Raw genomic sequence first — 71,587 nt, 5'->3', positions numbered from 1 at the left:
GGGAAGTTTTCATCTATTATTTCTTGAAATAGATTCTCTGCCCCTTTGTCTTGCTCTTCTCCTTCCGGGACACCTATAACACGAATGTTAGTGTGCTTGATGTTGTCCCAGAGGTCCCTTAGACTGTCCTCACTCTTTTTAATTCTTTTCTCTTTTACCTGTTCAGCTTGGGTAATTTCTTCTAGTCTTTCGTCCAGCTCACAGATCCGTTCTTCTGTATCCTCTACTCTGCTTTTGAGTCCCTCTAGTGAATTTTTCATTTCCAGTATTGTATTCTTCATTTCTGATTGGTTTTTTTTATATCTTCCATTTCTTTGTTGACATTCTCACTGAGTTCATGTATTCTTCTACTCAGATCAGTGAGCATCCTTAACACTCTTTGTTTGAACTCTCTGTCTGGTAGGTTGCTCATTTCTGTTTCACTTAGTTCCTTTTCTGGGATTTTGTCCTGTTCCCTTACTTGGAATGTATTCCTTTGCCTCCTCATTTTGCCTCTTTCCCTGTGCTTGTGTCTACGTATTAGGTAGGTCAGCTACGTCTTGTGCTCTTGAATAGGTGACCTTATGTAAGTGATGGCTTAGGAGGCCTGCAGTGTGCTTCCCTCAGTTCTCAATGTTCCAGGGGTGACCCCTATGTGGGCTACGTGTGTCCTTCTGTTGTGGCCTGTTTGCTCTCCCTGTAGGCGCCCAGGGAGGCTGACTGATGCTCCTGGCCAGCTGTTGTAATGCTCAGCTGCTTGTAGTTGTTGTGGGCCCTTCAGTCTCTTTATCAGGTGTGGGGAGCCCCAGCACAGTTGGCTGTGCTCTAATAGCACATTTGTGTTGCAGTATTTCTTTTAAGTGAGTAGGCCCCCAGTGTGGCAGGTTGTTAGGCTCAGGGCCTTACAATTGCTATATGCCTCCAGCCTTTAGGTCTCTTGTCAGCTCTCTGAGGATTGCAGCTGGGTGGGGCTGGCCTCAGGCACGGGAACACCCAACAAACCCCCTATGTGGGTCTCTGAGAAGCACAAGTCTTCTGCAGTTGACAAGCCCTGCCGACCACAGGTCCACACACACAGTCAACACAGTCCTGCCCCGTATGTGTGCCCTGACCTCCCAAAGTGGACCCAGTCTCTCCATAGCGGGAGTCCCACACACTCCACCACCGCCCCACACTCTCCACCTGCTCCTTGTGCATGCCCTGCCCCACTGACGTCAGTTCAGTTGCCAGGCTGCAGAGAATCCAGTCACCAATCTATGCAGGCCCACAAGCTGCCCGAGGGCTTGTTGTTGGGTGGGGCCAGTCTCTAGGGTGGGCCGCCTGCCCTGGCTGAGCTGGACCAAATCGGTTCTCTAGTGGGTGGGACAGACCTTGGGCTAGCAGGCTTCAGGGAGAACTCCAATGGCGTCTGTGTCAGCATGCCCACACCAGGCTACAACAATGACCGCCGCCAATGTCCCAGTCCCTGGAGAGGTCTCACCTCTCACCGAGATGCACACAGGGCCTATTAGGTGAGTCTCTTTTCACCAAAGCACTGTGCACCTTTCTTTCTGGTGATTTTAGGTTGCTTTCTGAAACGGGTGAGTTTGTGCATGGGCCCTTTAAGAGCTGGTTTTAATTTCTTTGTGAACCAGCTTTTCTGGGGGTACTCCCCAATGTTTTGGTAGCAGGCAAAGTCAGATATTATGCCACTTGTCTCGATTGTGCTGGGTCCACAAAATTCTCACAGCGGGGGTGCTCCCCGGCTCAGGGCCCTGCTCCTCCAGGGAGGGCTGTGTACCTTTGGGCTGCTCCTGGGTGGCTGTGAGGCACTGCGGCTTGTGAAGGCGGTGTTTTTCCTCTCCAGAAGGGAGTTTCTGCCCTTCTACCTCAGTTAGGATTGTCTGTTGTTGCAGGAGTTCCTCTTATCCAGTTTTCAGTTCTGTCTCAGGGATAATTTTTCCACGAGTAGTTATAAATTGGCTGTGTCCACGGGTGGAGGTGAGTTCAGAGTCTGCCTACGCCGCCATCTTGACTTCCTCTCCAGTTGATTTTTTTTTTTAGTTCTAATAACTTGTCTGTTAAGTCTTTGGATTTTTTATGTAGGTGATAATAACATCTGCAAACAAATATGAGTTTGTATCTTACCTTCCAATCATTCTTGTCTTATTGCAATGGTCAAAATCTCTAGTAATATGTAGAGCAGTAAAGGTTATAGTGTATTTTCTTATTTTTTCTTGACCTTAAAGGAAAGAAAGGAAACTTAAGGGAAAGTTTATCTTTAACTGTGAGCTTACTGTAGTATTTAGGTATTTAGTATTTATCAGAGAGGATGTTTGCTTTCATTTTTAGTATTCTGAAAAAATTTTTTAACTCATAACTGGCTCATAAAATTTATCAAATATATTTCTTGATATAATGATATAATGATGTGATGTTTCTTGTGTAGTCCATTAATGGGATAAATTATATTGAAAGATTTTCTAATATTAAACCTCCCTAGGGCTAGCCCCGTGGCGTAGTGGTTAAGTGCGTGCGCTTGGCTGCTGGTGGCCCAGGTTCGGATCCTGGGCACGCCACGCTGTGGCAGCGTCCCATATCAAGTGGAGGAAGATGGGCATGGATGTTAGCTCAGGGCGATCTTCCTCAGCAAAAAGAGGAGGATTGGCATGGATGTTAACTCAGGGCTGATCTTCCTCACAAAACAAAACAAAACAAAACAAAACAAAAAAACCTCCCTGAATTCTTGGGATAAACTGCACCTAAATATGATGTATTATATTTATATATATTTTTTTTGTGTGAGGGAGATCAGCCCTGAGCTAACATCCGTGCTAATCCTCCTCTTTTTGCTGAGGAAGACCAGCTCTGAGCTAACATCTATTGCCAATCCTCCTTCTTCTTTTCCCCAAAGCCCCAGTGGATAGTTGCATGTTATAGTTGCACATCCTTCTAGTTGCTGTATGTGGGATGTGGCCTCAGCATGGCCGGAAAAGCGGTGCGTTGGTGCGCGCCCGGGATCTGAACCCGGGACGCCAGTAGCGGAGCACACACACTTAACTGCTAAGCCATGGGGCCGGCCCAGATGCAGATGTATTATATTTTAATACATGTTAGATTTTGTTTGCTAATACTTTATTTTAGGATTTTTGCATCTATGTTTATAAATGAAATGGGTCCATAAATTTGTGTTTTAAGCTCTCCTTATGTGGTTGTTGGATCAAAGTTATATTAGACTTGTAAAACGAGTCAGAGATACTTTCCTCTTATGTTAGTCATGATTTTGTTGTATTGTTGCATAATAAAACATGCCCAAATCTCAGTGGCTTATGACCACAAATATTTATTTTTCCCACAGGTCTGCATGGCACCTGAAGTGGCTCTGCTTCAGACTGCAGGTTGAACTCAGGACTGTCCACGTGTCTCTCATCCTGGACTAATGGCAGAAGTGCAATAGGGGTGAGTGGACATAACTAATGCTTCTTAAGGCCTCAGCTCAGAACTGGCACACTGTCATCTCTGCATTTAGTCCATTGGCTAAAGCAAGTCACATGGTCAAGCCCACCATGAAAGTGTTGGGGAAGTACCTGCTACCAAATGAACCATGACAAGGTCAGACAGGAAAGAAAGAATTGCGGGCAAAATAGAATCTACTATAGTCTCTCTCCTGGTCACAAATATCCACTTATGTCCTATATAGAAAATATACCCCTCCTTTTCCCCAAGACATCCCAAAACTATCATCTAATCTTGGCAATAGGCTCAAAGTCAGGATCTTGTAATTGTCTCTACGTCAGGTCTGAACACGGCTCCTCCTGATCTAGAGACCTAAGAACTGAAAAAATAATGTGCTTTGCCCTACACACCCCCAAAATACATTAGTGAAACAAAGGTAGGATAACCCCAATAAACACTCATTCAAAAAGGGGAAGATTGAGACATATAGCAGTCATTGGCCTAGATTTTCAAGTTTATTGGTATTTTGAAAGTTTATTATATTCTTATTATTTTTATTATATTTGGATTTATTTCTCTTCTTGTAATTGTATTTTGTATAGCAGTTAAAATGAACGTATTAGAACTACATGATTAAACAAGGATAAATCTCAAAAATCTAATATTGAAATAAAACTAATTGAAGAAAAAATCTTATGGTATGAAAATATTCATATAGAAAATTTAAATATGCAAAGCAATGCTATTTCCTGTTTTTTGATACATGCACACACTTACATAATGCTTTGATATAGCCAAGGATGTTCTAGGGATTTTACCTATGTTAATTAATTAATTTTCCTAAAATCCTCACGGTGGGCTTTTTTTGACTTTCATTTTACAAAACAGAAAACTGAGAAATAAAGAGGTTAAATAAATTGCTCTTACTAGCTTACACAGCTAGTAAGAAGTGGAGCTGGATTATGAACCCAGGCAATTGAATTCCTGAATCACTGCTTTGAGCTACAAAAAACCCCACAATGAACACCACTCTCACAGTAGTGTTAATTCTGGGGAAAGAGGGAGAGGAATAACAATGGGAAGTGGTACTCATGATCTTCAGTTGTATTTGTTATGTTTTATTTTATTTATTAAGTTGAGTAGTAGGTATACAGGTATTCATTACATTATTCTATTTACATTTTTTCTGAGTACATTTATTTCATAATTTAAAATTTATAAGAAAATAATTAAGTATTTACTGCAAGAAGTTGGAAAAAGAGATACAAGAAGGAAAAAAACGAAGATAAAAAGGAGAAACCAATAAAATATGGAACAACAACAAAACTGAAAGTTAGTTTGTTGGGAAGGTTAATAAGAGAAATCAACCTCTGGCAAGGGTGATAAAAAATGGAATATAAAAATATAAAATACAAATTTCAAGAAGGAAAATAAAAGAGACAACAGAAATATTATAAGCAACTATAGAGCAATAAATTGAAAATCTAGATGAAATTATTAAATTTCTGGTGAAAGATAAAATACCAAAATTGGGACATGACAGAAAATAGAATAGAATGATAACCATTGAAGTTAAAACAGTAAACATTAATTTCCTCCCAAAAGAACTCTACGCCTTGAATTCCCTGATTTTGCTGTTCTTTAAAACTGTTGGCTATTTTTGACCTTTTGCTCTTTCACATAAATCTTAAAATCAGCCCTGTTAGGTTCCACAAAAGCTCTGTTGGCATTCTGAATGGAATTGCACTGAATTTATAAATTAACTGAGAAGATTTGGCTTTGTGAGTTTGAGTCATCCAATCCATGAGCAGAGTTTTTATTTAGGTGTTCTTTAACGTCTTTCAATTATGACATTTTTTTTCCCATAAAGGTCTTGCACATCTTTTGTTAGATTAATCCTTGAATACTTTACTTTTTTGGAATAACTTCATAAATTGCATGTTCTAATTTTGCTGGTATATAGGAATATAATTGATTTATAAATTGATCTTATATCCAGCAAGATATTGAACTCTCTTAGTTGTCTATTTATTCTCTATATAACTGCAGGCAGTTATATAATCTGCAAATGATAGTAGTTTTATTTTTACTTTCAGTAAAAGTGATCTTTTTCTTTTTAGAATTTTAACACATATCGATTTGTGTAACCATCACCATATTCAGGATACAAAACAGTTCAATCACCCCCCAAAACTCCCTCGTGCTATCCCTTTGTAGTCACCCCTCCCCAACCCATTAACCTTGGCAAACACTGATCTCTCTATTCCTACAGAGATGAGAATATCATATAAATTGTCTTTTTGAGAATATCATGTAAGTGGAATCATACTGTATGTAACCTTTTTTTTTAAAAATATTTTTATTTATTTATTTTTCCCCCAAAGCCCCGGTAGATAGTTGTATGTCATAGTTGCACATCCTTCTAGTTGCTGTATGTGGCACGCAGCCTCAGCATGGCCGGAGAAGCGGTGCGGTGGTGCGCGCCCGGGATACGAACCCGGGCCGCCAGCAGCGGAGGGCACGCACTTAACCGCTAAGCCACAGGGCCGGCCCTGTATGTAACCTTTTGAACAAGTATAATGCTTTTGAGATTCATCCAAGTTGTTGCATGTACCAAAAGTTTGCTCCTTTTTATTCCTGAGTAATATTCTACTGTATGAATGTACCACAGTTTGTCCATTCATGTGTTGAGGTGCATGTGGGTTGTTTCCAGTTTATGGTGATTGTGAAGGGAGCTTCTGTAAATATTTGTGTATTTGTTTTTGTGGGAGCATCTTTTTATTTCTCTAGGGCAGATACACAGGAGTAGAATTTCTGGCTCATACTGTAAGCGTATGTTAAACTTTATGAGAATTGCCAAACCATTTTCCAGAATGGCCGTATCATTTTTCATTCCACCAGCAATGTGTGACATTTCCAGTTGCTCTGCACCTTCGCCAACTTTTTATTTTAGCCATTATACTTTTTATTTTAGCCGTTCTAATGGGTGTGTAGTGGTGTCTCATCCTGGCTTTAAATTGCATTTCCCTAATAGCTAATGGTGTTGAACATCCTTTCTTGTGCTTATTTGCTGTTCTTAAATCCTCTTTGGTGAAGTGTCTGTTCATGACATTTGCCCATTTTTAGATTAAAAATTTTAGTGGGATAATTGTATATTCACGTGCAGTTATAAGAAATAATAGAGATATCTTGTGTATATTTTTACCTAGTTTCCCTCAGTCATAACAGCTTGCAGAACTACAGTACACTCTTACAAGCAGGAAATTGTGATACAACCCACCAATCTTATTCAGATTCCCTGCTTTGCTTGCACTTATTTGTACATGTGTATGTGTGTGTATTTTGTTCTCTACAATTTTATCATGTGTAGGTCTGTGTAACCATCACTAAGGTCAAGATAAAGAAGAGGTCCATCAACATAAGTATCCCTCAGGTTGCCCTTTTATAACCACACCCACCTACCTCCCACTCCCACCTTGACCCCTAGTAACCACGAATCTGTTCACCATTTGTAAAATTTTTTCATTTCAAAAATATAATATAGGGCTGGTCCCGTAGTGTAGCGGTTAAGTGCGTGCGCTCCACTGCTAGTGGCCCAGGTTCGGATCCCGGGTGCGCACCGACGCACGGCTTGTCAAGCCATGCTGTGGCGGCGTCCCATATAAAGTGGAGGAAGATGGGCACAGATGTCAGCCCAGGGCCAGTCTTCCTCAGCAAAAAGAGGAAGATTGGCATGGATGTTAGCTCAGGGCTGATCTTCCTCACACACACAAAAAATTGTAATATAAACGGAGCCATATACTATGGAACCTTTTGGGATTGGCTTTTATCACTCAGCATAATTCACTGGAGATTCACCCAACTTGTTGCATGTGTGCATGTATCAATAGTTCATTCCTTTTTATTGCTGAGTATTATTCCATGGCATTTAAACAGTTAAACCACATTCACCCATTGAAAGACATTTGGGCTGTTTCCAGTTTTGTCTATATGAATATAGCTGTTATGAACATTTGTGTATAGTTTTTTCGTGTGGCTATAAGTTTTTATTTTTCTGGGTTAAATGCTCAAGATTACAATTGCTAAGTTGTACAGTAATTGCATGTTTAGTTTTATAAGAAACTACCAAACTGTTTTCTAGAGCAGCTTTACCATTTTATATTACTTCCAGCAATGTATGAATGATCCAGTTTCTCCACATTCTTGCCAGCTTTTAGTGTGGTCACGATTTTCTATTTTGGCCATTCTCATATGTGTATAGTAATATTGTCTCACTGTGGTTTTAATTTCATTTCCCTGTTGGCTACTGATGTTGAACATCTATCATTTATTAATTTTCCCTCTGTATATCCTCTTTGTTGAAATGTCTGCTTATGTCTTTTGCCCACTTTCTTTCTTTCTTTACTTACTTACTTACTTATTTATTTGTGAGGAAGATTGGACCTGAGCTAACATCTGTTGCCAATCTTCCTCTTTTTGCTTGAGGAAGATTGTTGCTGAACTAACACCTTTCCAATCTTTCTCTATTTTGTATGTGGGATGCTGCCACAGCATGGCCTGACGAGCAGTTTATAGGTCAGTGCCTGGGATGTGAACCCCAGGCCGCCAAAGCAGAGCGCGCGAACTTAACCACCATGCCACTGGGTCAGCCCTTTTGCTCACTTTAAAGTTGGATTGTTTACTTATTGTTGAGTTTTGAGATTTTTTTCATATACTCTGTATACATGTCCTTCGTCAGAGAGGTGATTTGTAAATATATCTCCCCAGTCGATAGCTTATCTTTTTCTTCCTATTTTTTATAATAGCTTTATTGATATAATTCACATACCATACAATTCACCTATTTAAAGTGTACAATTGGTAGATTTTGGTATATTCATAGAGTTGTGCAAACCATCTTCATAATCAATTTTAGAACATTTTCATCATCCTCAAATTCATACCTATTATCATTTTTACCCAATCTTCTCCCCCACCCCAGCTCTAGGCAACAACCAGTCTACTTTTTGTCTGTATAAATTTACCTATTCTGGATACTTCATGTAAAAGGATTCATATAATATGTGGTCCTTTGTGACTGGCTTCCTTCATTAGCATAATGTTTTCAAGGTTTACCCATGTTATGGCACAAATCAGTACTTTATTTACAAATTTACAAATCATTCCTTTATTTCTGATAGATATTTGGGTTGTTTCCACTTTTGGCTATTATTAATAATGCTGCTGTGAATATTTATGAACTGGTTCTTGTGCGGACATATGTTTTCATTTTTTTCGGATACATACCTAGTTTTGGAATTGCTGGGTCATACAGATATTTAATATTTTGAGGAGCTACTGCTTTTCCAAAGCAGTCTTCTCATTATTTTAACAGTGTCTTTCATGTGAAATTTAAAAAATTTTAACAGAGTCCAGTGTATTAGTTTTTTCCTTTATATATACATTTCTTTTTTGGGCCGGCCCCGTGGCTTAGCGGTTAAGTGCGTGTGCTCCACTACTGGCTGCCCGGGTTTGGATCCCGGGCGCGCACCGACCCGCCGCTTCTCTGGCCATGCTGAGGCCGAGTCCCACATACAGCAACTAGAAGGATGTGCAACTACGACATACAACTATCTACTGGGGCTTTGGGGAAAAAATTAAAAATAAATAAATAAAAGTTTAAGTGTATATATACTTTTTTTTTTTTTTTTGGTAAGGAAGATCAGCCCTGAGCTAACATCTGTGCCCATCTTCCTCTATTTTGTATATGGGATGCTGCCACAGCATGGCTTGATGAATGGCGCAGGGATGCACGCCTGGGATCCAAACCTGTGAACCTCGGGCTGCCAAAATGGAGCATGCGAACTTAACCACTACGCCACCGGGCTGGCCCCCTTTTAAGGATTGTGCTTTGGTGTCATGTCTTAGAACTCTCGGACTGGCCCAGTGGTGTAGTAGTTAAGTGCGCGCGCTCCGCTTTGGTGGCCCGGGGTTCGCAGGTTCGGATCCCAGCGTGCATCAATACACCGCTCATCAAGCCATGCTGTGGCAGCATCCCGTATAAAGTAGATGAAGATGGGCACAGATGTTAGCCCAGGGCCAATCTTCCTCAGCAAAAAGAGGAGGATTAGCATTGGATGTTAGCTCAGGGCTGACCTTCCTCATAAATAAAAAAAAGGAACTCTCTGCTTAACTCCAAGGTCACAAAGATTTTCTCCTATGTTCTTCTAGAAGTTGCATAGTTTTAGATTTTACACTTAGAACTATGACCCGTTTGAGGTTAATTTTTCTATAACATGTGAGGTTTAGATGGAGGTTCATTTTTTGCATGTGGATCTCCAATTGTTCCCACATCATTTATTGAAAAGACTATCCTTTCTCTACTGAATTGCTTTTGCACCTTTGTCAAAAATAAATTGGCCATAGAAAAAGATACCACAAGAAAAGAAAAGTATAGACCAATATCTGTTATGCATATAGATGCAAAAATCCTCAATAAAATACTAACAAACTGAATCTACCAGCATCTTAAGAAGATTATATAGTGTGACTAAGTGGGATTTATCTCAGGAATGCAAGAGGGTTTAACATAAGAAAATCAACTAATGTAATACACCACGTTATAAAACGAAGGGAAAAAAACACATGATCATTTAAATGATGCAGTAAAAGCATTTGACAAAATCCAACACCCTTTCATGATAAAAACACTCAACAAACTAGTAATAGAAGGGAACTTCCTCAACATGATAAAGGGCATTTATTAAAAAAAAAAAAAAAAAGAAAGAAAAACCCACAGGTAACATTGTACTCAACGGTGAAAGACTCAAAGATTTCTGCCTAAAACCAGAAAAAAAAAAGATGCCCAATTTCACCACTGATATTTAGCATTATAGTGGAAGTTCTATAGAGAGTAAATAGGCAAGAAAAAAAAATAAAATGCATTCAAATTGGAAGGGAAGAAGTAAATCTCTCTCTATTCATAGATGAAATGACCCTATAGACAGAAAATCCCATAGCATCTTCCTAAAAACTACTAGAGCTAATAAATGAATTCAGCAAAGTTGTAGGATAAAAGATCAACATAGAAGAATCAGCTGTGTTTTTATTCAACAGCAATGAACAATATGAAAAGGAATTTAGAGAACAATTATATTTACAATAACATCCAAAAGAATAAAATACCAGAGGTACAAGTTTAGCCAAGGAGATGAAAGATTTGTACACTGAAAACTACCAAACATTGCTAAAATAAATTAAAGAAGACATAAATAAAGGAAAAGACACCCCATGTTCATGGACTGGAATACTTAACATTGTTAATATAGCAATACTCCCCAAAGCGATCTACAGATTCAGTGCAATCCCAATCAAAATTCCAGTGGGCCTTTTTTGCAGAAATGGAAAAGCCAATCTTCAAATTCAAATGGGATTGCAAGGGGCCCTGATTAGCCAAAACAGTCTTGAAAAAGAACAAAATTGGCAGATTCATTCTTCCCAATTTCAAAACATACTACAAATTTATAATAATCAAAACCATGTGGTATTGACATAAGGACAGACATATAGACCACTACAATAGAATTGATACTTCAGAAATAAACCCATACATCTATGGCCAACTGATTTTCAATAAGGTTTACAAGACCATTCAATGGGGGGAAGAACAGTCTCTTCAATAAATGGTGCTGGGACAGTCGAATAGCCACATGCAAAAGAATCAAGTTGGACCCCTACATCATACCATCCAGAAAAATTAATGAAAATGGATCCATGACCTAAATATGAGCTAAAATATAAAACCTTCGGAACAAAATATATGGGTAAATATTCATGACCTTGGATTTGGAAATAAATTTTTAGATATGACACCAAAAGCAAAAGCAACAAAAGAAAAAATATATAAATTGGACTTAGCAAAATTAAAAAGATTTTGTGTATCAAAGGACATCATCAAGAAGGTGAAAAGAAAACCTACAGAAGGGGAGAAAATACTTGCAAATCATCTATAAGAGAAGGGTTTAATATCCAGGATATATAAAGAACTCCTACAACTCAAAGAAAAACAACCCAATTTTAAAACAGCCAAAGGACTTGAACAGATATTTCTCCAAAGAAGAGAAATGGCTAACAAGCACAGGAAAAGATGCTTAACATCATTAGTCATTGGAGAAATGCAAATCAAAACCACATTAAAATACCACTTCACACTCATTTACATTGCTATAATAATGATATGAAATAGGAAAATAGCAAGTGTTAGCAAGGATGTAGAGAAATTGGAACCTCTGTACATGGCTGGTGGGAATGTAAAATATTTCCGCAGCTATAGAAAAGTTTGACTGCTCCTCAAAAATTAAACATAGAATTACCATATGGTCCTGCAATTCCACTCCTAGGTATACACTCAAAAGAAGAAAACAGGTACTCAAATAAATACTTGTACATGCATGTTTACAGCAGCACTATTTGCAATAGCCAAAAAATAGAAACAACTCAAATGTCCATCAGATTAATGGATAAACACATTGTGGCATATCAATACTATGGAATATTATTCAGCCAGAAAAGGAATAAAGTGCTTATACATGCCACAATATGGATGAACCTCAAAAACATGATGCTAAGTGAAAAAAACCAGGTCCAAAAGGTCACATATTGTATGATTCCTTCTATATTAAATATTCAGAATAGATAAATCCATAGTGACAAAAAGCAGTTTTGTGGTTGCCAGGGACCATGGGGAGAGGGGAATGAGGAGTAACTGCCTAAAGGATATGGGGTTTTCTTTGGGGGTGGATGAAAATGTTTTGGAACCAGATAGAGGTGGTGGTTGTACAACATTTTGAATGTACTAAATGCCACTCAATTGATTGCTTTAAAATGGTTAATTTTACATGAACATCACTTCCTTAAAATTTGCTTATAAAAATCAATTTGCTATATTTATGTGGATCTATTTCTGAACTCTTTCTTCTATTCCATTGGTCTATGTGTCTATTCCTTTATCAATACCACACTGTTTCGATTAACGTATCTTTAGAGAAAATCTTATAATCACGTGATGTGATTCCTTCAATTTTTTTTCTTATTTTTCATAACTGTTTAGCCTATTTTAGTTCCTTTACCTTTTCACCTTGCATTAAATCTATTGGTCAATCTGGGGAGAACTGACATTTTTACTATGTTGAGTCTTTCAAATTTATGAACATGTATGTCTTTCCATTTATTTAGGACTTCTTCGACTTATTTCATTAAGGGTTTGCAGTTCTCAGCATACATATGCTGTACATGTTTTGTTAGATTTATACCTAAATATTTCATTTTTTGAAGCTACTGTAAATGATATTGTTTCTGGTGCATAGAAATAGAATTAATTTTGTTTGTTGACCTTGTATCCTGTGATCTTACTAAATTTGCTTATTCTAGAAATTTTTGTAGGGTCTTAGGATTTTCTACGTTGACAATTATGTCATCTGTGAATACAGATAGTTTTGTTTTTTTCCTCTCCAATCTGGATGTTTTGTATTTCTTTTTCTTGCATTATTGCACTGGCTAAGACTTTCAGTACAATGCTGAATAGGAGTAGTAGGAGTGGGTATTCTTGCCTTGTTCCTCATCTCAGAGGGAAAGCATTCAATCTTTGACAATTAAGTACAATATCAGCTATAGATTTTTACAACAGATGCTCTTTTACAGATTGAAGAAATTATATTCTATTTCTACTTTGCTGAGAGTTTTTATCATAAAAAATGCTGTATTTTTGTCTCCATCTTCACTACACTGCTCACTTCCAGGTTTCTAGTTGTGTTGAGATCAGGGGATAGCAGAGAAAATAAATTGTAAACTCACAGTCAATTCAGTGGTACTTGCAATTCTGGCGTTCTCCAAATCACTCACTGCTATTAACCCTCTGAAGTTGTCAAATAGCTGCTCGTTGCATTCTATCCAGGTTTTATAGTTGTTTTCTATGGGAGAGAAAAGGTGAAGCATGCTCACTCCGTCTCACCCAGAACTGGAACCCTAATACTAATAGTTTTGCTTCTGCCTTTCCAATCTTTATACATTTTCTTTCTTTTCCTGTATTACTGGTCCTCCTCTCTAATACCTAATTCCTGCATCCCCAGAAGTCTTCCTAAATTAGTTTATTTATTTTCAAAGGGTTTACTTAATCTTTCTTTTTTCTTGTCCATACTTTTCTTCCCTATCCCACCTGCTACTATTAGTTACCTGGAAGCCCACTTGTCACCCTCTGCTTCTTAGTCAATTTTTAAATTGAGATAGAAGTCACATATCACAAAATTCACCATTTTAAAGTATAGAATTCAGTGGTTTTATCAGTATATTCACAATTCATCACCACTATTTAATTCCAGAACGTTTTCATCACCCCAAAAAGAAACCCTGTATCCATTGGCAGTCACCCTCCATCCCCCTGCAGCTCCCAGCCCCTGGAAACCACTAGTCTACTTTCTCTCTCTGTGGATTTGCCTATTCTGGATATTTCATACAATATGTGACCTTTTGGGGGTCTGGCTCCTTTCACTTAGCATCTTTTCAAGCTTCATCTATGTTTTAGTATATATCAGAACTTAATTTCTTTTTATTGCTATATAATATTCCACTGTATGGATATACTACATTTTATTTACCCATTCATCAGTTGATGGACATTTGAATTGTTTCTAGTTTGGGCTATTGTGAATAATGCTGCTATGTACATTCATATACAAGTTTTTGTGTGGATGTAAGTTTTCATTTCTCTTGGGTATATACTCAGGAGTGGAATTCCTGGGTCAAACAGTAATTATATGTTTAACTTTTTGAAGGACCACCAAAGTGTTTTCTATAGTGGCTGAACCATTTTACATTCCCACCAGCAGTGTATGAGGGTTCCAATTTCTCCACATTCTTGATAACACATGTTATTATCTGTCTCTTTGATTATAGCCATGCTAGTAGATATATAAGTGGTATCTCATTGTGGTTTTGATTTGCATTTCCCTGATGGCTAATGATGTTGAGTGCGTTTTCATGTGCTGATTGGCCATTTGTATATCTTATTTTGAGAAATGTCTATTCAGAGCCTTTGCCCTTTTAAAAATTGGGTTGTCTTTCTTTTATTGAGTTTCTTTCATATAGTGTTAAATAATGTTGCTTGAGATGAAGTTTCTGATCATTTTGAGGTTTACAGTTGTGAAAATTTGGGACTCAGGGAAAAAACCCTTTGGCGAGTAGAATATAATTGCTTATATACTAAAGTGCCTATAATTTTCTTAGGAGTTTGTTTTGTGTTTCCGTGTTTTATTGAGAATGTATCTAGATTTCTTGTCTCTGGCTTTAATGCTCCAATCATGTCTGTATCTGTAAGATTAAAAAAAATAAAAATATTGGAGATGCTCTCCAAATGTGAATGCTAAAGTTCACTCAAAAAAAGTTGAGAGCCTAAGCCAATTCAATCACATCTATTGTTTTCAGTTAATATTAAGTTACGTAAGATAGATAGTAGATGTGTGTTTTTCCTATTCTATTTTGGGGGAGTTGGAGTTGGACCTGAAGATGATGCAGAGTGGGAAATTGACCATGGAAAGCCAATAGGCCAACCAAATGAAAATGATACAAATATTATACAAACTGTTTATTTAAACAATGTAAAAAAGCCTAGAAAATGCCCTCTTTATCCCAAATCCAGCATTCTTTACAAACAAAAAAACAAAACCAAAATGTTTGTAAACATAAAATCCTAGCACCTAAAACAATGCCTGGCACATAGAAAGGGCTCAATAAATATCTGCCCAATGTTAAATGAATGAATGAACATTCACAATGCATATCTTTCCAAAAGTTTTAGGGAGCAAACATCCTCAGGCAGAGATAAAGATAGAACAGTTTTAGGCAGCAGGCGAATAAGTGTTAATTTGGGCATTACAGGTGATAAACAGTAGCTTATGGCAGCAGGAATCCTGGTTGCAAATAACACTTCATTAGTTAAGTAGGCTTTTATAAATGATAAAGTATGGCAAGTATTAACTGGCCATAAAAGGATCTTTCAAAGCAGTTTGTACCACACTTCTTGACTATCAGGGCACTGGGTGTTTGCGTACAGAGTAACTACTTTAGAATAACTCCAGAAAGAGGATCGAGGGAAGGAATGGACACCAACCAAAGAAAAGAGAGAAAATTCCTCATTAAGAGGAAGTATGATACCAAATGGGGGAGAAAATAGAATAGGAATATTAAATTTCCAGGTCATTTTTCATCTTAGCAGTTACTAAACCGTGATCGTCAAATGCTAATTAAAAAGAAGTATGATCAAGCAGGAATGCTTAGAGGGAGGTGAATTATAATGAAATATGAATGCTTTTAGTATTTGTTTACACATTATTTCAATAAAAAAAATTTTAAGCCAATGCAAGTAGGTAAATGAGGGCCTTTTGAGCTCCTGGGGAAATGCCCTATATAACTATGTTAGAGGGTAATTATTATTATTATTGTGTTCTTTAGTGGCTTCCGGGAAACCGACAATTAACTGTTGCCACTGAACTCTTAATGAGTGAATCACCTTGGGGCTCGTTAAAAGTGCAGCAGTTGATCATGTAGTTTCAACTTATTAATAAACTGCTCTGGTGATCATTATAGACATCTAGTATCCCTTCGGGACCACTCTCATTATGAGGCATTTGGGTTGCCTGTTGTTCTCATAAATGAATCCTCCAGGGAGGAGGCCAAGAGGGTCCTCTTGCAAAGGCATCTTGAGAAGTTGTTGGTCAAGTTCTGGTTGCCCTCTGAGGGAGGGAAAGGCAGCGCTCATGTTCTCAATTAACCTTGCTTCCTGTGGGAGAAAGGGCCTCTGCTGAATCGGAATTCTCTCTCAAAGATGGTTTAGGGCAGAGATTGTCAAGAACTGTTTATCTCTTATAAACTGAAATATTTATGGGTGAAATGTTATAATGTCTGAAATTTGTTTTAAAATACTCCAAAACAAACAGCTCTCCCAAGAGAAATAAAATAAAAACAGAAAAACTGGAGGGGATAAATGAAAAAAGATCAGCAAAATGTTGATTATTGCTGAAGCCTATATAGGGGTTCATCATATTATTCTCTCTTCTACGTATGTTTGATAATTTCTGTAATGAAAACTTGTAAAAGGTGTATATAAAAAGATTGTTCATCTCCTACATATATTATCTTAAATCAGTTATTGCTCTATGTATTAGAATTCTTTCAGTTACAATGAACAGAAACCCCAATTCACACTGGCTTAAATAAAAGAAATGTATAGATTCATGTAGCTGAAAACTCCAGGGCAGTTCTAGGTATCAGGTGATACTTGATCCTATAGCTCAAGGGTTCCACTAAGAACTGATTGTTTATCAATCTGCTCTGCCCCCTATGGTGTTGGTTTCATCCTAAGGCTCACATCTCTCCTAGTTTCAAGAAGACTGCCAATGGCTACTTGGTGACATGTATCATCCAGCAAGATCTGGATTTGTTCTAGCATTTCCAACAAAAGTCGTGATGGGACCAGCTTAAGGTCATATGCCTACCCTGAGCCATATTCTAAGCAAAGAGGTAGCATCCTCCTCTTATTAACTTAGTTTATGTCACATTCTCCACTCCTAGAATCCAGGGTTGGGAACCTCACAGATCTCCAAATGGAATCAGGGTTGTTGGGAAGGAGGACTGAGGTAATGGTTGCTAAGAGTCAGTCAACAAATGTCTGCTACACTCCACACAGGTAAAACTTCCAGTAGAATAGAATGGAGGACATTGAATATCTTCTAAAACTGCAATATAGATGTGAAGCTGTGGTCAGAGATCAGGGACCTGGATAGTCTGTAGAGATAAGATTACCTTAATGAAACTACAAGCAGTGTCTAGGGTTGATGGGAGTGATGGTGAGGAATTCTATGAGGCCAGCATTTCCCTAATACAAAAAACCTGAAAAAGACATTACAAGAAAAAAAAAATTATCTCTCATGAACATAGATTCAGAAATCGTCAATAAAATATTAAGAAATCAAATCCAACAATGTATAATAAGAATTATACAGTGGGGGGCCAGCCAGGTGGCGCAAGCGGTTGGGTGCGCGAGCTCCGCTGTGGTGGCCCAGGGTTTGCCAGTTCAGATCCTGGGTGTGCACCGACGCACTGCTTGTTGGGCCATGCTGTGGCAGAGTCCCATATAGAGTGTAGGAGGGTGGGCATGGATGTTAGCCCAGCGCTGGTCTTCCTCAGTAAAGAGAGGAGGGTTGGCAGATGTTAGCTCAGGGCCGATCTTCCTTACACACACAAAAAAAGAATTATACAGTGGGATTTATTCCAGGTATGCAAGGCTGGTTCAATATTCAAAAATAAATTAATGTAATCCATCACATCAACAGGCTAAAGGATAAAAATCACACGATCATATCAATAACTGTAGAAAAAGAATTTGACAAAATCTAACACCCATTTATGATAAAAACTCTCAGCAAACTAGGGATAAAGGGGAATTTCTTCAATTTGATTAAAAAAATCTACAAACCCCCCACAACTAATATTATACTCAATTGTGAGAAACTAGAAGCTTTCCCATTAAGATCAGGAACAAGGCAAGAATGTTCCCTCTCACCACTCCCCTTCAATATCATACTTGTAAGCCCTAGATAATGCAATAAAACAAAAAAAAAAACATAAAAGCATATAGATTAAGAAAGAAGAAATAAAATTGTCTTTTTCACAGATGACATGATCATTTATGTATAAAATCCCAAAGAATCAACAAAAAACTCCTGGAATTAATAAAGCACTTGTAACAAAGTTGCAGGTTACAAAGTTAACACACAAAAGCCAATCACTTTCCTATATACAAGCAGTGAACAATTGGAATTTGAAATTAAAAACACAATACCATGGGGGCCGGCCTGGTGGCGCAAGCGGTTAGGTGCGCACGCTCCGCTGCGGTGGCCCAGGGTTCACAGGTTCGGATCCTAGGTGCGCACCGACGCACCGCTTGTCAAGCCATGCTGTGACAGTGTCCCACATAAAGTGGAGGAAGATAGGCAAGGATGTTAGCCCAGGGCCAGTCTTCCTCAGCAAAAAAACCCCAAAAAACACAAAACAAAATACCATGTATATATATACCATGGAATACTACTCAGCCATAAAAAAAGACAAAATCGTCCCATTTGCAACAAAATGGATGGACCTGGAGGGTATTATATTAAGTGAAATAAGCCAGAAAGAGAAAGACAAACTGCATGATTTCACCCATATGTGGAAGATAAACCAACACACCGACAGATAGAACTCTTTGGTGATTACCAGGGGCTAGGGGGGTGGGGGTTGGGCACAAGGGGTGGAGGGATGCACTTATATGGTGACTGATAAATAATAATGTACAACAAAAATTTCACAATAAATAAAAAAAGAAAAAAATAACACAATACCATGGGGACAGCCCAGTGGCATAGTGGTTAAATTCATGCATTCTGCATCTGCAGCCTGAAGGTTTGCAGGCTCAGATCCTGGGTGTGGACCTACACACTGGTTATCAAGCCATGCTGTGGCAGGCATCCCACATATAAAGTAGAGGAAGATGGGCACAGATGTCAGGCCAGGGCCAATCTTCCTCACCAAAAAACAACAACAACAACAACAACAACAAACACAATACCATTTACATTAGCAGCCCCCAAAATAAAATACTTAGATACAAATTTGACAAAATATGCACAAGATCTATATGAAAAAACTACAAGATGAAAGAAATCAAGAAGAGCTACATAAATGGAGAGATATTCCATGTTCATGGATAGGAAGACTCAATATTGTCAAGATGGCAGTTCCTCTCAACCTGATCTATAGATTCAATGGAATCTCAATATAAATCCAGGCAAGTTATTTTGTGGATATTAACAAACTGATTTTAAAATATACATGGAGAGGCAAAAGATTCAGAATAGTCAAGACAATATTGAAGGAGAAGAACAAAGTTGGAGGACTGACATTACCCAACATCAACTTGCTCTAAAGCTACAGTAGTTAAGACAGTACAATATAGGTGAAAGGACAGACAAATGTATCAGTGGAACAGAACAGAGAGCCCAGAAATAGACCCACATAAATATGGTCAACTGATTGTTGACCAAAGAGCAAAGGCAACAAAATGGAGAAAAGATAGTATTTTTGATAAATGGTGCTAGAGCAACTGGACATCTACATGAAAAAAAAAAAAAAAAAAAGAATCTAGATGCAGATTTTACACCTTCACAAAAATTAACTTAAAATGGATCCTAGACCTAAAAGTAAATGTAAAATGTAATTTTTGTAAATTATATGTAAATGTAAAACACAAAATGATAAAACTCCTAGAAGATAACACAGAAGAAAACTTAGATGACCTTCGGTTTAGTGATGAATTTTTAGATACAACAGTAAAGGCACGATCCATAAAAGAAATAACGGATAAGCTGAATTTCAATAAAATTAAAAACCCCTGCAAAAGACACTGTCAAAAGAACGAGAAGAGAAGCCATAGACTGGGAGAAAATATTTGCAAGACATAGCTGATAGAGGACTGTTATACAAATTATACAAAGAACTCTTAAAACTCAACAATAAGAAAATAAACGACCTGATTACCAAATGGGCAGAATGACATCAGCATCATGTCAGAGTGGGCCCTTCCCTTAGTCTCTCTGCCCTAAGATACAATGAAAAGGACATTCATAAACCAACAGAGGACATTCACAAAACACAATAGACGTCTGAGAAATACACAACCATATGTCTGAAGGTGTGGGTGTTGGAACCTCCTAGGAGGCAGTGGAAGGAGGTAATGGGATTGCCTCTCCCTCCTGTGTGGCAGCGACCTAGGGCTGGGACCTCCTGGCAGCCAGTGTGCAACCCTGAGAGGAGAAGGGAGAGAAGGCAGGCCTCCATGGGAATGATTGCACTCTTGCAGTTACTTCCCAGCCTGTGGGAAAGCCCCACACTGAGGCAGTGAAGAAATCATGGGGGCATCTGCACCAAGCCGGGCAGATAGTGAGTGCAGAACTGTGGCACATGGGATTGCACACATGAAAGAAAGTGCCCCTCCCCCCAACCCTGCCTGGGGCACCGGCTTAGCCCAATGACCGGAGCAGGGGATCCCTGCCAGAGCACCTGCACATGTGTTTGTAAAGCAGCAACGGTGAGCAGGCAAACGTAGACAGGGCCTTCCAGCATAGCTTCCAACAGACAGGCACAGCTGCCATAGACTGTGGAGGGCCCAGAATACACAGCTCCTGCCCCCCACCCCCGTGGCAGCAGATGGAATTTGCAACCAGATACCACCACAAAGCAAAGGCACAAATCCATCCCATCAAATAGTATGAAGAGGTAAATTAATACTGCAGACCAGAAGGAAAATGACAACCACATAGAAATAAATCCTTAAGGCACAGAAATTTATAATCTAAATGGCAGAGAATTCAAAATAGCTATCATAAAAAACTCAAAGAGTTACAATAAAACTCGTAAAGACAGTTCAATGAAATTAGGAATAGAATTAATGAACAGAGGGAATTCTTCACAAAAGAGATTGAAATTATAAAGAAAACCCAATCAGAAATGTTGGAGATGAAAAACACAATGAATGAGATAAAGAAAAATCTGGAGTCCTTAAATAACAGAGCTGATATTATGGAGGACAGAATTAGCAATTTAGAGGACAGAAATATAGAAATGCTTCAGATGGAGGAGGAGAGAGAACTAAGACTAAAAAGAAATGAAGAAATTCTCCAAGATATATCCCACTCAATTAGGAAATGCAACATAAGGATTATAGGTATTCCAAAAGGAGAAGAGAGGGAGAAAGGAACAGAGAGCTTAATCAAAGAAATAATGGCTAAGAACTTCCCAAACCTGGGGAAGGAGCTGGAATTATAAGTAAAAGAAGCTAATAGAACTCCTAATTTTGGGGCCGGCCCTGTGGCTTGGTGGTTAAGTGCGCGCGCTGCAATGCTGGTGGCCCGGGTTCGGATCCCGGGTGCGCATCGAGGCACCACTTCTCCGTTCATCCTGAGGCCAAGTCCCGCATACAGCAACTAGAAGGATGTGCAGCTATGACATACAACTATCCACTGGGGCTTTGGGGGGAAAAAATAAAATAAATAAAATCTTTAAAAAAAAAAAAGAACTCCTAATTACATCAGTGTAAAAAGACCATCTCCAAGGCATATATTAGTAAAGCTGGCAAAAGTCAATGACAAAGGAAAAACATTAAGGGCAGCAAGGCAGAAGAAAATAACCTGCAAAGGAATTCCTATCAGGCTTTCAGCAGATTTCTCAGCAGAATCCTTATAGGCTAGGAGAAAGTGGAATGATATATTCAAAATTTTGAAAGACAAAAACTTTCAGCCAAGAATGCTATATCCAGAGAAAATATCCTTCAGATATGATGCAGAAATAAAAACTTTCCCAGATAAACAAAAGCTGATGGAGTTCATCACCACAAGACCCCCCAGAAGAAATGATCAAGAAGGCCCTCATACCTGAAAAAAAAGAAAGGGTTTACAAAGCCTTGAGCAAGGAGATAAATAGGCAGACAAAATCAGAAAACTGAAGCTCTCTATCAGAACAAGTTAGCAGACAATTAATTATAACATTAAAGACAAAGGGAAGGAAAACATCAAAAATATAATCACTTCATTTTAACCATAAACTTACAACAGAAAATGGAATAAGTTGTGACAACAATAACTTAGAAGAGGAAAGTGATGGAATCTGCTTAGACTAAGGAAATAAGAGGCTATCAGAAAATGAACTCTCTCACCTACTAGATCTTTTATGCAAACCTCATTAACCACTAAACAAAAAATCAGAACAGACATAGAAATGATAAATAAAGATAAAACTGAGAAAACCATCATAGAGAACCACCAAACTGAATTCCGACAATTACAGTCCAAACTGCAGCCTGAAATTCATGGGACAAGAAACAAGAGAAACACAGAACAACCAGAAAACAAGTGATAAAATGGCAGCATTAAGCCCTCATATATCAATAATCACTCTAAATGTAAATGGATTGAATTCTCCAATCAAAAGACACAGAGTGGCTGGATGGATTAAACAGGCAGACCCAACAATATGCTGCCTACAGGAAACACATCTCAGCTCTAGGACAAACACAAGCTCACAGTGAAGGGATGGAAGATGATTCTCCAGGCTAATGGCAAACGAAAGCAGGGGTTGCCTTACTTATCTCAGAAAAAGTATACTTCAAAATAAGAAAGGCAATGAGTGACAGAGAGGGGCAGTAAATAATGATAACAAGGACACTCCACCAGGAGGACATAACACTTATAAATATATATGCACCTAACACAGGAGTACAAAAGTACATAAAGCAACTATTAATTGACTTAAAAGGAGATATGAACAGCAACACAATAATAGTAGGGGACCTTGACACCCCACTTACATCAATGGATAGATCATCAAGACAGAAAGTCAACAAGCAAATAGTGGAATTAAACAAAACCTACACCACATGGACTTAACAGATATATATAGAATACTCCATCCAAAAACAGCAGAATACACATTCTTCTCAAGTGCTCATGGAACATTCTCAAAGATAGACCATATGTTGGGAAACAAGGCAAGCCTCAATAAATTTAAGAAGATGGAAATCATATCAGGCATCTTTTCCAACCATAATGCTATGAAACTAGAAATCAACAAGAAAAAAGCTGGGAAAGTGACAAATATGTGGAGACTAAACAACATGCTACTGAACAACCAATGGATCATTGAAGAAATTAAAGGAGAAATCAAAAAATATCTAGAGACAAATGAAAATGAAAAGACACCATACCAACTCATATGTGAGGCAGGAAAAGTGGTTGTAAGAAGGAAATTCATAGCAATACAGGCCCACCTTAACAAACAAGAAAAATCTCGAGTAAGCAATCTTAAATGACACCTAAAAGAACTAGAAAAAGAAGAACAAACAAAGCCCAAAGTCAGCAGGAGGGAAATAATAAAAATTAGAGCAGAAAGAAATGAAATTAAAACCAAAATAATAGTAGAAAGGATCAATGAAACTAAGAGCTGTTTCTTTGAGAAGATAAAATTGACAAACCCTTAGCCAGCCTCAATAAGAAAAAAAGAGAGAAGGCTCAAATACATAAAATTAGATGAAAGAGGAGAAATTACAATGGATACCACAGAAATACAAAGGATTATAAGAGAATACTATGAAAAACTATATGCCAACAAACTGGACGATCTAGAAGAAATGGATAAATTCTTAGATTCATACAACCTCCCAAAACTGAATCAAGGAGTAATAGAGAATCTGAATAGAGCAATCACAAGTAAAGAGATTGAAACAGTAATCAAAAACCTCCCAAAAAATAAAAGTCCAGGACCAGATGGCTTCTCTGGAGAATTCTATCAAGCATTCAAAGGAGATTTAGTACCTATGCTCCTCAAACTATTCCAAAAAATTGAAGAAGACAGAACACTTCCTATCACATTTTATGAGGCCAACATCACCCTGATCCCAAAGCCAGAAAAGGACAACACAAAGAAGGAAAATTAAAGGCCAATATTGCTGATGAACATAGATGCAAAAATCCTCAACAAAATATTGGCAAACCAGATACAGCAATACATTAAAAGGATCATACACCATGATCAAGTGGGATTTATACCAGGGACGCAGGGACGGTTCAACATCTGCAAATCAATGTGGTATACCACATTAACAAAATGAGGAATAAAAACCACATGATCATCTCAATAGATGCAGACAAATCATTTGACAGGATCCAATATCCATTTTTTTTTTTTTAAAGATTTTATTTATTTTATTTTTTCCCCCCAAAGCCCCAGTGGATAGTTGTATGTCGTAGCTGCACATCCTTCTAGTTGCTGTATGCGGGACTCGGCCTCAGGATGAACGGAGAAGTGGTGCCTCGATGCGCACCCGGGACCCGAACCCGGGCCACCAGCATCGCAGCGCGCGCACTTAACCACCAAGCCACAGGGCCGGCCCCCAATATCCATTTATGATAAAAAGTCTCAATAAAATGTGAATAGAAGGAAAGTACCTCAACATAATAAAGGCTATATATGACAAACCCACAACCAACATCATAATCAATGGGGAAAAACTGAAAGCCAACCCTCTGAGAACAGGAACAAGATAAGGGTGCCCACTCTTGCCACTCTTATTCAACCTAGTACTGGAGGTTTTGGTCAGAGCAATTAGGCAAGTAAAAGAAATAAGAGGTATCCAAATTGCAAATGAAGAAGTGACACTCTCACTGTTTGCAGACAACATGATTTTACATATAGAAAATCATAAAGAATCCATCAGAAAACTCTTAGAAATAATCAACAACTACAGCAAAGTTGTAGGGTACAAAATCAACTTACAAAAGTCATTTGCATTTCTATACTCTAATAACGAACTAACAGAAAAAGAACTCAAGAATATAATGCCATTTACAATCTCAACAAAAAGAATAAAATATCTAGGAATAAATTTAACCAAGGAGGTGAAACACCTATACAATGAAAACTATATGACATCATTGAAAGAAATCAGTGATAACATAAAGAAATGGAAAGATATTCCACACACATGGATTAGAAGAATAAATATAGTTAAAATGTCCATACTAGCTAAAGCAGTCTACATATTCAATGCAATCTCCATCAGAATCCCAATGACATTCTTCACGGAAATAGAACAAAGAATCATAAAATTCATATGGGGCAACAAAAGACGCTGAATAGCTAATGCAATCCTGAGAAAAAAGAACAAAGCTGGAGGCATCAAAATCCTTGACTTCAAAATATACTACAAAGCTGTAGTAACCAAAACAGCATGGTACTGGTAGAAAAACAGACACACAGATCAATGGAACAGAATTGAAAGCCCAGAAATAAAACCACACATCTACAGACAGCTAATCTTCCACAAAAGTGCTAAGAACATACAATGGAGAAAGGAAAGTCTCCTCAATAAATGTTGTTGGGAAAACTGGACAGCCACATGCAAAAGAATGAATGTAGACCACTATCCTATGCCATACACAAGAGTTAACTCAAAATGGATTTAAGACCTGAAGGTAAGATGTGAAACCATAAAACCCCTAGAAGAGAATATAGGCAGTACACTCTTTGACATCGGTCTTAGAAGGATCTTTTTGAATACCATGTCTACTTAGGCAAGGGAAACAAAAGAAAAAATAAACAAATGGGACTTCGCCAGACTAAAGAGCTTCTGCAAGGCAACAGAAACCACGAACAAAATGAAAAGACAACCCACCAACTGGAAGAAAATATTTGCAAATCATATATCCCACAAGGGGTTAATCTCCAAAATATATAAAGAACTCATACAATTCAACGACAAATAACCCAACAAACCAATCAAAAAATGGGCAGAGGATATGAACAGACATTTTTCCAAAGAAGATATACATATGGCCAATAGGCACATGAAAAGATGTTCAACATCACTGATCATCAGGGAAATGCAAATCAAAACTACACTGAGATTTCACCTTATACCGCTAGAATGGCTATAATCATGAAGACAAAGAACAACAAATGTTGGAGAGGATGTGGAGAAAAGGGAACCCTCATACACTGCTGGTGGGAATGCAAACTGGTGCAGCCACTAGGGAAACCACTACGGAAATTTCTCAAAAAATTAAAAATCGAAATACTATACAACCCAGGTATCCCATTACTGGGTATTTGTCCAAAGAACTTGAAATCAAGAATTCAAAGAGACATGCACCTCTTTGTTCACTGCAGCATTCTTCACAATAGCCAAGTTGTGGAAGTAACCCAAGTGCCCATTGACTGAGGAATGGATAAAAAAGTTGTGGTATATATATACAATGGAATACTACTCAGCTATAAAAAAGAGAAAATCATCCCATTTGCAACAACATGGATGGACCTCGAGGGTATTTTGTTAAGCAAAATAAGCCATATAGACAAAGACAAACACCATATGATTTCACACCTATGTGTAAGATGAACAAACACATGTGCAAAGAGAACTGATCAGTGGTTACCAGAGGGGAAGGGGGTTGGGGGGTGGGCATAAGGGGTAAAGGGGCATATATGTATGGTGACTGACGAATAATAATGTACTACTGAAATTTCATAATGTTATAAACTATTATGACCTCAATTTAAAAAACTCATATAAATCTCATCAAATCAAAAGTCTGAAACTTCATTAAATCAGATGCAGATGAGGCTCTAGAAAAAAAATGGGCAAAATATCTCAACAGATACCTCACCAAACAAGGTACAAAGCTGGTAAATAAACATATGAAAAGTTGCTCCATGTCATATGTCATTAAGGAACTGCAAATTAAAACAACAATCAGGTACCACCATACAACTATCAGAATGGTGAAAATCCAAAACACTGACAACAAATACAGGCAAGGATGTGGAGCAAAAGGAACTCTCATTCATTGCTGATGGGAATGCAAAATAGTACAGCTTTTTCTGTTACTCTCCTGTGAGTCCCAGACCCCTTTGAGCCCTTTGAGAATGATTAGAGGAGGAACTGTCTCCAGGTCCCAGACTGTGTACAGAAATAAGAAATTATTTTGGAGGACACAGCACCGTGGTTAACTCTAAGGGGCTACCCAGAGAAAAAATAGGGTTATTTATGAGAACAAGCGATCATGCCTAAGATAGGATTCCTGGCCCTTGGGGAGACAGGCAAGAGATCAGAATTTAGTAGAGGGTGATGGCATTTCCTGAGATGTCAGTGCCCCGGTCTCTCCTTCTCCTTCTTCTGAGATGGTGACAGCTGATCAGGATGGTGGTGGAATTGAGCTCTGGGAGGCTGTCTCAGAGAGCTGAAGGGGAAGAATGTGTAATAAGGAGTCAGCCAGGAGCCCTGACTCCTAAATCCTGCTCCACAACTGCATGGACAGGAATTTGCTTTCTTATTGGAGCTATCGTATTTAAAGGACCTTGTCATATCTGAACTAGGAACCAGGAAACATCAATTCTCTCACTGCATCTTCTCCAACACATCTTAAGACAATCACTTCCTGCCAGTTGCCTTATATACCTGATCTCTCAAATGGGACTGATGATCCCTGTTCTTCACCCCTCCTTGGGAGTAGGGATAGATGAGATCCTGTAAGATGAACTTTGAAACTGGAAAATGTTACACCAAGTTGGCAGCTTTGTAAAAGTGAAGTGCCATTTTCTGAACCCCTATTTGCAAAGTACTCTTTGCCATGGCAGATATTGGAAGCTATTGAAACTGTTCTTGCAAAAACACTTGGATCCTCTACTGGATATAGAAGATGCCAAACGCAAATGCTTGCATTGACCTTGGAAAAGTGAATTCTTCTGCCAGGCCCTTGCAAAAGAAAAGTCCCCAAGTCATCTCCTAGGAGGAGGATGCACGGGTCTTAGTTCTACTTTACCAGCAATGTCTAGCCACGAGATCTGAAGCTTCAACTTCCTAATCTGTGTAATGGCGATGCCTGTCACACTACCTGAAAGGCTGTATGGTGTAGAGGAAAGGGCATTTAACCATGAGTCAGGTAGTGTGGGACCTGGCTTTGTTTTACTAAGTCAGCTATACTCTCAGCTTCCTATAATAGTGAAAGGATTAACTAGGTCAGTGTTTCTCAAACTGGTGTTCCACAAAACAGTCTGAGAGAAGTTAGGTGTGACTGTCACACACACCACTATTACTATAAGGGCCTCCACAGTCAAATAAGGCTGGCAATCACTGAACACTTATACTCCTCTCTTTTGATCCCCTTGAGTTTCACATTGTACCTTTAAACACAAATGCTCTGAGAAGTCCTCCTATAACAAAATATTGACTTTATCTAACCCACTGTCCCCAAATTTACTTGGGTATAGAATACTCTTTTCATGGAGTATCTCTGCACATCTCACAGAGTGTTCTCTGAGTACCAGTTTTGGACCCACTGACAGAGTCAGATTTCTAAGGCCCCTTCCAAATCTTTCTACATGCCTCAGTGTTAAGAGTCTGTGGGAGGAGAGGCATCAAGTGCTTGCAATACCACTAGGTCTGTGTGAGCATTCAGGCCCTTGCTACTGGCAAGTGTTGGAAAGCAGACATTGTTGGCATGGGTGCTGGGAGGAGAGGCAACCTGAGTGGAGATGCTTTCCTTCGGGTGCACATGGAATCCAGTCTTCCTATTCTAGGGTGAAGCTCCCTGAGCTCTGGGCTTGAGCATTCTTGCAGATAGAACGATAGCCTTAGACATTCATATGTCCCCAACATGTGAGTTCTCTGTGTGCTCCTTCAGAGGACCTGCATACTATTCTCTTCCATCTCTCCTGGTAAAGAACAAGACCAGGACTTGTGGCCATCACACATCTGTCAAGCACTCGACACCTGAAGAAGGGAGATCACTGAACCAGGGAATGTTCTGAGTAACCAAAGCTAATGTTCAGGTGGCCATGGCAGTTTTTCTTGTTTGATATATTTTCATTCTTGTGTTTATTACATATTACGATGTGTCAGTCTGGTGCTCAACACTGAAGATTCAAGGGTTCACAAGACAAACAGCCCCTGCCCTTCTGATGCTTACATTTTAATGAAGACTGACAAACACAAGTAAACAAACCAAATAACTCTAAGTTGTGATACATGCTATGAAGGGAATAAACAGTGCTCAGAGTTGTAAGAGTGGACATGATTGACTGGTATATGAGCGAAAGTCAAGGGAAGAGAAAGCCCTTGTACAAGTGTGGATTTTAAAATGTGGGAGCTTTGGAGAGATCCAAGAGGAGAATATTGTAGAAGTGCCTCTTAACTCAAAGAATAAGATTGGAAATATGAACGTCTCTTTTAAGTAGGATAATAACTTTGATGCTGTGTAATGCTTACTCACCATAGTTAAAAGATGAAGAAAACATTGAAAAAAAAACATTTTCCTAACTCTTCTGTGTGAGAAGAAACTACCATTCCTTAAGCTACTAACATTTTTAAATTTATTTAAGATTTTTCTAAAGTTAAAACTATTTTACTTTTGTCTTTGTGAACATTAAAGATCCTCCACTTTTGGTTTTTTCAAATGCTTCAAAACTGTTCAGTTGTTTGTACAAGTCATGTACAAATGCTTAGTGTGAAAATTATGTTGGAAATATTATATCCATTGGTTTAAAAAAATTCAACAGTAAGCTTTTTTTTTTTTTTTTTGCTGAGGAAGATTAGCCCTGAGCTAACATCTGTGCCAGTCTTCTTCTATTTTGTATGTGGGATGCCGCCACAGCATGGCTAGTGAGTAACGTAAGTCCACGCCCAAGATCTGAACCTGCAAACCTGGGCCGCTGAAGTGGAGTGTGTGGAACTTGAACCACTCAGCCACCAGGTCGGCCCCAATAGTAAGAAATCTTACCAAGCTTTTCCTTAAAGGTGCCATGTACCCGAATGATATAAAGCTTAATTTTTCGTGTTAGTGCTAAGATCAGTGCAACTCGAGATTCATCATCTTACTGTGGTAGAAATGCAAAGTGATTCTGATAGTTTTGCTAACTCTGAAACTCAACAGAAGTCAAGAACTTGCTTAATTCTTCCCATGAGAGGTAGATGGGGGAAGCCCTTTAAGTAAAGTGCAGGCATTATCAGATGTGGGTGAATTATACAGGAGAAAAGCCTTACAGACGCTTGACTGCAGAAAGCATGTCACTATAGCCAGCATCATTGCCCATTGGAGAATTCATGCATGAAAGAAACCCTACACATATTGTGAGTTTGGTGGATGCTACAAATGGTGTTCCAGCCTTGCTCCTCATTGAACCCACACAAGAAACTATAAAAGTGAGAAGTGTGGAAAAGATTCAGTAACAATATGCTTTTGCACTTGTTTGGAAAGAACCCTAAAAACACAGTATGGGTAAAGCTTCAACATTTCCTACTTGAGGGCACTTTGGAGACTCTGCACAGGAGAGAACTGAAAGAATGAGGAGGCCTTCAGCAAATAATCCACCCTAAGCACTAGAGGGAAAACCCCTAAGAGAAAAGTGATGGGCAGCCTTGATCCATTACACATGAGAGTGGGAACTGGACAGGAAATGCAGAAGGTGCTCAGTAAACACTTGTCGGTGGAGTGACTCGAATATTTGGAAAATCCTTTATGGAGTTCAAATCTTTTGTTATCCCAACTGTCCGGTTGGATAGAAAACCTGCTTAGCATTCTTACTCTCAAACTCTCCAGGGAATTAAACACTGTTCTTGGTTGCAAAAGCTGATTGAAACCCTAGCAGTCTTAGTTTGATTTCAAGCTCTCCTCCTGCTCTTCCCCTCCAGTTAAAAGATAGCCGAGGTTCTCAAGATCAGCTTGAAATTCCACAGTGCTTAATGGTGGGGAGAACTCTGGGTCTGGGATGATCTCAGCACTGTGGCTACTTAGACAAGTGCAGAGAAGGGGTCGAGGATTTGGGGGCTAGACTGGGTCAATGATCTATTTCTCAAACCAACCTTGGAGCCACTGTTTTCTGGCTGTTTTCTGAACAAACTAAAATAAAGCACCTTCTGGTTTGTCCTAGAAAAATCATCTGGTTGTGGAGGACATATTTGTGAGAACTTTAATATTAATGCCTGAGGTTGAACCTAGGGTTGTCTCAGATTTTATCTTTAAACCAAGCCTCAACAGATTTCAAAATCTGTTTTTATGTAATCTGCTCTCATCCTTATGACAAGACCATTGAAATTCCTTCTTTCAACTTCCACATGTCCACCCCGAATTCCAAGAATAAGTTGTGAGACATCGTGCTGCTGGTTATTGGCTAAGCTAGGACTTTCCCACTGGAAGCTTCTCATTCCCCAACTGGAGTGTCCTGCTCCTGCTTTCCTGCCCAAGCTTCTTCCCAAATGTCACCCCTTAGTCCAGGAAGAGCAGCCACCTTCCTCTCTACATCAATCCAGACAATTTCTTTCTGCACTATGTCTGTGTTTTTTGAGCCACAACTCACAGAAGGTACGACCATTCCTTGAATAGTACTGCACTCACATGAGGAACGGAAGGCAATCCCTACCCTCTCCCTAGCCCATCGAGCAATAGAAACACATCTTGTGCATGTGGGGCAGCAGAGCACAGGAGGACAAAGAACAAAGTGGAATAAGACCAGAGAGAGGAACAGATGACTGCCTTGTGCACTTGAACAACTGACCTCCCCAGGACTTGTCCCAGGTAAGCAATCAGTCTTTCTTTCCTATCACCTATAGCCTGTAAACTCCTAAGTGTCCCATCAGTGTTACATCAATTCAGTGGAGCACCTCGAGGAAGCTGGGTCTCTTCTGAAGGCCAAAAGCCAGGTGGAATGAAAAAAGAAAATGTTCCTGGGCTCTAGCAGAATAGCCGCCTCTATTAAGACAGGCCATGGGGCCGGCCCCGTGGCAGAGTGGTTAACTGCATGCACTCTGCTGCTGGCGGCCCGGGTTTAGATCCCGGGTGGGCACGGAAGCACCACTTGTCAGGCCTCGCTGTGGCGGCGTCCCACATAAAATGGAGGAAGATGGGCATGGATGTTAGCTCAGGGCCGGTCTTCCTCAGCAAAAAAAAAACAAAAAAAACAAAAAAAGGATTGGCATGGATGTTAGCTCAGGGCTGATCTTCCTCACACACACACACACACACAGGCCAACTTATGCTGCAGAAACACAAAGCACCAATGTCTCAGTGGTTTAACACAACAAAAGTTTATTTATTGTTGCCACAAAGTCCCTTATAGGTCTGGGGGACTCTCCAAAACAGCTGCCCTACCATGTGGACAGCTCAGTATTCCAGACTTCTTTGATCTTGTGGCTCCTCTTTCTGCATGTGCTTCCATGAGTGAGGCAGGAAGAGTGCACTGGAGAGTCTTGCACCAACAAATAAATGCTTCAGCCCAGAAGTGAGGCTTCTGCTCACAACTCATCACCCAAAACTATTTCATGACCCTAACTGCAAGGAGCAGAAAAGCGTAACTACTCTCCTTTTTACTCTTCACTAGAATACAAGCTCTAGGAGGGCAAGCATTTTTGTCTCTTTTGTTCATTAACATATCCTCAGTCTAGAACAGTGCCGGAGCACATAATAGGCTCTCATTAAATTGAATGAATGAATGTAGTGCCAGCAAGAAACCCATACATATCTTGGGAAAAGAGGTGGAGTCCCAGGGGTCTAAGGCTGAGGGTACTGGGTAAGAGCTATGCAGATCAGAGCTTCAGAGCTGGCTGTGCTTAAGAAATAATATTTGGCGTAGCTCATCTTGAGGAATAAAATAAAATCCCGCTGAGAGGACCAGACCAATAGCTCAGGTGACTTACACCATAAAGCACGGAAGCCAAGGACCAAATCAACTTAGCATAACCACCACCACCAGTGCTTAGCTCCTGAAAGGAGCTGCAATAGCCACAAATGCATCTGCTTCTTTAATGTAGTCAGTCCACCCAACATCACTGTGGAGCAGGGGAAACGGAAAGAAACACACATTGACTGAGCACCTACTATTGACTAGGCTGTTAGGTGCTTTTCTTTCATCAATCTCTCTAAGCCCTAGAACAACACTGAGTTGAGTGCTATCTCTATTTCATAGAGAAAATGGACACTTAAGAGTATTTCAGTAACCAATCAAGAAACCAGAAGGTTTTATAAGCTAGAAATAGATACAATACAACGTCATCCAGGCTGGCTGTGCAGGGATAACATACAAATTAGTCTTGCTAATCCTGCCTTCAGGCCTGACTGATAAAGCTACATGACAGCAAACAGACCCACTAGCTATGGGGCCTTAAACAAGTCCCTGTATCTCTCTGAGCCTTAACTTCCTAGTTTATAAAATGAAAAATTTGGAAGAGATAATTTAACCTCTTTCCAGATACTACCTACAAGTTCTAACAGGAACACATCTGAGTCACTGCTGTAGATAAAAGGGTGAGTTATAAGAAAATGCATAGCCTAAAAAGATTTTCAGCAGTCTAGCAAATTTATCATGTAAGGCTGCTGTTAAATGCTGTGCTGGAGAAAACAGAGACAGGTATACCCTCCCTGCTTAACAGTTTACAGTGTAAGACAACCAACATGCATGTGGATTCGCTCAGCCTTGCCCACCACTCAGCATCAGTTCCCAAACCTTTCCTTTGGGAACCTGGTCTTCTACTGACTGGATTCCCAGGACACCATTCCCAGTGAACCACAGCACTGCAGCATACACTCCTGTTCCCAAACATAACTCTCTCCTCATAATTAATAACAAACAAAAGCCAAATTACAAGCAAACAAAAACCTGAAAAGTTGATCCTGAACTCCCAATAAGTTTCTTTTAGGACTCAGGAGAGTGTTAATTTTTATGGCTGTTTTATCCTATTGACATTCCGAGGTAAGGCAACAATCTAGTTTCTTTTATTGCAGAAAATTCTTCTTTACATCTAATATATACTCCATAACCCGTTTCCATATAATCTCATTAGAGATGTTTTTCTTTTTTCAAACACCACCAATGAGAGGCATAAGACAGTGCACTACTAGTTCTTCTGGCAGATTCCCTAGTGGTAAAGTAAATATTATTTCATTACAGTAAAAATTGTGCTAATAGAATTCAAGAGCTAAAGTTGCTAAAAAGTTCAAGAAGGAACTCAAACGATGTCCAACACTGTGAACAATGTCCAATGACAAGAGAGGAAGAAAATCCAATTTGGTTCTTGGAAAACTTTATAGTAGAATTAACTTCTGTCCCATGAGATTACTGAAATTGTTAAGCCTGCTAACTTGAAGACAATGGTATGCAATTAAACATGCATATTATTGCTTTTTATTTTGGAAGACCAAAAGACCAATGCTACAAATGTTTCTACCATATGTGTTTAAGAGTGGCTGGGGAGATCAATGCAAAACCAACAATATTTAGCTCTGTGACCACAGAATAGTGACTGATTCATGGCTGCATCTGCTATTTGAAGCTGAATTTGCTATTTTGCCAGGTACAATCCCAAACCACCTTTTCCCCTTATTCAGGATGTTCTTAGAACACCTCTCTTGCTAAGGAATTCCCTGAAAATTATAAGAAAAAACAGTACATATACAACTACCAACACATCCCTGCAGAGTCAACCTTGATTTCTTTCTGTGAAACGTGATGTTTATATCCCCAAACTTTCCACTGATGAAAAATTGTTCATGCTTCATAATTTGGTATTTTTTCATAAACTTTAGTGTCAAGTTTCACCTGGTGAATTTCTTCAGACGGAGGACACTGGACAAGCTCCCCTTCACCGATGGAGTTTCTGGTGTCTAAGAAGGCTTGACCGCCTGCTGAAGTTTCTCCTGCATATGCTACAAGTGTAAGGCTGCTCACCTGTGTGGGTCCTCCGGTGTTTAATAAGATGGGAATTCTGACTGAATTTTTTTCCACATTCATGACATGTAAAGGGCTTCTCTCCAGTGTGAGTTCTTTGGTGTGTATGGAGATTTGTATTTTGACTGAAGCTTTTCCCACACCATGAGCATTTATATGGTTTTATTCCTTGGTGTGTTGTTAAGTGCTTATTAAGATCTGAACTCCACCTAAACCTCTTATCACACTGCTGACATTTATATGGCTTCTCTTCAGTGTGAATTCTTTGGTGCTTAATAAGGTCAGAGCTAACTCTGAAGCTTTTCCCACATTCCTGGCATTTAAAAGGCTTCTCTCCTGCATGCTCTTTCTTGTGAAGATCCATAAGTTTCAGCAGCTCTTGTTTCCAGGTTGAAAGTTTCTTTCTTTTCTTCATTGGAAAATCTTGATGCCATTTCCCCACCCTGTGCATATCACCATTATTTTCCTTGCCCATTGTTTTCTGGGGAACTTTCATGCTGGCCTTTTTTGATTCTATGTCTCCTGGGGCTTGTATTTCTAAGTTAGAAAGACACACAGGCTGATTTTCAGTGTCATTTTTTAGCTTTAACCCTGTTGGAATAAGCATAAGAATCAGTCAACTATATGGCAGAGCAAGAAACCACAGAAGTGGAGAGAAAAATTCAATGACTACTTCTTGTTCAAAAAGTAGATAAGTAGAATCTTAAAATATTAAGCCCTTGCAAGGGTTCCTATCAAGGCACATTTCTTCCCTTCTCATGGTGTATTTACCTGTAGGCAGCTCTCTGGGACTGTCCTTGAATTCTGGGGATCCTTGAACCCATGGGTCTTCTCCTTGCTCTAGACAGGAGATCACTTTAGGTTTGGGGAGCACAAATAATGCTGTGAAATGGAAAAACTGAGGTCAAGGACTGGTAACTTAACAATGTCCACTAATTCCAGACTGTTTCAGGAAGAGCAAAGCACACTTTTACAGTTTGCTACCCCAAATGGTGAAATGCATAGACTCTCATATCTGGTATCAGGTTTATACTATATTGCATTTATATGGATATGCAAAGCAGAGACTGAGAAATACCTAAATTGGATCAATGAAAAGGATATAGGGAATGGGAATCCAGTGCATATGCCCCTTCTTCTGCTACCAAGAATACCCCATATTCAATCAAGGTGGAACAAACTCCAGAGGTTGCAGGGAATACAGGCTGGTCCTATTAACTCTTTTGGAGGACTTGTCCTGGACAAGCCCAGGTCTAGCGGAGCCAATGAGAAGGTCAGTGGGCTGCGTTTCACATGCACAAGTGATTCCTGACATAATTATGGTAACTTTTTATTTAGCTCTCAAACACCAGACACTGACTGCACTAGGAAAGATTCCTATTACTCCTATAGCTCACTTGTTCACATCTATGTGGAGGAAAGAGACCAGAATCAGTGGACTTTCTCTAAATACAGATTGCCAATTACGGAAAGTATTTGTCACTCAGTAATTCAATAAATATGTGTTGGGTGGCTATGGTGTGTCAGGCATGCTCCATGGGCTAGATATACAGTGGTAAAAAAGCCAAATCATCATCTCTCCCTCATCATCATTTCTCCCCTGATCCCATCAAGCTTATCTTCTAGGGGGAGAGTGAGACAACCAAACATCAATAAACAATTAAAATGTCAAGAAGTAACAAATGTTTTGAAGAAAACTAAAGCAGAGTAACAGAGCATTTAAGATTCTGCTTCTGTCATGATATTTTAGATAAGGTTGAGTGGAAAATCTCTTTGAGAAAGTGATATTTGAGCAGAAATCCAAAGGTGAGAGTTTAGCCACGTGGCAGAAAAGTGTGCCAGGCAGAGGGAAGGGGAAAGCAGAAAGGCACTTGGCAAGTTCAAGAAATAGCAAGAACACCCATGTGGCTAAAAGGACTGAACCAGGGCACAAGTGGCAGATGAGGGCAGGAAAGGGAGCAGAGGCCAGGTCTTGGAGGGTCCTGGGTGTCTTGGTAAAGGGTTTGGATCTTATTCTGAATGTGATGAGAAGTTATCATAAGGTTTTGAAGCAGAGAAATGTCACTTTCTGATAAGGTTTTTAAAAGAGTCCAGCTGCTGGGTGGAAAACAGGCTGTGAAGGGCAAGAATGGCGGCAGGCGGTGCCAGTTAGAAAGCTATTGAGTTGCACCTGGATAGAGAAGACACTGGTGTAGACCAGGAGGCTAACAGAGAAGGAGGTAGAGACATGGTTGGACTCAGGCTATACTATGAAGGTGGAGCCAAAAGGACTAGTGATGCATGAGTAGTGGCGTGTGACAGTAAGAGCAAGGTAAAAGAGGACCGTGTTTCTGTTCTGGGCAACTGGATGAATGGGGCTACCCTTTACTGAGAAGAGAAAGATAATGAGAAGGGCAGGTTTAGAGAAAAGTGGGGATAGAAATCATAAATTCTGTTTAGGATAAGGAATGTGTACTTAGGACTCTTTCATAGGGGTGCATTCCCAGTAAGCTGAGAACAAGACAGATCACTCAACTTCTACCCAAAGGGAGGGGAGAATCTTTACCTAGAGAGATGAGAGTCTCATAGTTTTCTTGCATTACATCATTGTAGAGGGCCTTCTGAGTGGGATCCAGTAACTCCCATTCTTCCTGGGAAAAATACATGGCCACTTCTTCAAATGTCAACAAGCTCTAAAGAAGAGAATGGGCTTCAGCTCAGTAGTTGCCACTACAGAAGCAGCCCTACCATCTGGCCCATGAACTGCATGGCAGGCCAGGCACTGAGGAATTAACGTGATTTTTTTTTAAAGTGAGAAGGCAGGGCCGGCCCTGTGGCTTGGTGGTTAAGTGCGCGCGCTGCGATGCTGGCAGCCCGGGTTCGGATCCCAGGTGCGCGTTGAGGCACCACTTCTCTGTCCATCCTGGGGCCAAGTCCCACATACAGCAACTAGAAGGGTGTGCAGCTATGACATACAACTATCTACTGGGGCTTTGGGGGCAAAAAATAAAATAAATAAAATCTTTAAAGTGAGAAGGCAAAAAGGAAGGAGGCAAAAGATCAGCAAACAGCCTGGGAGGTGCCCAGTTCCCCAGGGAGAACATGTGGGCTAACACCCCTCTGAGCACCTGCTGGGCAGGGTGGGTCATGGGCAGCAAGGAAAGGCAGCCATAAACAGCTGGAAAGCAGAGCTCACCTGGGACTCAGGCAGGATGAGCTCAGGTGCCACTGTCCAGTCTTTGGTACTTGTCTGCTCAGGAAAGGCTAGGATCTGGTGAGCAGGCACAGCTGTGGGTGGAAAAGAGCCAGAGGAAATTTCTCTTGCTTCTGTCTATGAACATCCTGAGCTTATTTCTAAAATACAGAGGATCCTGATTCTTTCACTAAAGATGGGATACCTTTACGAGATGTGACTACCTAGAAGTGGCTTTCTCATTGTAAACAAGAATCAAGCATCTACCAGCCCCTAAAACTGGTTCCCAGTTTTAGGTTTGGTATCATTAGTAAAGTCAAATAAAGAAATGTTTTTTTCCTTACATGACATAAATTGTTCTGAGTTGGGCAAAATACAGAGGTGTTTGAAAATGTAGTACTCAGAAGCCAGTGTGCTAGAGAGAGGAAATGGGAAGGTAGAAATTAGCTTTGAGAGTTCGAGAGACAGCAAGACGACCAGTACGGCTAAAGAGGACTGAAGAAGGGCATGACCAGCAGGAGATGCCAGGGAGGGGAGGAGGGGTGAGAACTTGGAGGGTCCTGGGTGTCTTGTTAAGGAGTTTGGATTTTATTCTGAATGTATCAGAAGTCATTATCATTTGAAGCAGAGAAATGTCACATCTGATCAGGTTTTTAAGAGTCTGGCTGCTGTGTGGGAAACAGATTGTGAAGGGCAAGAGTGGTGGCAGGAGGCACCAGGTAGAAAGCTACTGAGATGGACCTGCATAGAGATGCCCCTGGTGTAGACCAGGATGCTAACAAAGCAGGAGGATGAGACATGGTTGGACTCAGGCTATACTATGAAGGTGGAGCCAAGACTAGTGATACATGAGTAGTGGGATGTGATGGCAAGATCAGAGTAAAGGATAACGTGAGTTTTCTGGCCTGAATTATTGGGTGAATTGTGGTGTCCATTACAGAGATGACAAAGATAGGAGAAGAACAGATTTGGGGGGAATGGAGGACAGATCAAGAATTTTAGATACGGAATGAACACGTACACTTGGAAAAGCTCCCCAGGCGATCTGGATACACATTTCCTCTGCCCACATCATCTAGTTGAGAACCAACCAACTACTGGAACAGACACTCTCTCACAGGGGTGCATTCCCAATAAGCCAAGAACAAGACAGATCACTCAACTCCTACCCAAAAGGAAGGGAAGAATCTTTACCTAGAGAGATGAGAGTCTCATAGTTTGCTTGCATTACATCATTGTAGAGGGCCTTCTGAGTGGGATCCAGTAACTCCCATTCTTCCTGGGAAAAATACATGGCCACTTCTTCAAATGTCAACAAGCTCTAAAGAAGAGAATGGGCTTCAGTTCAGTACTTGCCACTATAGAAGCAGCCCTACCATCTAGCCCATGAACTGCATGGTAGGCCTGGCACTGAGGAATTAACAGCATGTGATTTTTTTTAAAGTGAGAAGGCAAAAAGGAAGGAGGCAAAAGATCAGCAAACAGCCTGGGAGGTGCCCAGTTCCCCAGGGAGAACATGTGGGCTAACACTCCTCTGAGCACCTGCTGGGCAGGGTGGGTCATGGGCAGCAAGGAAAGGCAGCCATAAACAGCTGGAAAGCAGAGCTCACCTGGGACTCAGGCAGGATGAGCTCAGGTGCCACTGTCCAGTCTTTGGTGCTTGTCTGCTCAGGAGAGGCTGGGATCTGGTGAGCAGGCACAGCTGTGGGTGGAAAAGAGCCAGAGAAAATTTCTCTTGCTTCTGTCTACAAACATCCTGAGCTTATTTCTAAAATACAGAGAATCCTAATTTTTCCAGTAAAGAGGCGACACCTTTACAAGTGCATGGGGGGCCTAGAAGTGGCCTTCTTATTATAAATAAGAATCAAGTATCTACCAGCCCATAGAACAGGTTCCCCAGTTCTCATGAGTGAAATTAATAGAAGAAAACCCCTTTTATTTTCTTACATAAATTGTTCTGAGTTAGGCAAAAATTAAATGTATTTGAAAATGAAGTACTCAGGGACTCCAGTGTATAATAGGAGATGTTTTTTATCATTTATTATTTTTTCCTGGTACACAATTGTGTTCACATTCTGCCAGCGACAGCCCATTTCTGAACCCAACTCTTTCAGTATTTGATGAGAATGAGGTGGCCCCAACCCACCCCACTTTTCTAAGGAACAGAGTTCATGATATTATTATCAGGGTTCTGTGGTTTGGATATCTCTGTACTTTACACGAACCCCCACCTTTACCCATAGCTCATTCTATTCTACTGCCGCCAGGGGGTGGGGTGGGGGGCATTGTAATTGCTAATATGGGTGCATTTGCAGATCCACAGAGCTGGGCACCCAGAAAATGCTCTCGTCGTTCAGGCTGAACAAAGGACTGTCACAGCTCCCAGGAGAAGAAAATTATTATGAAGCTCCTTACCCCTTTCACATACATGCTCAGTTTCTTTATGAGTATTCCTGCTCAGCTGTTCTTGTAGACCCTGGTATGTACTCCAAAATTCTTCATCCTGGGACATGCCCACTGGCTGGGATTCTGCTGGCTTCAGATTGAAGCCTGGGGCCTCTGCTGTTTCTCCCAAGAGCACTGCCTCCTTTCCCAGCTCATGAGCTGCAACCTAGAAATAATTCCCATCCATGTTACCTCAGTTACTTTTGGTTTGGGGTTTGGTGGAAGAGGGAATAAAAAGCATAAAGTCCAGATTGTGAGAAGCGTGAGACACTAAAGGAAATGACAAAAAGACTTAAAGAGGTATTGGGCCACCATTTTCCACATACAACTATCCAAAAAATCTGGGAAAATTAGGATAAAAGGAAAAAAGGTGTGGCTACCGCCAACCTTTCAACACTGCGGCCCCCACTCCCCTGCATACAGCCCAGCTTAGTCCACTAGCAACATTGTGCAGGCCACCTGTTCTCATGCTGCCTTGACAGGCTCTCTCTCTTGACTTATATCCCTGCCTCAGTGGTTTTCTGTGTTCTAGTTTTCTCAAAAGATTAAGGAATTGAATAACAAAATTAGCCTGTCAACCAGATTTTCCCCATGGCTAGGGAAGGTTTTCAGAGAATGGGGATGAAATGGAGAAAACAAGACCAGGAAAGAGTCTGGCTCCAACCTACCTCCAAATGATTTTGACACCAAAGATATGCCTGCCCTGTATTCTTCATGGCAGGCCTGAAGCTAGTTGGTGTGCTGTCCCCTGCCCAAGAGCACATCCTGAATCCCCACTCACCAGCAGAGCCAAGGCCAACCACTAAGGGAGGGCAGTGGAGGCTCCTGTCTATGGTATGGAGGACACTATCTCTCAGTCTTTCTTAGCTACTGTTAGGATTTCCAAATCTTTGTTTTCCTTTTTTCTTTGTACTTTTTCTCTTCCTTTGCTGTCTTCCCCCAGCTGTTTGCGTTCTCCTTCTCTTTTTCATCTTTACTCTCCTTTGATCTCTAAGTGTTCTCCCTTTTTTGGAACTGCCCCTTCCTCTCCAACTCTAATTGTCTTTTATTTGTTTCTAAGAACTTAAGACCCATCTCCTTCAACAAGCCAGACCAGGCTTATAACCCTCAATCTACCCTGACTCCAAAGAGGGCAAAAAGCAACTTTTTCTCTAAGGCCAAGGAAGTCTGTGCCAGGATCTCCAAAACCTATGGACTAATTATTCCTATGGGTCTGTGGCTTCAGGCCCTGCCTTAGATGTCCTAAAGGAACAACAGAACAGTGGCCTAATTCATCTAATTTTTCAATTAACTGCCCCCACCCCCAATATATCCACCATCATCCTAATTCACTGTATGTATCAGGAACCTTTCTTCTCACCCCATTCCTCATTTGACCAGATTCCTTCTGCAAGTGTTCTACCAGGGCCACAGCCTCCTCAATGCTCTGTAGATGGTACTTCTTTATCCCGGTCTGGATGTCCCTGGGCAGAATGGTTAGGAATTGCTCTAGCACCAAGAGTTCCAAGATCTGCTCTTTTGAGTGGATCTCCGGCCTCAGCCACCGATGGCATAATTCCTGAAGTTGGCCCACAGCCTGACGGGGTCCAGCTGCCTCATGATAATGGAAGCTCCGGAAGTGCTGGCGAGAGCTCTCGGGACAGAGACTGTCCGTTTGTGGGGTATATTTCTTACTCTGACTGGAGCTCTCTGTCATAGGTATGTTGGTCTCCCAAAGAGCCCTGATCTGAGGGTTCAAATACTCAGCCACCTTCAGATCTATCGTCATCATTATGTTCCAAGAACAGTCTTGCTCCTGTGTCAGACACCCCGCCAGCACCACTTTCGACAACTGAGGTCCAGTCTGGTCTGGAAGAAAATCAAAAGGATCTTCTTCCTGAGGCAATGAGGGCAGGAAGAAAAAAAGCACATGTCAATAGGAAAGGCACATGAACTTTACTACCTGCTACAATAGTATGAGAAAAAAATGAACAGGTCTCGCTTTGCCTTCCCTTTAAGAATCAACTGCCAGGCCCTTTGTTTCTCTCCTTTCATTCTATTATTCAATTGAAATACAGGACAGCTTATTGAAGACAAATGCCAACTGATGACTTGCCTTTAAAAAAAAACAATAACTTAGGAAACGTTGGTGGTGAGAAAATTGGCACCCACTGCCTGCAAAGAGTTGTAGGATTATCCAAAGATTTAATTGATGTGCTTCCTGTCCCATCTTGCCCATGTGAAGGGAAGATTAGAACATTCTGACTTTAATTATACTTTAATCTATCATGCTTGTCTTCTGTCTTTAGTAAGGCAGTACAACTTCTATGATTTTTCATCCTCTTGTGAAGATGGAAGCCTTCACTTTGTGGGACATTTAAGCTGCCTTTCCATTCTATGAATACTGGCAGGAGAGCTGAGACCGTGAGACCACAGTAGAAAGAAAGTAATTAGGGAAAAAGCAGCCTTACTCTTCTCAGACAGCACCCCCCAATTAAGTAACTAGATGCTCAACATTCTTCTTTGGCACGTCTTTGCAAGACGTATAAAGGGCACTACGCAGAAGACTCACATCTGTATTTTTATGTTTCTCTTTACTTCACCTAGAAAAACCCACGCTGATCTCTCTTTACAAAATCATCTAAACGCTAAGTCGCAGAAAGGCAGAGAATGGGAGTGGGTGATCATACGGTGACCCTTCGGCTGACTTTACATTTCTTCAAGGGTATTTAGACCTCCAAGCGAGGCTGAGGAGAACCATGAGCCTCCCTTTCCCTGAGGTGATCCAGCAGAAACGGCAACGAAATCTGTCCAGGATGCCAGGGCATTCACAAATGGCCAGCTCCTTGTCGCCTACGCCAGCTCAGGCGGCACGGGGACACTTGCTATGCTTTTGCATCAGCAGAAGCTGACCTCCCTGAGGCCGACCTGCCCGGTTCTCCCGCGGTAACAGCAGCCAGCAAAGGAAAAGCCAGCGGAGGCAAGAAAGTGGACGTGACTGCTCGCCCCGCCCCCGCCTCCGGACGGCCGACGGGTGCGCCCGGGAGCACGGTGTGAACGGGCAGTGGTCGAGCGGCTCCAGCCCGGCCCTGGGCGGTGTCTGCGCAAAGGGTAGAAGGAGGGGCCGCCGGTGGGCCTCGCCCCAAGCCGTCCCGCCGGACTCCGGGCGCCCGGCCCGGACACGCCGCCGCCCACGGAAAATGGCTGCCTCGCCTCGCCCGCCTTGCAGCGGCCGGCGTCTCTCAGGCGCTCGGGAGCCGACGCCGAGGGGGAAGGCACTTCTTGTTACCTCAGAAAGCTCGGCTTCGTGGACGCCTCTCCGTCTTTCTCGGGCTCAACTGCAAGTCGCCGCCCTGAGGCGCGCAGCTCTCCGCCCCGCACCACTCACAGGCGGCTCGCGAGCGGAGCCCGAGAATTCGGAGGCGCAGGCCTGGTTCCACCACAGGCCCTGCAGGATCCTCACGCTCGCCGGTACCCGCCTACCCGCGCGCGCGCCCCAACCGGAAGCGGAAGTGCTGCACCTTCGGGGAGGGGCTCGGTGTAGCTCGGCTGCGGGCCTCTGGGGAGGAGTTGGTGTCCTGTTCGGGTTCAGCTCTGGCGGCAGGAAAGAGTTAAAGCCACCGAGTCTGTAGGGCCACCAGGCCTAGAGGGCCCTGCGCGCGGCTCGGCGCGTGGATGTCGCCGTCTCGCGTCCCGGTTCTGGGAGGCGTTGCGCGTCCAGATCGTTCCTCCGTCGCTTCAGGCGGCCCGCGGCGCCTGGTAGCCGGTAGCCCCGCCCAGTGAGGGTCGTCAGCCCTTGCACGCGACGGGCTCTCGGCCTTCCCGCGGCGCAGCCGAGCTGTCGGCCGGGGCTCGTGGCAGCCTCCGGGAGTGAGAGGCCGTTTTGTCCCGGTCAGGCTCAACGGCCCCTGAGGGCTTCGTACCCTTCTCTGGGCCGCGCATCCCTCACCACGATTCTGTTTTTTCTTGTGAGGTAGGTTTAACCTGTGAAATAGGTTCCATTTACAGTTCTCCTTGACAGAGAAATTGAGCCAAGAAGTGACTTGCTCAGGGTCACATAATTTACCAGTGGCGGCTCCTAGACGGGCACTTAGGTCCCCTGCTGTCCTTTCTTCTGCTTTTTCTGCTGCAGCATGCACCCCCCCCGCCCCCAGAGGATGGGAACCTTCTTTTCATCTCGTATCTCCTGCAGTGTCTGGCAGTTACCGCGGTAAGACAGGCGTTCCATAAATATTTACTGAGTCTCATTTATAAGAATCTGAGTATTTCGGGTTGTCGGTGTTCTCCTAATTAGGAGTGTTTTCGTAGTGTCAGCCTCTACCAATCCAGTGATTCTTTACTAAGTGTGCTATGTGTACCTCGCGTTACAGAGCCTGTAAGACAGTGTCTTTGATTGAAGCAATCTAGTAAGAGGACTGAGGCAGTGTCACCAATATCAGTAACACAAGGTAGGAAAAGGTAAGACATGAGCTGAACGGCTGCGGGAATTCCAAGGAAATGAAAGTTGATTTTTGGTTGGGGAAAATTATAAACGACCTTGAGGGATTTGCTCAGAGCAGAGAGTGGGATCACATTCCCGGCAGAGGGAAAGGTAAGAGCGAAGAGCAAAGCCTTGAAAGCTGAAAAGATTAGAGTGAGAGAAAATCTGTAGTACGTTTCTAGTAAATGTAATTGGGCTACACATTTAGACAAAGAGTTAAAGTTAGAAAATGAGTTCCTGTGGACCTATTATGGAGTGCTTTGAATGGGAGTGAAGAGATTGCATTTAATAAAGTAAATCCTGGAGCATCATTGAGGGTTTTTGAGGGAGTTTCTTTCTAGGGCAGTTCATCTGGAGATAAGCTTAAGGCAGGAATGAAAATGGGATACCATTACGAGGCCATTATGCTGTTTTTGCTTTTAGATAGAATGGTGTTTCACTCCTCTGTGCTCTAAATTTAGATCCCTTTTCAGTGAGAGAAAAGGATTAAACAAAGGCAATAGTAATGAGCATCTGCCTAAGTCTCTTGAATATGTTTCAGATCAGGTTTATTTCCCCAGAATCTCTGTCAGGTTGGGACTTAGTTTCTTCAGATTAATTATTGTTTCCAGTCTCTCAGAACCAGTGGACAGTAATGTTCTGAGCATTGAGATCCTGGTCATCTGGCCCAAGGCTGAGCGTATAATTGGAACTTATTAAATTGAATAAATGAAGTTCTGCCAGCAGTGCCCTTGGATGTCATTGGCAGGCCTGATTCATAACATGGGTAGGGAGTTGCTTAGGGAAGATGGGGATAAAAATGTGGGAAAAGAGACTATGAAAGGAAGAAGATGAAGCAAGTCACAAATGGTGAATAGTGAATGAGGGCCACTGATGATATTCATTGTTTGAAGTTTGGTGCCATAGTTGCTTACCCTTGCTGTGGAGCCCCTAAAAGTCCCAAGTCTTTCCTTTTGATTTCACCTTCCTCTGCCTGGGCACTGTTTGAGAAATGATGAATGTACAGCTGAGAAGCAATGAAAGCAAAACATGAGACACCACACAACTGCCGTAGGGGGCTGAAGGTTTTTGGTGGGTGACTGGCTGGAGATAATGGTGCTCCTATTGGCTAATGAATTCCCTCTTTTTTTTTTTTCTTTTCCATTTATGACAATTGCCTTAGTTATTGCTTCCTCTTTTAGAAAGTTTCTTGATCTTAGCCTGTCATTGGCTCCGCACTCTTTTAACTATGCTATTCTTTCATGATCCTCTTAGTGCCCCAGAAACCAGTTGGCATTTCTTGCAACAACTGTTAGAGAAGACTAAGGGTCTGGACTCTTCTGGGTTCCTAGATGAGAGTCTTGTGAGAATTCTATGTAGTTGAGGAATGAATGAAAGCCAGTCAGGCTCTGCCCTACAGGAGAGGAAAATAACTGAAATACCAATCATTTTCCTCATTTCTCTGACATACTTTTCTTTCTTCATAGCACCTGGAATGGATAAAAATGGCTGTTTTTGTTACTTCCCATGAGGTTCTGTATCTGGAATGAGAACTATGAACTTAATCTAGAGTAGGACATTTCTAAGGAAATGGAATGGCATTGGGCAGCACCAGGAGGACCTGCAAGGAATATTTGAGGGCACAGAGCTACAAAGGTTGTCAACAGAAGAATTTATGGGAAACAATTGATCAGAAACACTAGTAGAGAAACCTTTTAAATTTCTTCAAGCAGTGGAAAAATTGAGTCTTGGTTCAAATTAAGGAAAATCTACACTGAAGAGAAAATCAAATAAAGTCTGAAATATAAAAAGTATGTTGCTTAACACCCTAATGTAAATTTAGGAAAACAAATGAAAGGGCAGATCCTTTTAAAATTTCTTAACTATGGCACAATGTTTGTAAAACTTTTGGACTCATCTCTAAAAATTGCCATGATTCTGAAACTCGATAATATCCCAAATATGGAACAGTTTCAATGAAAAATAACACTTGAGAATACACCAGACGTACACAAGGATGATCTGAGTGTGGAAAAGTGCCGCTAACTAATAAATCACATACTTTCAGATTACCTTGGTAAACATAAGGAACAGTCAAGTTAAAGCTCAGTCTTTAACAATGCTGTGCTGAATGCAATAAAAGTTGGATTTCATTCCTATGGAGAACAGAACCTGCTTTCTTCTTCACCTAAGGATACCATACAGCTGTTCCCAAAGTCCAGCTCTCCAGATATCCCAGTGTCAGGGTAGATTGGAGTCTCTATCCAGGCAGATGGCCTGCTGCCCAGTGAACACTATGTACAGAGCAATATGAGCACCATTTTCTTTTCTGGCAGTGAGGTAAAATCAGGTCATTTTGGAAGAGGAGAAGCCACACTGCATCTCTGCTACACAAGATTACTCTGTCCTTACCTTTGAGGCTTTCACACTCCCTTCTTCTCAAGCACCACTTTTTATTGAGACTTATCTCACCTGGGTCTATTCTTGTGGGCACATCTTGCCTTCTCTCTTCCTCTTGTGTCTTTTCCTTGTTGAGTTAGGGAGAGTATGCAGGCATTCCTCTTATTCCTGACTGGTGCTGCTATATCTGTCAAGGGAGAGGAGAAGGAGCAGGGGGTTCTGAAAACTGATCATCCATGTCTTACAGGAACAACAGCTAGACAGGACTTTGGCAGTGGCAGCTTTCTGAGCTCATAAGACCTTTACCTCTAGACTAGCACTGCAATCATGAGCCCTTATCTCTTTTAGTCCATTGCCCTTCAGTACAAATGCCTGTGCCTTCTGGGGCTTTGAGCTAGTTTTTGTGGGTTTGTTTTGTTTTGTTTTTAATTTTTTTTTCCAATTCAGTAAGGCTTTCCCTTTTTTTTCTCCTGTTGGTTGTTTGAAACCAAATTCAGTATGAATAAGAGAGGGAAATACACAACATTGAATTTAGAGGAGAAAATGAAGGTTCTAAGTAGGATTGAAGCTGGACGGTCTCTTAAAAGTGTAATGGATGAATTTGGAATCAGTAAATCAACATTTTATGACATTAAAAAGAATAAGAAATTGATTTTGGACTTTGTACTAAGGCAGGACATGCCATTAGTAGGGGCTGAGAAGAGAAAGAGGACCACAGGAGCCAAATATGGAGATGTGGACGATGCAGTCTACATGTGGTACCAACAAAAACACTCAGCTGGTGTCCCTGTTAGAGGTGTGGAGCTTCAGGCTGCTGCAGAGAGATTCGCCCAGTGTTTTGGGCGAACAGACTTCAAAGCTAGCACTGGTTGGCTTTTTAGATTTCGAAATAGGCACGCAATTGGGAACCAAAAAGTATGTGGGGAACAAGTCCTAAGTTCAGCTTCAGAAAATGTTGAGCCATTTCGGCAAAAATTGTCCATGCTTATCAAGGAGGAGAAACTGCATCTAGCTCAGCTGTACAGTGGGGATGAAACTGACCTCTTTTGGAAGTCAATGCCAGAAAACACTCAGGCAAGCAGAAAAGATATCTGCCTGCCCGGGAGAAAAATAAACAAAGAAAAGTTGTCTGCTCTTTTATGTGCAAATGCAGATGGAACTCATAAGTTAAAGTCAATCATTATTGGAAAATCGAGGTTGCCCAAAAATGTGAAAGAGGATACAAGTACATTACCTGTGATATATAAACCTAGTAAGGATGTTTGGTTCACCAGAGAATTGTTTTCAGAATGGTTCTTTCAAAACTTTGTTCCTGAGGTCAGGCATTTTCAACTTAATGTTCTAAGATTCCATGAAGAGGACGTCAGAGCCTTGTTACTTCTGGACAGTTCTCCAGTTCACCCTTCCACTGAATCACTAACCAGTGAGGATGGTCGAATAAAATGCATGTTTTTTCCCCGTAACACTTCAACCTTGATTCAACCAATGAATCAAGGTGTGATCTTGAGCTGCAAACGACTTTATAGGTGGAGGCAACTTGAAGAGAGTCTTGTCATTTTCGAAGAAAGTGATGATGAGCAAGATAAAGGAGAAAAAGGAGTTTCCAAGATTAAAATCTACAACATAAAAAGTGCAATTTTTAACTGGGCAAAGAGTTGGGATGAAGTAAAACAAATAACCATAGCAAATGCATGGGAAAATCTTCTTTACAAAAAGGAACCTGAATATGATCTTCAAGGCTTAGAAGATGGGGATTATAGAGAAATTCTTGAGAAATGTGGGGAGTTGGAAACCAAGCTGGATGATGATAGGGTGTGGTTAAATGGGGATGATGAAGAAAAGGGTAGTCTCCCCAAAACAAAAGGTGGGATTACAAAGGAAGTTGTTCAAAAAGGAGGAGGAACTGAAGAGCAGACTGCTGAGTTTAAGTTATCTGCAGTCAGAGAGAGTTTAGACTACCTTCTTGACTTTGTTGATGCCACACCTGAATTTCAAAGGTTCCATTTCACACTGAAAGAGATGCAACAGGAAGTAATCAAGAAACAGTTCCAGAGTAGAATCCATTCTAGAATTGGTAGCTTTTTGAAACCTAGGCCTCATAATATTAGGGATTCCTTCAATATGCCTTCAACTTCTGGTTCTAGTAATTAGATTTTGTGTTTAAAGAGTTCTGCAGTTATGATAATATATGATGTAGACCTGTTGGGAATTGTCATGGTTTTTATCAACAGAACTCATTTTGCATATCAATGTCTACTTAAATAGTTTATAAAGTATACAATTTGAAAATAATAAATTTGTTTCTTTAAATGTATAAATATATTCATTAATCCATATTTTTTCTGTTTTAGACAAGGATCTGGATAATGAGGATTATTGTCCCAGATTATCTAAGGTGGAATGGATGTGGGAAAGCATTAAATTTTACCAGTGTATTCACAGTATATAACAAAGAAGCTATACGCTGACTAGTTTAGTTACCTTTAAGAAGATAAGGATAGATATGGTGTTCTGTTTAATGGTATGACATGTTCTGCTTTCTTAAATTTGTCCACCTATTTAGTGTTTTTTCCCCTCTTAATGTGGAAGTAACATATGCTGGTTATAGAGGATACATAAAAAACATAAAAAACATCCAAATTCTATCGACCAATGATTGTCTTGCCTAACACTTTGATATATTTCAAAAATAGGCAGATTACATTGTAAATACAATTTTATATTGTCTTAATATATTTTAGGCTTTGGTATTAATAATGTTAGCATTTGTTGAGACACCTTTCAAGCCTGGGGTAGAAAGGATTGTGGAAGCAGCTCAGGGGGATGGCAGATGAGCATACTGGACAGCTCTCTAGTTTCTTTTGAGTCATTGCATCAAACATCCTTTTTTTCTCCCCAGTGGTAAAAAATTCCCAGAATAAATGACTGGCAGTCACACTCCTTTCAAAAGGAGTCATTGATTCTGGAAACTTCACGTTGCCCTTCCATGCTAGGCATGGAGTGTAGTGTTGGGCATTTAGACCTGAATTACAAAGAACGACTAGGAACAAACCACCGTTGGAAGTGTAAGAGCTGAGATGCGTATGGACAGGGCTTGGATAGGAGGGGAAGTATCTGAGAGGATCAAGTGTGACTTTTGAGCTGGGCTTTCAAGTTCGTGGGGGGAGGGGAAGGGCAATCCAGGCAAAGGGGAGCGTGAGCACAGGCTGTTCGGTGTGGGAGTGCTTCTCCTTGGGAAGCTGCAAGTTCCCTGGATGGTTGCTGTAGGGGCAGCTGGCAGAGAAAAGCAGGAGAGACGGGGCCCGATTTTCAGTGTCCTTGGGGGATCGTCTTAAGATTTTAGACTTCGGTCTCGGCCCACGTAAAGTCCTGTCGGCTCTACCTCCTGAATGTCTCATCTCTTGTCTCCGCTTCTCCCTCCTCACCTCTCGTGTCCCGGTGCAGGCTGCCATCACGCCCTCTCTTTAGTCTCCCTGCCCTCCTTTCATGTCCTCTCCCCATCCTTTCCCCACCCTGTAGCCAGCGCGAGCGAACTCAAAAGAGGAGGTGCCTCGCTTGCTCAAGTCCCTTCGTAGGCTTCCCATTGTGTTTAAACAAAGACCCACCCACTGAGGACAGCCTGCAGGCCCCGGGTGGGCCGGCCGAGGCCCGCCCTTTCCGGGTCCTGAGACGCCTCTTTCCCCGGGCCGACCATCACCCAGCTCTGCGCCTGCCTCCTGCTGGACCACGAGAGCCGGCGCGGACGCTCAGCCCGGCTGACGCGTACCTGAAGGACGAAGTTTTGGAGAGTGCTGTTGCGCCGCCCGTATCCGCTCAGGTGGAGGGAGAGAGGAGCCCCGCTCTGTGGCCGGACCTAGCCCTGGGAGGGGGCCTGCGGGGAGCGCGCCTCCCGGCGCGACCATAGAGCGCCCGCCGGCGGGCCAGAGCGGCCGGGGCAGGGAGGAGCCGCGGGCGGAGGGCGGGCGGGAGGAGAGGCGCGGCGGGGCGCGTCGTGGGGCAGAGTTGGCGCTCAGGCGCTGGGCGGAAGATGAGGAAAGGTTTGTCGGGAGCGGCAGCTGAGCGCACCATGGTCACAGCCCTTGCTCCTCCGGGGGCCGACTCGGGAGCCATCCTCGTTGCGGCCAGCTGGGTGGAGCAGAAAGGCGGTTTTAGGGGCGCGGCGCCTGTCCACCATGCTGGCGGAAGGCTAAGCTGCGGGAGCCACGGACCCGTTTGCTTTGCCTGAGAAAGGACCGACGTCCTTGGTTCTGAAATCATTCCCATGGACTAGAGCTCCTCCGACAAACCCAGGCACCTCACTCTTGTTCCGGTGGCAGAGGCAGGATTCCTAAACTTAAACTGGACCTTCTCCCGGGGGAGCGGAGAATCCCCTCAAAGGGCAGCTTCACCTCCAGAACCTGGGAACCACATCCAGGTTCTAGAACGTCTTCCTGCCTTGAGAGGAAGTGGGAATGGAGAGGCAAACACAATTCCTCATTAAGTTCAAAAACATACCCTACGATTTCGGAAAGAAACATCTCAATATTTTCTTTCCCCCACCTTTCTGCCTGGGGAAATCTTACTAGCTCCCTGGAGCAGGTCTGGATCCTGGTGAGTCACCAGTTTTGATTTCTGACTGAAGCTTCTGGGACATTCAAAGTGTCTCAGTGATGAATTGAGGACTGTAACTGGAAGATTTGTCAGAAGTTTTTTGTAGTCTGAGCCATTTTTCCTCAACCATTTTGTTATTGTTGAATGTACCTAGACCATTCCCACTGCCTCCTAACAGGGTACCAGTCAGGCAAGACTTAGCCCCTCTTACTAAAAATTAGATGATCAGAAGGAATTATCAGTCTCCCTTTCAAGAATGGAAGTCAGTTTTTAGTCAGAAGTGCTTACAGATTGAAAGCTAAAAGAAAATACTTCTAATAAATGCACTTTTGCTTTAATTCATCTTGCTGTTCTTGAGCTCTGATAACCAAAGAAGTTAGTCTCCTAGTGGTAACAAATTTGCTAGTTGGTTTCCTGTAACACACCTTAAGACCTTTTTACATGACTTGTTTCAAATGCTTGTGAAACATTTACAAAAATTACAAGTCTTAAAGCAGTGGTGTGACTTTGTACTTGCCAAAATTGTATCAGTTGATAATGTAATGATTCAACAGTAAACTCTTCCTAAAAGCATGTGGAGTCTAAAACCTCAAATTTCAGATTATGATATTGAGACCCATAAGTTCCTTCATTACTGCAGTAAAAATTCTTAAAGTGGTTTCTGATGGGTTTTTCTGGGGAAAAAACACACAAACAATGTAGTGCTTGTTTTAACACTTCTTGCAGGCTGTGGCATTACAGGCTTTGTCCTCATTGATGGCTACCCTGCTGCCTCTGCCAGGCGTTTCCACATTGCTTAAATGTGGTACTAATTCTCCACCCAGGAGCTATTCTGGTCTCATGTACTACCTTTGCTATAAGGATGTGTGGCTATCGCTCAGTAAGTCCTCATCTCCCAGGTCTCCTTGTACCCATTTGAACTGAGGGGGCAGGGGTCTTTACTGCCCCCAGCGTCAGTCTCCCTTTGACATAAAAGCCAGTTGGAATCTGTTCTGGTTTCTTTTTCAACTGGACTAGCAGGTAAACCTATGAATGTAAAAAGTATGTCTGTAATGTAAAAGTATGAACGTAAAAAGCATACACTTCGCCATCCCTTGCAATGACCTCATGGGTGGTTGCAGTAAGGGCCTCTGACCTGCTCTTTGAAATATGACTACAAGGGAAGAAGTCATCAATCTTGCCTGTCAATAGCATGCAAGATGGCTCTCTGAAATTCCTGCCAGCATGTTCTTACATTGGTCTCAGTGCCAGGTACTTAGAAGGAAGACAATCTTGCCAGTATTACCTGCCCATAGATGGCACAAATAGATGAGTACTTTCTATGTGCCAGGCACTACGTGTTTTACATGCAATATTTTGTGACATCTCATTAAAACAAGGCCGAGAACAGCTCTGCATGTGAAGTTTGCTAGAAGGGGAGCTAGACTGAGGACTAGGGGGAGGCTTCTATTGGAAAGCCTTTTTAGTGACAGGAGTGAATTACCCAGGGATCCTCATTGCTCTGGCCTTAAGCTGCAGTGCTCCAAATAGGAGCAACACCAGTTGGACCACATCATAAGATCTGCACGGGTGATATTACTGGGAGGGAGGGGAATGGACAGGGAGGGTGCTTTCCATTTTCATGAGATTTACAATACACGTAAGTTGCCATTTCAACCAGAGAGAGTACTTAGTAACATCAACTTTACATCATCCACCTATTTCATGGCATCAGTAGCCACATCAGCCCTGCCCTGCTCCTACCACTGTTGATCCTACATTAATCTCTCTCAAATCCTCACCCTCCTTCCCTGCCCCTCAACCCCCACACTACCACTGCCCTCTTGTGGATAAGAGAAAGGGAGAGAAATGAGAAAGAATAAGATTTTTAAAAATCAGCTCAGAAAACCAAGAGAAAAGTCATACTAAACTGAGGCAGGGCTGAGACAAGACTGATAAGGAAGAGGCAGGGCACGTAGGGTAATTTGCCTCACTTAAAATTGCTGTATTTTATTGTATTGTTGCCAATGGAATGTTTCATCTTTTTCTCCCAAAGAACAGCTAGTTACATGTCTTCCTCCAGGGCCAAATCCTGAGATGTTTTCCTGGCATCCAGATTTCCTACTCCTAAAATACTTTTTGGTATTCTACCTCTTTCCCATACATACACACTCTTAGAATTCCTATTCCTGATTCCCCATTCTAAAATGTTTTCCCCTAATAATTTTGCCCTCCCTTATAACTTCCCTCCATTAGTGGGCTATAACTCAGTTATATCAGGACCATCTTTCCTGGGAACCATTTGCAAGACCAAAATATTCTGTCTTTGAAGAGCCAGATCTTCCTTCAGCTACTTTGCAAGAAAGTAAATATTCTAAACAAAGAATCAGATTTTTTTTTACTGTTGTACACTACAGAAGGAAAAAAACCTTCTAGGAGACCCTTATGACATCATCACCCCAATCAGCCACTGGGCGTGACTTTTTGTTATCAAACAACAGTCTGAGCCTGGAGCTGGCCAGGGCCACACCTTACCTCACCAGACACCCAGCCTGTCTGCTGACACCTTTGTTGGAACCTTCCCGACCAACCCTAAGACCGCAAGGAGAAAGCAGGTCCTCTAACCAAAGCAGACAAAAGACATATCAACACTGGAGGCTAAGACAAAGGCCCTCAATGAAGAGTCACACACTTTCATGTCTCCAGAAGATATTTATTACCATCCAAACATATTTTCAACAGGGAAAGGCATGATCCTTAATTTCCCTAGGATCCACATTTTCAAAGTCTCCCATGGAACCCACTGAAGACTCTGGAGCTTTGTTTATCTTCCTCTGACAGAGGTGGGGGAAGTCTCGATCTCTGCAAAAGGTAAGCTAATTCAGATTCCAGTTTCCTCTGTCAATTCCTGGGCTGACCTGCAAATTCCATCTTGCTATTTCCCTTAGGTCTCTGGTTCCTTTTTGTCTGAGGTGACATTTACATGCATGGCCTGCCCATGGGCCCTCCTGGGGTTGATGGGGCCATTGAGGGGTGCTGTGGTGGCTGCCATAGATTGCCCATGGCTTCCCAGCCAGGGCCTTTGTGAGAGCTGCAACTCAACCACCGGTCTTTCATCGCCTCCAGCTGGTTTCCCAGGAGACCTGGCCCCTCTTCTTTGGTCTCAGGGCCTCAGACACCCAAATGCTCCTGCTGCATGTCACAAGTGAGGAAGCAGTAATGGAAAGTCACGCGGATTCCCAAAGTTGTTGGGATAGACACTGGACACAGTAAGGCACCGAAATCACAACTTGGCTAAATATACTGAGGGGGTAGGTGCACCCTGGGCAGGTCACCTTAAAGACTTGCCATCCTCACTAGTTCAGGCAAAATTCCTTTTTAGTTTTATGCTAATCCTGTGCTGCCTCTGTACCTCCCTCACAGTGACCCTCCCCCTGGTTACTCTTTATAATAATTACCTTAAAAACACAGATCATTTGGTCAGTTGAACAAGGAATACCAGCTCTTCACAACAGGACCCTCTGAATATACCACCTTATCTGGGCCAAAAAGAAATCCCATTGTTTCTATCCCGTGTGAGTTCTCTGATGACTCATAAGGCGTGAACTCCGAGAAAAGCTTTCTCCACATTCAGAACATTTATAGGGTCTCTCTCCGGTATGGGTTCTCAGATGACGAATCCGATTTGAGCTGTGAGAGAAACTGTCTCCACATTCATGACAGGTATAGGGTTTTTCTCCCGTATGAATTCTTTGGTGCCTGATTAAGTTGGATCTATGAGAGAAGTTTTCCCCACAAAGGGTACATTTATATGGTTTCTCTCCTGTGTGCGTTCTCTGATGTCTGGTGAGATGCATGCCCTGCCGGAAGCTTTTCCCACAAGTCAAACATTCAAAGAGTTTCTTCTCTGCCTTGTGGGTTCCATGATTTGTAAGAAAGAGAGTGCTGTCACTTATTGCTTCCCCACACTCAGAGAAGGGGTAAAGCCTCTCTTTCTCGTGAGTTCTTTCATGTATGACAAGGTGTGAACTTCGAGAGAAACTTTTCCCACACTCGGCACACTTATAGGGTTTCTCTCCTGTGTGAATTCTCTGGTGCCTAAGGAGGTTAGAACTGTGAGCAAAGATCTCCCCACACTCGGGGCACTTGTAGGGCTTTTCACCTGTGTGTGTTCTCTGGTGCCTGTGCAGATTGGAGTTGCAAGAGAAGCTTTTTCCACATACGTTACATTGATAGGGCTTCTCACCTGTGTGGGTGCGCTGATGGCGAGTCAGGTGAGTATTCTGACTGAAGCTCTTTCCACATTCGAGGCACTTATGGGCCTCTTCTCCCAAGTGTGCTCTGTGTAGTGATAAAAAGTGTGGGTTCCCACCAAAGATTTCACTGCACTCCACACCCATACACAGTCTTTCTGCTACATGTATTCTCTGGTGCCTAATTAGGTTTGAGTTGTTTGAGAAATTTTTGCCACACAATGGACATAAATGGAGCTTCTTCAGCTGCAGTTCCTTTGGTCGCCCCAGTTCCCTGCAACTTGTGGCCCCCACTAAGGACTGCTCCATCCGAACTTCTGGGGGAGGCTCCCAAGGCCCTTCTGCCCTGTCCCGAAGCCTTCCCTGCTCAGGACTCCAGGGCACCTCTCCTCTGGCCTGGCCAGGCAGCAGCACCTGAGGGTGGACACTCTCAGAGGAAACAGACTCAGCAATTTCTTCCTGGTTCTCAAATTTCTCTTCCCCTGTTAGAGCCAGAGAAACCAAACCCCCCCTACATTATTTCTACACTGGAGAAAAGAAAATCCCACATGTCTGCTACTGCCTGTAGGTCAGAAGTCCAGAAGGGCTGGTTCTACCTCCGTTTCCCATCTTCCCTGTATACGTAAAGCACTCTAGAGAGGCATCCGGATAAGGTGTGGGGCCATCGCTCAGGAATCAGAGCTCAGACCAGTCTTAAATTCCCTTGTAGGGGCCCCTACCTCCCTCTTCAACTGAGCCTCTGGCTTCTGCCCTTCATAAATGGGTGGGATGGAGCAGGGCTGGGACTAGGGTGGGCCACTGAGCCCAGGAGTGAATGCCTCCTTACATTTTGCATCCCGGGTCCCTCACTGGGATGAAAGTGGGCAGAGGAGACACAGGAAGCAACATACCTCCTGGGCAGCAATGATGGGCTAGCCCTAGACCCATACCCTCAAATGCCTCACTCCCAACAGTGGCAGGCTAGCTGAGCAGGCTGCTCCTCTTCATTCCTTACCTGGAGATGGGCTTCTTGGGCTCAGGCCCTCCTTGCAAATCTGAACACTGGGATCCCATGGCTTTCCTCCTTGTTCCACCTGGGTGCTCAGGGCCTCCTGACTAGGAACCTGAGACTCTGTTTACAACGAAAAAAACAGATTTCTGTGTCACCACTTTCCTCTACCAGGCAGGGGAAACAAAGATAGTCTTGTTCCCTGCCCTCACTGGGTAGATACAGAAGGTGCAGTAAGTCTGACAGCAATTACTCAGAATTAGAATTACTTAGAATATACACTAAACTGTTCCCAGCAGTTATACCTCTAGAGAAAGAAATCGGGGAAAGGAGACTATGGCTTTTTTCTTTTTACGCTTTTGTAGCACTTGGGGTTTTTTACAAAGAGAATGTATACTTTTGTAATTAAAACAACAATCAAACGAACATGGTCAGAGTGGTCAGTTCCTTGAGGAATTAGTTTAATGTTGTAAAAAGTCTTCACTCTTATGGATAAATATAAAATAGAACTAAGTTTGACTGGACAACTCCAGAAAGAAAAAATATAACATGATGGACAATCATAAAAGGACCTGGAGCTCTGAGAGGACCCTGAGATTAAAACCCAAAAGTGCCATTCCTGTGCTATGCTAAAACAAAACCTCACTCCAACTCCAGCAAACAAGGACTTTAAACAGTTTAGTTCCAAGAACTTGTAACCTGAACTTCTCTTCCTATTTAGCACTCACCAAAAGAGCTGTGCTGAACTTAGGGCACCAAGCCATGACCCAATGATGGGAGAACCTGGAGAAGGTCCCAATGAAGGGAACCAAACCCAGTAGTGACCCCTTTGTAGAATTAGTGCAAGTGAGCTGATAGTTGTGCTTCTCTTTACAAAAACCTGATGTATGAAAACGAAGTGCAGTGTGACTCTTTTCTACCATGTGTTTGTCAACGTGGCTATAATCGTAATGTACACAGTCCTGTTTTATGCTGTTTTTTTGGTTTGTTTTTTTGTGAGGGAGATTGGCCCTGGGCTAACATTTGTGCCCATCTTCCTCTACTTTATATGGGACACTGCCACAGCATGGCTCGACGAGCGGTGTGCGCCGGGGATCCGAACCTGTGAACCCTTCGGCCACGGAAGCGGAGCCCGTGCACTTAACCGCTGGGCCACCGGGCTGGCCCTACGCTGTTTTTTAAGGCTTCCCCCAACTTTGAGAATTTTCATACATACAGAAAAGTTGAACGAATTACACAGTACTTGTACACTCTCCACCTAACACCAACTTCCAGTCTTTTGTCATATTTCATAGGCTTCATTTTTAATCTCTGCATAAAGAGTTCAACACATAGATGTATCTTTAATTATGCTTAATTTATTTAACCCCTGTTCTGGATATATATATCTCATTTCCAAATTTTCATAAGGCCTTCCCCCTGTCCTGAATTTTTAAGGGCTGGGACAGCTGTTAAGCTGGAGTGTTGATGCCAGTGCCCCTGAAATTTGTGCTTTGGGAAGGGCCTAGAAATACTAATGGAGCATAGAAAACATAAATGAGGTCAGGCAAATAAGCATCTCGAAATTGCAAGGCATCAAGAACTTAGAGCCCCACAGCATCCTGGGACACAGTGTGTGCGTGATGTGGGGCAGTGGGTCACTGGATTTGATTTGTTCTGCCCTGGGAAGTCCATTAATGCTCAGACTCCCTGCCTTTAGCTCTGGCAGCCGGGGCCCATAAGTGTGCCAACTGTGCCACTTCGCAGATGTTTAACTGATCCTCGTCGAGGGAACTTTAGACAAAGGGAGATCTTCTGCCAAACTCAGAACTTACTCCAGGAGCTGATGGCTAAGGGACAGGACCCTAGTCAGAAATGGCTCAGTCTTCATCCCCGGAAAGGAAGTCCTTACCCAGTGAGTCCACATTCTCAAAACGCTCCTGCACCGTGTCCCTGGAGAGGGCCCTCCTACTAGGATCTTGATGCCCCCACTCCTCTTGGGAGACGTACATAGCCATGTCCTCTAAGCTCTCAGGCAACTGAAACAGCACAAGATCTCCTTTAGCCTCTGAGGCACCAAGAACAATTCAAGCAGAATCACAGGTTAAAGGGGCAAAAGTGGGGGTGGGGGTGGTGCAGGCAAGAACACATTTCATGGGGAAGAAGGGAACCAGGCCGCCAACTGAGGTGAGGAGGGAGATGCTCGTGGTCAGGGAGAAAGGCTCCTCTCCAAGTGGCAAAAGGACCCACCCCAACTCGAGCAAGGTGGTGAGGTGCTATTGAGGGGAGACAATGGGAACTTCCACATCACCTGAGGCCCAGTAATCTCCTTGTCTTCCATGTTTCCTTCAGGAGGAAAGAGTGAAAGCCAGGGAGCAGACAATGCTGAAGGTGACAGAAATCATGATGAGAATGGCATTCCTAATTCTTAGCAACCCAAGGATTATGACAACACAGTATCCATTTCCCAACACCCAGTCTCTGCTCTGAGGATTAAATACTGAACAAAAGAAGGCAACAGGGGCATAATAATGTGATATCCAAAATCACGGGGTGAGGGTAAAGGAATGCCAGCACTTTTCCCTGCTGGCTTGCAGAATTCAAGCCCTCAATCATTCATCTAGCTCTAAATGTCTCTGTTCTGCATACAAAAGGGCTTACTGAGAGATCCCCTCCCTCCCACCCTGAAAAGAACCCAAACCACCACTTCTAGATCTTTTACTCCACATCTGGGAATCCTGAGGTCAGAAATTCCCTCTCCTTGGCAGTGGTGTTCCATCCTGCTGGTGGCAGGGGCAACCCCGAAGCCCCTCCTCCCTCCCAACTGCCCAAATAACTGTTCCTCACCCCTCTCCTTTACAGCCTGGGGGTCCCTTTTGGGGCTGGGGCCTAGCAGCTCTTGCAGCCTGGGGCCAGGGCTTCGCTCAGTCTCCATTGGCTCCAGCTTGAAGCTCGGTGACTCTCGTGCTGTTTCCAGAGGCAAAGTCTCCTCCAAAAGCACTTCTGTTCCCCGCCCATGGTTTGTGACCTGGGAACCAACCCACATCACTCATCATCACAACAGGGCCTGAGAGGAAGGGAAATTAGCACAGAATTCTGAGGGCAAGCCTTCAACAGAGAACCACTGACGATCCCTTTGGACCCAGCAAGAGAGAAGAATGGTTTACACTACAGTGCTTTCTCATCGCAGGTGCATCCAAGAAAACATGTTGGAGGAGGAGGGGTCCTGCTCCTAGTGCACACCTCCCACACACAGCTCTTCTAACACATCTCACTCCCTCTCACTTTCCCCCACCTTTTCTAGATGCTTTCATTTCTCACTACTGGATAAGTTAAACCTGGGGGGCCCTGGGGGCAAGTACTCTCAGAACCTGAGTGCCAAACTGTTTTTTCTAAGTCCACTATTAACTGCAATCCAGCTCTACAGAGACCAGACTGCTTACCCTAATATAACAATAACTAACAGCTATTAAGTAATAACTATAAGCCAGTAGTGTGATCAAAACTACATGCTGCTCTTTTTCTAACCCTGAAAGCAACCCTAGACAGGTATTTTATCATTCTCATTTTACCAGTGGCAAATCTGAGACCCAAAGAGATTAAGTAATTTGCCCAAAGTCACAAAGCTAGTACGGAGCAGAGTGAGGATTTGAATCCTGCGAGCTAACTCCGGGGGTGGGGGTGGGGGTGGGGGAGTGGGCACACTAACGCAGAGACACTGCCTCCGTGTGGAAACAGGGCACTCATCACTGCTCACGGTCCATTTGGGGAAAATCTAGGGAATGAATGTTTCTGACTAAACTACAAAAAGGCCTCATGCCCACGTATGGTCTACTCAGATCAAGTAAATTCGTATGGGAAACTGGGCCAGCGCGATGTCCCGGTCCTCGGGGCCAAAGAAATCGCAGATAACTCTTTCTCCCACCTGTTGCCTCGGTCTCACAAGCTCTCTCTGCATATCTTCCACAAGGGTCACCGCTTCCTCGCCGCTCTCCGGATGCAGCTCCTGCACCCTGCTCTGGATCTCCTGGGGCAAGATGGTCAGAAACTGCTCCAACACCAGCAGCTCCAGGATCTGCTCCTTAGTACGCATCTCAGGCCGCAGCCACCCATGGCAAAGCTCCTGGAGCCGGCTGAGGGCTTCCCGGGGCCCAGCGGCCTCCTGGAAGCGGAACCGTCTGAAGCGCAAGTGGGAGGCCTCTGGACTGGGCCCTGGGTCTGGCTGGGGCAGCTCGTGACTCCAGACGCAGTCCTCCTCCAGTTTCACTATCAGGAGCCCTTCACGGTCCTGGGAGCCCGGGCCCGACGCCATCGTCAAGCCCCGGAGCGCCTTGGCCCCGAAACCAGCTGCGCCCGTCTAGGAAGGCGCCCCCGTCCCCGCGCAAGTATGGCCAGCGTCGGTAGATGCCGGGGGGCCTGGTGCTTCAAGTCCCGGTCGAGGACCCCAGCTCCAGCCCCGGCGCAGCCAGCTCCGGGGCCTCGACCCCAGTCAGTCCCGAGCGTAGCCGCGCCGGCCCCCTAGGCCGTCCCGCCAGCACCTCCCTAAGACAGGACGTGAGAGCTGCGGTTTTGCCCTCGTCGCGGACTCACGCAGGACTCGGCATTCTGCTCCCAGCCGGAAGTCTCAGCGCGCGAGTTAGGCGTCCACAGCCAACGGCGCCTGCTCAGGACCAACTTCCGGGTCACGTTCTGAGAACTCTAGCGTCCATTGGGTCAGGTCTCGCATAGACTCACCGCTGACCAACCACAAGGGAAGATTTTGCCTGCGGGGGCGGGACGAGTTAGGGGCCAATTGGAGACGAGAGGCGGGGCCCGAAAGCGCAGAGGCCCCTAGGGGCGACTGGAGTCGCCAGAACGATGTGTGGAAAGTAATAGCAAGGCGGGTGTGACCGGCGGACTACGTGGGTTAGAATCCCTCGGAAAGCTCACTAAAGTGCAGACCCTGGAGCCACGCGATCCAGTGCGTCAGAGTGTCGGGGTGGGCCTGGACATCTGAATTGTTAACAAGCTCCCCCGAGAAATTCTTCCCCCACAGCCAAATTTGAGAATCACTGTCCCGGTCATAACAGATTTAAAGGTAGTCTCCACCCGCTCCGGTTATCCGGGGCTGCAAGAGAGGGCCCCCACTCGTCCCGGCGGCTTTGGGGGAAGTCACCCGGGTTCCACCGGGCCGCCCGCTCGGCGCCTCAGGGAGGCGGAGAAGCGTGCCGCCCTGCCCGCGTCAGCGCCGCCGCGGGGCCTGCCGGGAGATGCAGTCCACAGCACGGCCCACACCTGCGCCTGCGCCCTGGGCAGGTGCCGGAGCGGCGGAGAGCCGGGCGCAGAGGCAGTGAAGCCGGCGCGGTGTTGGTGGTGTGGTGCTGGTGGCCGGCCAGGGTTCCGCTTCTGGCGGCTGGACGTCCCCGAGGGCCGCTCGGGACCCGGCCCGCGCCACTGGCTTCCAATTTTAAACCGGATTTTAATCTTGCCTGGGACTTGCTGTTCATTGTCTAGCCCTGGGAGGGCGGGATCGTTATTCATCTCCCTCCTAGCTCGGCCTTGAACTCTCATCGTGAGGGACGAATCGGGGGAAACTCGGAGGGTCGATTCCCTGGCCAGCGCAGTCAGGGGCTTTCTGCCGGTGAGGGAAGGGCGGCCCAGTTGTGAGGCGGGTGTCCACGGCCAAGGTCGGCCCAGCTCCTCCATTCCCTCCAGCGACGGTCAGGCCCGTGGGCTCAGGAGGTAGAAGCATCGTTGGAGTGAATCGTGACAACCCGTAACCGTTGATTGAGCGCCTGCTTACATGCAACTGGATACATATACAATACACAAACTGTAGGAAGTAGACGCTGTTATCATCCCGTTACAGATAAGGGCACCACTTGCCCAGGGTCACACAGCTAGTCTGTCGCTGAAGTTCAAGCTACCGTGATGGTAAAGGGTGATGTGGGGATGGAGAGGGTCGACTTTGAATGATTGGGTGGAAACAGTCCTGAGTATTTTGGGTTTTTTTCTGTTTCACTCCAGGGAAAAAGACAAGTCTACAAGGTGTTGTAGCAGATGCGGTTCTAGAGGCCTTATAGTGCACAGGCAGGTATAGGTCCATTTCAGAAAACCTTGTTGAGACCTGTGACCTCAGAGTCCTCTAACACCATTTTCATGTTTTAGACATTCGTATTTCAGGAGACTATAGATTCTAACCTCATAACCACTTCTCTGGCATTTACTATGTCATCTCAGACAAGTTATTCAATCTCGCTAAGCCCCAAACCTCAGTTCCCTCATCTGTTTTGAGGGGATAATACTATACCCACCTTATAACATGTAAGGTGAGGTGAGGATTAAATGAGCTAGCATATGTAGGATGCTTAGAACGGTACCTAGCACCTAGTATGAACTCAATAAATATTAACTGTTATTAATGCAGAGCAAATTCCTGAAGGCTTACCTTACCCTATCTCATAGAAAAGCCACTAGGGTTATTATCACAGGATGTGGGGAATGTTTGCAAAACTACACATGCCTTGAGATGGGAAGAATGAAGGATGAATCATTTGCTAAGTTCTCTTTGATTTTAGGTTATCAGTGGGTACTTAAAGCTAGATGGACTTTCAGAGTTATTCAAAATTTCTCTTAGTATTCCTCCTCCATTTCTTTGAGGCCTGTCTATATTCAGACAGAGAAAATAGTTGATACTTGACTGGGAGTGGGGTTATAGGCCAGCAGATGTATTGGGGTTCATTTGGGGCAGGAGTTCCTAACCTAGAGCAGCACTGTCCAATAGAACTTGCTGTGATGGTGGCTACTGAGCACTTAAAATGCAGCTAGTGTTGCTAAGTGCCACCTAGTGGCTACCATATTGGTCAACGCAGTTCTAGAGGGTCACATGGATGGATCTGGAGATTTTGTAAACCTTGTATGTGTATTTTCTAGGAAGTGGATCCATGGTTTTCATCAAGTTCTCAAAACCACCAAAAAGATTAAGGACCACTACTTTTGGGTTTTAGTGAAAAATAAGTTAAGGGAAGTAAGTATGTCCTCTTGTAACCACTATTGATTCTACTTTCTTATATTTGCTTGTCCTCAGCTAAAGGTGGCTCCTTGACTATTAAAGAGAAAAACAAATCTGAATCTCAGATAAAGAACCTCTACTACTCCTGGTTTTATTTCTCAGGAGTACTAGATTCTGTCTCCTGAGCTGGTTTCGGTCCTTACGTAGGTCTTATAGATTCCCTTGGTGTCAAGGGGGGGGTTGTCTGTGCCTGGTTTTCAAACTGGCATTTGATGAAATCTACAGTGTTAAGACTTTCAAGTCTGCTCTTTGGGCTAGGAACAGACAAATGAGCAGTTCCTGTCATTCTGAAATGCTGCTTTCCTGCCTCTCACTTTAAGATATCCTGGCCTCCAGGCTTCTGACACTCTAAGCCTTTGCTGCTGGCCACTCTCCTCAGTTTCGGTTTCTTCCCACTTACTTGACTACAGCTTCCCTGTGATCTAGGGCTTAGGGTTTGTTTTACCTGTACCACATTACACTTTGATCCCACTCTTAGCTTTGAAATCCGGTCATAAAATACTGACTTTAAATGGCATTCCATTTGAAATGCATTTTATTTTTATTAGTCTGAAATATATTGCCTTTTCTCCATGAAAATATAAGGTAAAGCATTTTGCTCCACTTCCAGTATTTTGATAAAAAATTCTGGAATTTAAATTTTCCTTCGGATTACCATTAACCAAACTAACTTGCTAATATTGTTTGGTAATGTTAATATTTAAACATTTTCCTGTATTTGGGTCTTAAATCACTATTTACCAACCCACATTTTAATGCAGATCTGTAATCTTTGTCATAGGTGAGGAGGGAGAGGAAGGGACACAAAGAGGGTGCAAACCATAACTGCTGTCAGTGAGGGAGGGGATGGTAGGACACGGCGGGAAATTGATCTGGGGAAAATTTTACTGGTTGTCTTTAGATTGCCAGAAACACTGTTAGTTGTTTTGGTTAATTTCAAGATAATCCACTTCTAGACTTCAGCTAAAAGAAACATATAAAGATGGTTTTTACTGGTCACCAACCAAACCCAGTTCAGATACCAATTTGTATTTGAAAATTTCTTAACTGAAATTAATCCAGGACATGGTTCCAAAACTCCGACTTTTACCTCTCTGTTTTCTCTTGGGACTCAATGTTTCTCAGCTTAAATACAGTCAGAATTTTAGGAAGATTTACTTCACATTTTAGACCCAACTTAGATCATTCTATCATCAAAATATTCAAACAATAATATAAAACTAATTTAGTGCATTGACTTTAACATAAAAGTAATTCACTCCTCTTCCATAGATTGGAGAACAGTATCCTAGAGTTGAGCACAAAAAGAGCTTTCCCCTTATTTTGGTTTTGTTTTAATATTTAAAAACTGCCTGACAGAGGATCCAGGTGAAATAATCCTAACTGAGAAGGAAATAGATATAGACAGGCCATCTGCCCCAGAAATCAGCCTGAATTCAGGAAAAACCAGTGGTGACCCAAACTATCATGCTTCCTTTCTTTTCTTTTTTTTTTTTTTGTGAGGAAGATCAGCCCTGAGCTAACATCCATGCTAATCCTCCTCTTTTGGCTCAGGAAGACCGGCTCTGAGCTAACATCTATTGCCAATCCTCCTCCTTTTTTTTTTTTTCCCTCCAAAGCCCCAGTAGATAGTTGTATGTCATAGTTGCACATCCTTCTAGTTGCTGTATGTGGGACGCGGCCTCAGCATGGCTGGAGAAGCGGTGCATCGGTGCGCACCAGGGATCTGAACCTGGGCCGCCAGTAGCGGAGCGTGCGCACTTAACCGCTAAGCCATGGGGCTGGCCCCTTCCTGTCTTTCTTATGGCCAGGATATCCAGTACCACAGCCTGGCCTGAGCTCCCCAGTGGAGCACAGAGAAGAGCCATGGGTGAAGGGATTTCAGGATCCAAAGAAATGAAACAACGATTTGACTTCAAGATAGGTGAGTGTTCATTGGAGAGGAGGGAAGAAAGAAAAGAAAAATTCAGCCTTAATTGGACTAAAAAGCTTTGGGATCTACTTAGGAGTTTCTATCATTTCATTCCTGGTTTAATACAATCCTTTTTTCCTCCTCATTTTCTTTCTCCTTGGAATAGGGTGACATGTTCAATTTCTATTTCTTCTCTCAGGTTTTGAGATCAGGAGAGAAAATGAAGAAGCTTCTTCAAAGCAGAAAAAACTGAGAACTCTGCATCCATTCACCGTTACTTTAGAGGAGAATGCTCTCTATGGTTCTATTTTACAAAAAGACTAAAAACATTTAGAAGGTTAATGTGTAAATCATCATAACAATCTATGGAGAGAGAACCCTGAGAACTCCAACCTGGAAAATCCTCTCAATGTTAGACTTACTGAGCACCAGAGCATTCATTCAGGAGAGGAACCTCACAAGTGCCCTGGCTGTGGGAAAAGCTTCCCTCATTCAGACCTTTATAGACACTAACATCTTCACACGGGGGAGAGACCCTATGAATGCACTACACTTTATGGAAAGCAATTTGACAGTGTTTTAAAAATCTTACAATGTTTCTCCTTTTTGATCAAGCAGTTCCACATCTGAGAAACTATTCTGAGGGGGAAAAACAAAACAAAACAAAACAAAACAGCAACAACAAAAATAAAAGTCTTTACACACACACACACAGAACCTCCAAAGGTTCCCCACTGCTCTGATAATAAAGCACAGACTCCTCAACACGGCTATAAAGATCTTCATGACACAGGCCCTGAACTGTGGCAACAAGCACTGCAGTTGACTTCTGCCCCCCACCCCACGTCAGAATCACTTTCTTCTGGGCTCCCATGGTGCTTTGCTTAGACCTCATTGTTAGCACTTAACTGAGTTCACCTTAGCTGGGAGGGTCAGTTGCAATCATACTATGACCTGTGTCTTCCCTGGCCCTTCTAATATACATATATCAACATCCCACACGTGACTGGAGTTTTATAGGGTAGAGAACATCTATTATTCATCTCTTCATCCCTTAAAGTGCCCTGTACATACTAAACATTAATAAATGTAACATTGAATCAATAAAGATGTGAAATAGCTCTGAGAAACTAAGAACATAACATTACATGGATATGCCTAGTTATACTTCTGAGCATTTTGAAAAGATAAAGGCAAAAAACAGTGCCCAACCCATAAGTACTATAAAGATTAAGTGAAATATATTTAAATATAGGCTCTATACAAAATAAACTTTCAATGAATATCAGTGTATTTTATTTCTAGTCTTTGTTGTTTAATGATAAAAGCATTTAAAGGGCCGGCTCCGTGGCTTAGCGGTTAAGTGCGTGCGCTCTGATGCTGGCAGCCTGGGTTCGGATCCCGGGCACGCCCCAAGGCACCACTTCTCCGTCCAACGTGAGGCCGAGACCCACGTACAGCAACTAGAAGGATGTGAACCTATGACATACAACTATCTACTGGGGCTTTGGGGGGAAAAAAATGAATAAATAAAATCTTTAAAAAAAAAAAAAAAGCATTTAAGGTTATGAGTTTTCCTCTAACTGCCACTTTGGTTACATCCCATAATTTTTATATAGAATATTCTCTTTATTGATGATTTCAAAATAGTTTGTCATTGCAGTTTTTATTTTATTTCCTCTTTGAGCCAAGAGTTGGTCAACTGGTCAAGCTGGTCAAGAAAATTTTCCTCTTAAATTTTTTTTTAATTGCATTGATTAGCAAATAAGATCTGGTGCCGGCCCAGTGGCATAGTGGTTAAATTTGTGTGCTCTGCTTCAGCAGCATGGGGTTTGAGGGTTCAGATCCTGGGCACGGACCTATGCACCGCTCATCAAGCCATGCTGTGGTGGCATCCCACATACAAAATGGAGGAAGATGGGTACAGATGTTAGCTCAGGGCAAATCTTCCTCACCAAAAAAAAAAAAAGAAAATGAGATACATTATATTTCTGCTTTGAAAGTTCACTTAGGTTTTCTTGTAGAGTTATATTTGATAAAACTTAAGTATCCTAAAGGCCCTAGAAAACAAGGGTTCTATTTGTAGGACACAAATCTAGTCTAGTCTTGGACTTCTCAAGTACTTTTATATCTTTGGAAGCATCCTTGGTGCTTGTGTGAAGGAGAAGTGAGACAGAGGAGTTTGGGTTGGTTCTCATTCTGTCTCCTTGAGTTTTTTTACTTCCTCTTTCCTGTTAAGAGGTTTTAAAAAAAAACCCTATTCTATGGATTTTATAAAGCAATTGTTAACAGCTAATACAGCTGGCAATAAAAATAGGTGGCTGCAAGACCCAGAAGAGAATTTTTCCTTTTCTTTAGCTGAGACAGTCCTCCCTAAGATGCTATAGTTGTTTGTCTTCTTGAAAGCAGAAAGAACCTGCAGGGGCCATGTTAAGAATTTTGCAATTGTGACTTTCCACAATCTGCAGGGATTCTTTCACAGTGTGTTGAGGATGTTGTCAAGGCTAACATCAAGGAAATCAGGGAATAGACTGGTGAATCAGCTCCCAAAGGGCTCACAATGTAGTGGGGGGGGGGTGAGAGACATTACACTTTGCCTTCCTGCACCTGCATTCACCTTCACATTCCCAAAAAACTATCCTAAGGGCCCTCTAGGAATCTTCATGATCTTTAATTCTGAAATGAGTACCCATCCTGAAATACTCTTTCATTTCTAGCCTAGTGATCTAGGCTGAATAATCTCAGAAAAGACTAAAGCTCAGGCTTAAGCTTCTGAGCCTGGCTCCCTGTTTCCTCTCCTCGAGTCACCTGTAAAGATGTGGAACAGGGTGGGAAGGAGACCTCAGTGCTTGGCCTCTCCTTAGCACTTACACTCAGTTTAATCAGTCCCAAATCTGGGTGTTTTAACAACTAGTCTGGAGAGATGTTTTTTCCCCAAATGAGATACAGGTCAGCCTCTGTCCCATCTTTTCCAGTTTGTGTTGTCAGATAGGACTTCTCAGAGGTCTAGCAAAGCCTATCCCCGCATATTTTAAGGCTCCTAGGAAATTAAAATATTATTAAAATTTTGGTATATTTTACATATTTATATTTAACATCTTTAACATCCAACATTAGAACACAACTGGATGTTTTACTAGAGATAACTTTGAAAATCTAAAACTTGAGGCCTTTCATAAAGGTGAGACCATACCAAATGGCCCTGGGAGAGGCCTATCCATCCCTACTTGGCATTCTATCATAACTCTTTAGCCATTTCTCCAAAACTGGGGCCCTTTCCTAGAGGGGAAGGAGAGTTCCCTAAATAGCAGCAAAGAACTAGTAGCTCGTCACATTGGTATTGAGTGGGGACATACTTCCACTGCCTTATCTCCCAGGACAACACAGTTCCCTTGAGCAGGGTGGAATCTCTCCTCCTAAGATGTTCCTCTCAGGTCCTCCAAATGCTAGAGTCCCCGACATACACCAATGGGAGAAGGAAAAGAGAGTAAAATCTGCTCTTATTATCCCAATTCTTCTACTTTCAAGCTGAAGACCATATATTATACTGAGGAGTCCTTCAATGTTTACTGAATCAATGACCTTGACAATGTCTCCAAGTTTGGTTTCTACATCTGTTGTGGTGGTTTTAAAACATGGCTGCAAATTCTTTGCCAGTTCTCCCATCAAGAGGTGGGATCTATGTCCATGGGTGACATATGTCCCTTGTATCTGGGCAGTTTGTGACTGCCACCAGTGAAATATAATGAAATACAGATGTGGTGTGACTTCCAAGGTGAGGTCATAAAATACCATTCCATCTTGTTGGCTAAGAGAACTTGTTCTGGAAGCCCACGTAAGACATCTGGTTACCCTGAGAGCACCTGTCTTGACGTGAGTACAGCCATGTTTGGCCGTTCCATTGACCTACAGCCACCAGCACACAAAGAAATATAAAGCTGCTTTCTCTATGGTGGGAACTGGCCCTTCTCCCATGGAGAGAGTTGCAAGTTGTAGCATTTCAAGGCTCTTTGGGTGTCATAGCACGGGACGGACTGGCCATCTGCCGGGCTGGGACGATAACCAGAGAGAACAATGCATGTACACAACTGCTGGGCTGGGACAATAGCCAGGGGGCTCAGTGCACGTACACCACTGATAACCATTTGTGCATGGGAACACTAAATGCTTGCTCTGCAAGACTCTGTAACTGCTTATATAAACTTCTGGAAACCGAGGCCTGGTGAGAGTTCCACCTGTGGAAGGGACTCCTTGCGCAGGACATGTGATTCCCACCCAGCCATGTCAATGGAAGGGACTCTGCCGGCAGTGGTGCATGGATGTTGTGAATAACCGATCTGATGTGTTTTCTTTTCGGTCAACCTGGTGTTTCTCTTTCCAGTTGATTTGTGTCATTTCCCTTTAGTCGATGTGGATGTTTTCCTTTTCCAGTCGATCTGATGTTTTTCCCTCTCGTTATATGACCTATTCGAATCTGCTGCTATCTCAGCCGATGTGGATGTTTTCCCTTTCCAGTCGAGCTGATGTTTGTCCCTCTTAATATTTGACCTATTCAGATCTGTTTGCGGACTATCGCCTTTACTCTCCCCTATATAATAAAATATACCTTCAGTCCATTTGTTTGGAGGGGAAAGTTTCTTTTACATCTCTGATCGAATCCCCCGAACCTCTCATAACATAATTGGCGCTGTGAGCAGGATTCGATTAAGGAGATGGCTTTCCAACCTAAGTGCCCATCAAGGGACGAATGGATAAAGAAGATGTGGTATATATACACAATGGAATACTACTCAGCCATAAGAAACGATGAAATCCAGCCATTTGTGACAACATGGATGGACATTGAGGGCATGATGCAAAGTGAAATAAGTCAGAGGGAGAAGGTCAAATACCGTATGATTTCCTTCATTAAGTAGTAGATAATAACAACAATAAACAAACACATAGGGACAGAGATTGGATTGGTGGTTACCAGAGGGGAAGGGGGGAGGGAGGAGGGTGAAAGGGATAATTGGGTACATGTGTGTGGTGATGGGTTGTAATTAGTATTTTGGTGGTGAACATGATGTAATCTATGCAGAAATAGAAGTACAATGATGTACACCTGAAATTTTTACAATGTTATAAACCAATGTTACTGCAATAAACAAAAAATTAAAAAAAAAAAAAAAGGAGATGGCTTTCTTGTTCAAACAAAAGGTAACTGAAGCCAAAGTGGAAGAAATTCCAGGATGGGAGGACCCTCCCTTTGCACCCTGGCTGGGGAGTGGACTTGTAGGTCAGGATTATATGAACCTTGGGATGTTCGTCTGCGAGATATGAACCATTGGATGTGACCAAAGCTTTGCAGATGGTGGGAAAAAAAGAGATGATGTTTATTTTCTGGCACGGCGAGATTGATGTTTGTTGACTGCTTATCGTTGGGCTATAGAAGATAGAAATAAAATATAGGGCCGGCCCCATGGCTTAGCGGTTAAGTGCACGCTCCACTGCTGGTGGCCTGGGTTCGGATCCAGGGCACGCACCGGCGCACCGCTTCTCCTGCCATGCTGAGGCCATGTCCCACATACGGCAACTAGAAGGATGTGCAGCTGTGGAGTGCAACTATCTACTGGGGCTTTGGGGGGGGGAAAA

The 71,587-nt window shown here is 42.6% G+C and overlaps 2 protein-coding genes and 1 non-coding gene across 6 annotated transcripts; 1 reads left to right on the top strand and 2 right to left on the bottom strand.

The window, feature by feature from the left end:
- Positions 1 to 32,087: 32,087 nt before the first annotated feature.
- Positions 32,088 to 43,762, bottom strand: LOC101390936 (zinc finger protein 75D). Its single transcript, XM_087449522.1, has 9 exons — positions 43,632 to 43,762; positions 41,724 to 42,239; positions 40,334 to 40,529; positions 39,529 to 39,620; positions 39,113 to 39,239; positions 37,922 to 38,013; positions 37,292 to 37,418; positions 35,518 to 35,628; positions 32,088 to 35,337 (listed from the first exon to the last, which is right to left on the bottom strand). The coding sequence occupies exons 2-9, from the start codon at positions 42,132 to 42,134 to the stop codon at positions 34,661 to 34,663; spliced, it is 1,833 nt and encodes a 610-aa protein (XP_087305648.1). The 5' UTR covers positions 42,135 to 42,239; positions 43,632 to 43,762; the 3' UTR covers positions 32,088 to 34,660.
- Positions 43,763 to 43,934: 172 nt separating this feature from the next.
- LOC101401171 (uncharacterized) lies at positions 43,935 to 50,378 on the top strand. Of its 2 annotated transcripts, XR_015556481.1 has the most exons (4): positions 43,935 to 44,315; positions 44,475 to 44,552; positions 44,713 to 44,800; positions 46,289 to 50,378. It is a non-coding gene; the product is annotated as an uncharacterized LOC101401171 (transcript). The 2 variants fall into 2 exon arrangements; XR_015556480.1 differs by having other exon boundaries at positions 43,941 to 44,552.
- A 3,217-nt stretch (positions 50,379 to 53,595) lies between these two features.
- Positions 53,596 to 61,889, bottom strand: ZNF263 (zinc finger protein 263). 3 transcript variants are annotated; one of them, XM_004438134.3, is made up of 6 exons: positions 60,916 to 61,889; positions 59,838 to 60,018; positions 59,302 to 59,375; positions 58,903 to 59,029; positions 57,018 to 57,134; positions 53,597 to 56,505 (listed from the first exon to the last, which is right to left on the bottom strand). In XM_004438134.3, exons 1-6 carry the CDS (start codon positions 61,300 to 61,302, stop codon positions 55,337 to 55,339), a joined length of 2,055 nt encoding a protein of 684 aa, XP_004438191.1. In that variant the 5' UTR covers positions 61,303 to 61,889; the 3' UTR covers positions 53,597 to 55,336. The 3 variants fall into 3 exon arrangements, with proteins under 3 accessions (XP_087305646.1, XP_004438191.1, XP_087305647.1); XM_087449521.1 differs by having other exon boundaries at positions 55,890 to 56,111; XM_087449520.1 differs by lacking the exons at positions 59,302 to 59,375; positions 59,838 to 60,018 and having other exon boundaries at positions 53,596 to 56,505.
- Positions 61,890 to 71,587: the final 9,698 nt, after the last annotated feature.

Source organism: Ceratotherium simum, chromosome 26 (genome assembly GCF_057802395.1).
Source record: "Ceratotherium simum simum isolate JZ-2026a chromosome 26, ASM5780239v1, whole genome shotgun sequence".
Classification (NCBI taxonomy): Eukaryota; Metazoa; Chordata; class Mammalia; order Perissodactyla; family Rhinocerotidae; genus Ceratotherium; species Ceratotherium simum.
Note: the sequence above shows the minus strand (reverse complement) of the source record. Positions and strands in the feature narration are given on the sequence as shown.

Coding starts and splice junctions, on each gene's coding strand:
- LOC101390936 (XM_087449522.1), bottom strand. CDS start 42,134: ATGATGACGATAGATCTGAAGGTGGCTGAGTATTTGAACCCTCAGATC. Junction 40,530..41,723: donor CTGGTCAAATGAGGAATGGG/GTGAGAAGAAAG, acceptor AATTATTTCTAG/GTTGCAGCTCATGAGCTGGG. Junction 38,014..39,112: donor TGAGACTCTCATCTCTCTAG/GTAAAGATTCTT, acceptor TTCCACCCACAG/CTGTGCCTGCTCACCAGATC.
- ZNF263 (XM_004438134.3), bottom strand. CDS start 61,302: ATGGCGTCGGGCCCGGGCTCCCAGGACCGTGAAGGGCTCCTGATAGTG. Junction 60,019..60,915: donor TTGTGAGACCGAGGCAACAG/GTGGGAGAAAGA, acceptor GTTGGTTCCCAG/GTCACAAACCATGGGCGGGG. Junction 56,506..57,017: donor CCCAAGAAGCCCATCTCCAG/GTAAGGAATGAA, acceptor TGGCTCTAACAG/GGGAAGAGAAATTTGAGAAC.